This window comes from Balearica regulorum, chromosome 1, assembly GCF_011004875.1.
Source record: "Balearica regulorum gibbericeps isolate bBalReg1 chromosome 1, bBalReg1.pri, whole genome shotgun sequence".
NCBI lineage: Eukaryota > Metazoa > Chordata > Aves > Gruiformes > Gruidae > Balearica > Balearica regulorum.
In genome coordinates, this window is record NC_046184.1 from 191,954,553 (window position 1) to 192,026,641 (window position 72,089).

At 42.4% G+C, this 72,089-nt stretch overlaps 1 protein-coding gene across 4 annotated transcripts; it reads right to left on the bottom strand.

Moving 5' to 3' along the window:
- Nucleotides 1-6,866: 6,866 nt before the first annotated feature.
- On the bottom strand, nucleotides 6,867-23,913 carry SERTM1 (serine rich and transmembrane domain containing 1). Of its 4 annotated transcripts, XM_075742964.1 has the most exons (4): nucleotides 23,821-23,913; nucleotides 22,062-22,191; nucleotides 16,702-16,800; nucleotides 6,867-7,936 (listed from the first exon to the last, which is right to left on the bottom strand). In XM_075742964.1, exon 4 carries the CDS (start codon nucleotides 7,749-7,751, stop codon nucleotides 7,428-7,430), a length of 324 nt encoding a protein of 107 aa, XP_075599079.1. In that variant the 5' UTR covers nucleotides 7,752-7,936; nucleotides 16,702-16,800; nucleotides 22,062-22,191; nucleotides 23,821-23,913; the 3' UTR covers nucleotides 6,867-7,427. The 4 variants fall into 4 exon arrangements, with proteins under 4 accessions (XP_075599079.1, XP_075599078.1, XP_075599081.1 ...); XM_075742963.1 differs by lacking the exon at nucleotides 22,062-22,191 and having other exon boundaries at nucleotides 23,821-23,906; XM_075742966.1 differs by lacking the exons at nucleotides 22,062-22,191; nucleotides 23,821-23,913 and adding an exon at nucleotides 22,768-22,790.
- Between the last annotated feature and the right edge of the window lie 48,176 nt (nucleotides 23,914-72,089).

Below are 72,089 nucleotides of genomic sequence, written 5' to 3' on the forward strand. Positions count from 1 at the left end.
AGGTAGAAAACACACCTATGGCAGTGGATGGAGTTTATTTAGGAGGTTACTTGAGTCACAGAGCCCATCAATGTCCAGCGTGGACTTGCCCAAGCCAGGATCCTAGGCACGGTCATTCCAGAGCATCTGTGCAAGGACCAGGTCCACCCTGGGCCACCAGCGCATGCAAGAGCAGAGGATGTGGGAGAGTGCAGCAGTGCAGGAGGGATAGATACCCATTCTGGGTGAGGATGGGACTGCAGGAGCTCACCTCACCTCACCTGCTGCAAAGCACAGACTTGCCCCTCGCTTTGCATCAGCAGGGCTGGCAGTTCCTTCCATGCCTCTGACTCTAGCTAAATTGTCTGGCAAATCTAACCCAGCCTTTAACCCACTGTTGGGATCAGATGTTGGTGTTAGCCTTTTTCCCCATGAGCACTTGTTTTCCTGCTGATGGCTGAAATGGCAACCCTGGCCTTTTCTTCATGAGTCTAACATAGAGCTGTAATCTGGAATAGTGCAAGTTCCTCAAATATAGAAAAAGTTAACGAAGGAAAACTATCCCTGAGGAGATACAAAGACATGTTCACTCAGGAATTATTTTCTGAATAAACCCAACCTCTTAAAGCAGGAATGGAAATTAAGAACAATGAAGCAGCTTTTACTTTAAAGAAACTACTGAAAACTTGTTATTCACTCTTCAGTCTTTTTACCATAGAGACTAGACACAGTCCTATGGGTTTTCCAACAGTGTCACAATAACATGCAAAATTACTGTGAGGATAGAGGTATTTCTCATGGAAAAGACCTCTCTGGATGCATAAAGAACTGCTTTTGAAAAGCAGTTAGTTCCAGATGTGCTGAAACATACAGCTACGTTAGCAGGTGGTAGGATGGGAAACACCAACTCATTGTCTCCAGAAGACGAGGTACCTGTCAGGTCACACCATTAGTGCCATCTGTGTTTGGTGAAGCCATGCTTCCCCGTGGGGGTTGCCTCTTGGGTCTAAGCTTTCAGGCCAGGCTCTCTGTGCCATCAGTCGCAAGGTGAAGGTCCCCCTGCCTTCTTGGTGGCTCTGCCTAGGTACTAACCTCAGTGCCCCCCTGCCCATTACCTGTCCCTGTGTCTCCTCAACACTGGCACTGAGGATGGGAGGAAAAGGCACCGTGTGCCTCCTGGGGGATGGTAGCCCTACTTATCTTTTTGTTGCAGTATTGCCCATTTGTACCTAATTCACCATCCCCTCTCATCAGAAGATGCTTTTCTGTCACTGCTGCCCATGTTTCTCCCACCAGTGGTCCTTCTTCAGTTTACTTCTGCCTCAGATACATTGCTTTGCATTTTTTTCAGGCTGCATCTCATTTTGCTCCCTGTTCCATGCTTCTGTTCTCACTGGCTTTGTATATTATTCCTTTGTCCTGGTAGGTGTTTGCAGCTCGTCCTTGTTTAATATCATCCGCAAGCCTCAGAGTGCGCTTCCATCTTCTGCTTCTCGATGAAGCTGTTTGGGAAAAGGGGTGCAGTTGTGGGGGTACCTTGGCAGACAGCCCCCGGCACACGGCTCTGGGCACCGGAGCAGCATCCAGGGAGCCAGAGCGGGATTCGCCCTGAGTAACCCACTCAGGGAACCTTTGACATAAATACGTCCCTTGCATATATTTCTTACTTGTCAGCAACTCCTGAGTCTGGGCTCAAGATAAAACTGTGCAAATGGGCTGTTAACTAATATTCTGGGACAAGAGACAAACTGATCTGTGTGTTTAAGGGGTAGTGAAGGTGCAATTCATTAACTAAAACAGCTTAGTCTCCATCTTATACTTTATTAGTAATACTTTATGACAAAAAAAGGGATGTAAACATACTCTAGGACCTGATCTGTATGACGAAATCAGTATGTGGTATTAGAAGTGCAGTTTCATAAGTAAATATGTGTGGTAAAATTGCTCTGGCAGACACCTACATCTGTTTATTGAGGCTAAGGCAGAGAAATAAAAGTATAGAGTAATTATATGCCCCTTAAAACAGTAGAATGTCTTACATATAAAAATCTGTGGGCAAAAATATTTATGTCAGCACAGCTGGAATAAAATGCTCGATTTTTAATAATTCAACCAAATAGATTTTCCACTATTTTTTAGAAATGGATATTGTGGCAAAAAAATAATTTTCCAAAGAAAACTTCTGAAGTTTGCTTGGAAAATAAATATACATTAGATTATACTTAAAAAAGCAGACTTTTTTTTTTTTTTGCTTCTAATCTATTAATTGAAGCTGCTCACAGAGGTTAATTGTATTAAAGCTGCATCTTTTGGTGAGCATGTTAACCGCTGAAACGAATTAACCCATTGTACAGTAAAGAACAGGAGGTGACCTTAAACCATGCAAAGGAGCCTGGTCCAATTTCCTGAAGGCTCACAGGGATCCTAGACCTGCTGATAGCCACCTGCCAGGTTTTCAGACTTACGGTGGTGATCAGCTCCCATGGATCTAAACCAAAGAAAACACCCAAAGAAGTGCAAAATAGCTCATCTCACCTGGTCATGCTTGCTGTCACCTGGGTGGTGATTACCATGATTACACTAATGCACTTACCTGGCCTTGAAAGCAAATCCACAGGATGCTGATGCTGCTTTTATCTCCAGCGCTGGGAGGAGCCATGAAAACGTATTCATGTAGCATCAGCAAAGTGTCCCTGGCCAAGCCCCAGCCTGGGACAGCATCTTGGCAAGTTTGGGCCACCCCACTTATGGGTGGCCTGACAGAGCGAGGAGTTTTATGGAGCTATGGTGTGAGAGTGGGGCTGTGATTGCAGGTGAGTCCCGTTTGCATGCCAGACTGGCTGGCCTCACACAGTTCATTTAGTGTAAAGCAGCTTGAGGGCTGCTCTATGTTACGCCAAAGGCATAGGCAAGAGCAAGCCCGTGTTTCTTGGAGAAAAAAAAAAAGGACTTCTTCAGGCTACTTTTGCACCCTGAATTTGGGGCATGTAATCCTCCCCTGTAGCCACAGAGTGGGGCCATTGTCTTTGGGAGCGGACGAGGGGCTGAGGATGTGAAAAGGCCATTCAGCTGGGGAAGCAGCTGGGCTGTAATTCACAATGTTTCCTTAGACAACCGTAACAGATGCAGCAAAAATGGTCCCGTCAAGAAGAATGGGAAGTATATGGACTTTGTAAATAACCTTCCCACGCAGATGTCTTTCCCAGTCATCTCACTGGAAAAAAAAAAAAAAGGTTCTGAAGGAAAAAAGCTCAAGTACAGCACAGCACGATGCTCTGTGGGATTCAGCCTTGCCAGAGTACCACAGGGTTTGACAGTGAAAGAGGAGGGCAAACAAGCTGCATGGAAGAAGAGTAAGAGTTGTTCCCAAGTTAAAAGGTATTTGTAGGAAATCCAGACAGAGACAAACCTTGCAGGTGATCTGGCAAGAAGAGAAGGGCTGAAAGGAGAAAATTAATTCAGTGGAATAAACCCTCCCCAGAGTTGAAGAGTTGCTACGTGAAGAGTATGACACTGTTTCAAGACAGGGAAGGGAATAATTTGGTAACATTGAGGACAAACAAATATGATGGGTTAACTCGACAGTAAGGCCAGGGTGGCCAGCAGTGCAAGAGTCTTAGCTATAGAGGCTGCTACCGCCTTCACCAGGTGCTCTTTGACTAAATACACTTAAATGGACTGTACTTGTTGAACTAAAGCAATGCGGTCTTGGAGTCATGTATTACTGATGCTAATGGCACTGTTGCTGTCAGAGGGCTTAGTAAAAATAAAAGAGGCCCAGGGCAAAAGCAGACTGTGAAATGTGAACCCACTCCACAAAAAGGCAGTGGAAAAGTGTGTGGCTGCAGGCAGGAGGAGGAACAGAGCAGCTCTTCAGTAACAAGTTATTGAACAAATCACTCCCCAGTAAAGATGTTTACTCAGCTCCAGAGCTGATAAAACACACCAGGAGGAGGCAGCGAGCTAGAAACCACTGAATTTTTTCACTGACATGAATCACAGAATCACAGCATTGATGGGGGACCTCTGAGGATCATCTAGTCCAGCCCTACTACCTAAAGCAGGCTCAGCTGCAGGCAGGTTGCCCAGGTCAATACATGGAGACTCCACAGCCTCTCTGAGCAACCTGTGCCTGTGTTTGTCTACCCTCACAGTAAAATATTTTCTTGTATTCGGATGGAATTTCATATACTTAAGCTTGTGCCCATTGCTTCTTGTCCTGTTAGTGAGCACCACTGAGAAGAGCCTGGCTCCCTTTCCTTCCTCCCTCTCATGAGGTATTTATATACACTGATGAGATCCTCCTGAGCCTTCTCTAGATTAAACAGTCCCAGCTCTATTAGCCTCTCATCATATGAGAGATGTTCCAGTCCCTTAATCATCTTAGTAGCTCTGTACTGGACTCACTCCAGTAGCTCCACATCTCTCTTTTACTGGGGGGCCCAGAACTGGACACAGCAAACCAGGTGTCCCACTGGTGCTGAGCAGGGGGAAGGATCACCTCCCGTGACCTGCTGGCAGTGCTTCTCCTAATGTGGCTCAGGATGCTCTTGGCCTCCTTTGCAGCAAGAGCGTGTTAATGGACCATGGTCAACTTTTTGTCCACCAGGACCCCCAGGTCCTTCTCTGCAGAGCTGTTTTCCAGCTGATGAGCCCACAGTTTGTCCCAGTGCCTGGGGTTATTCCTCCCCAGGTGCAGGACTTTACATTTTCCCTTGCTGAACTTCACGAGATTCCTCTCTGCCCACTTCTCCAGCCTGTCCAGGTTTGTTTGGTTTGTGAGTGAGGAGAGGTAGAAAACACAAAAAAATTTATGAAAATGAAGAACCTAATCTGTTTTTCCATTTGCCATGGTGGAAAATCCCTGCAACTCTAGATCAGGTTGAGTTTGGTTTCAGGTTGTTTTTTTTTTTTCCCTTTTTTTTTTTTCTTGGAGAACAAATACCTAGTACTCCTCAAAAATGCCATGGTGCTTTTTGCCTGGGGCTTCTCCTGATGTTATTCTGTTGGATCCAACTTGTTTCTACTCAAATCAGTCCTGAAGAGAACAGGTGCAACTCAGCTGAAATCATGATGACTGTGTATAGTCCCATATGTCACTGCAGAATGGAAAAAAAAAAATAGAATCTAGTAACTACAAAGCAAAATCAAATGTGTGGTTTCAGTTACCTTTGCTACTTTGTGCAGTCTGAGAAATACTTTTTGCTCTTGTGAAGCTTGACAACAGCTCATTGAACAAAGCCAATGGGTTTTCAACAGTCTATATTTAATATTAAATGTCTCTATATCCACAAGCATAAACTAGTAATGGAAAACATATCGCTGGGACCAATACCCATCTCAACCTGTGGTCTCATCTCTGGTTTTGATTACATTCCTGCATTTGCAGCAAAGGAAGCAACAAATTTACAACCTTGTAGATAAGAGAAGATAGTTGAACAGTTACTCCATCTTGATTTACAGTTCATTTATTTTTATCTACCAGTCAACACACAAATACATTCTGTTACAGGTTTGGGATTTGGAAGAGCTTTCAGGAAGGAAATAATGTTTCTCGATCACTTTTAAAAAGTTAACTCTTTTCCCAAGGCCTGTCATCAATTACAGTGAAAAGTGACTTACAAGAAATTTTTGTCTAGATGAATAAAATATTCCGGAAACTAAATATATTCATCAAACCTGCAGGCTTAAGGTCTTAATTAGTCAGCAAGTTCTTTGACCTTTTTAAGGAGCTAATCACCACCGTAAGTCATTACCACTTACCATACCATAGGTTCACTTTTAAAAATTGAAAATATCGACTCCAGAATCATCTGTGTGTTGTGTGGCACTGAACAGCTGCATTTCTAATGATTATATTTACACGGGGTTTTCCACATTTCTTTTTTAAAGCCTGTGTAATTAATGGCAGAACGTGTCCTGGTGATGAAGGCATTGACAGCTCGACAGGAGGGTATTTGTAACAAATCTGGTCGGGAGGTCTTCTGCAGCTCCCCAACCCATCGGCTGGGCAGCAGCACCGTGCGCAGGGAGAGCAGTCGCCCCGCACTCCTGCTGAGACCGGCCCAATTCCCTAATTCCCAGCTGACCACAGGATCCTGTTCACAATGATGCTAATTATTTTACTGCAGAAATTGAATGCCAAGTTACAGTTTGGGCAGGACGAAATCCTAACCCAGACCACAGCATCGCAAAGATAAGTGAGATATTGTGAAAGATTATCCATTTCTGAGCCCCACACCTCTGGCCTCTCCTTATGCTGATGGGGAACAGGGGCAGAACCACTGCCTTCTTCCTTCCCATCTCCTCCTACCCTCTGCTGGCACACTTTGCACCTCCTGAGCGTCAGAGCACAGGTCTGCTTGGCCATCGCACAGATCCCCATGTCCCCCCTCCACCCCAGTGTGCATTTGTGGACAAAATCCATCCCAGAAAGTCCTCACCAGGACAAGCAATTTCTGTCCCTGCTGGCCCTGCTCACACGAGTACAAATGTCTTGTACCTAAAGGACAGTTACAGGACTTATTCAGTTGCCAGCTATGGTTGTTGTATGTAGATCTTCTAAAAGAAACCACTGGTTTGTACTGGTATCCATTAAGAATAAGCTAGGGGACCAGTGAAGGATGCGAAGGAATCGTGTTGTATTTATGGTTCAGCAGCAAAAGCTGCCCCCTGCAGGAACAAGTCATTAGGCAAATGAGATGCAACAGGGTCCAAAAATACTTCCACACATTCAGCAGTGAGCATTGTTATTGTAGTCACTTTACTAAGGTAATCAAAGAGACTCAAAAACTGAAATACAGAGACTTTATACAGAATGAGTTGTGAGTACAAATAAACGAAAACAACATTCTTCAACAGTAAACAAAAGCAACAGTCTTCAACAAATGGATTTTAGTCATGTTTTATAAACATCAATAAATACTGAAAAAGATGTGAAAATTAAAAAAGAAACAATACAAACAACTTTAAATTGTCCCAATATTTATAATTTAAGCTGATTTTTGATACTTTTGCAATAAGGATTTCATCCAGAAGTTCTTATCTAATTAAAAAAGGAAAAAGAAAAGTAGTCAGCATATTACTGATACAAAACCAGGGAAGGGGTCACAACTACAGCAGAAAAATGACACAGCCAGATAGAACCATATTACAATTTGGCAGGAATACTCTTAATGAATACCGTATATGTGTGAGAAAAAGACAGCATCACTATTACAGGCAGGAAACAATGATCAAGTGTCATTATCCATTGTCCAAAATGAAAAAAGAACATTAGTAAAAGGCAAAATGAAGACTAAAAAATGAAAGAAAAAAACCCCAACAACTAAGTAAACTTTAAAAGCCACCTCTTCATAATAGTCTCCTAAGGCAAATGTTGCATGCACTACTTCCCCAAGAAACTAGACAAAGCTCTTCCATTCCCCGTGCGGTTCTTTCATTTAGTTTCATGAAGAAAGATTTGAGAGAGCAGAGCGCTGGGAAGAAATACTGCAGACCTCTAAATTAGTGAAAGAACTTCCAGCATCACTATTATATTCTGGGTAGGAGGAACTGGAAGAAATTATGTTTTTCAGCCTCTGAAGTGCAATGATCAATAGCAAAAGGAGAAAAGCTAAGAGACTAAGGAATATAGAAACATAGACATAGACATTGGATAAACGGCCAGGTGATGAATCCACTGAAGTTGAAAGAGATGTGGGATACAGCTCCAGAAAAGTCCCATTTTCCATGTTTCCTACAAATCCAGATGAAGGGTCGGGTTCTGACATTTTTGGGTTTGTATTTTAAAAATCACAACTGATCTTGGAGTCAAAGGCAGTTTTAGCAGCATAACAGAGGGTTTATTTTAGGCGACCATTTTTCCATCACAATAAAGAGATGACAAGTCAATCAGTGATCAACTTTATCCTTTACTGCTCAAGCCCAGGACAATGTAAGTCTGTGTCCTTCGGAACTGCAAGAAAAAAAACAAACAAGATTAATTTACTAGTTGATAATGTGATTTAATGTGTGCCTCAGACAATCTAGTTCTTAAGACTTACAAATTATTATTCCTTAGCACTAAGCTGCAATTCTTAAAGCAGTAACTAACAACTATCTTTCTTTATATCTCTATTTTGCAAAATGCAGGGATTAGGAGAAATCCTACCCATCAATGAATTAAAATTGACCCTTCCCCACCATGAATTGTTTAACTGAGGCACAATCAAAAATGTACTTTATATGGGATAGACATATTTGAATCCAAATTTGTCTTGTGGATAAAATTTAGTCAAGGAACAAAAATCCCTCTCAAGACTTCAGCTCCCCAGCCTAGATGAGCAAGGCTGCTCAACACCATGATGGATGACAAATCATAGAATCATAAAATGGTTTGGGTTGGAAGGGACCTTAAAGATCATCTAGTTCCCATCCCTCTGCCATGGGCAGGGACACCCTCCACTAGACCAGGTTGCCCAAAGCCCCATCCAACCTGGCATTAAACCTGGCAACTTGTTCCAGTGCGTCACCACCCTCACAGTAAAGAATGTCTTCCTAATACCTAATCTAAATCTACCCTCTTTCAGTTTAAAGCCATTGCCCCTTGTCCTATCCCTACATGCTCTTGTAAACAGTCTCTTCTCCATATCGCAAGTAACCAGGTCTCCTGTTTCCTTCCAGAGAGGCCCCACATTTTCCCTAGCCTTCCTTTATCACTGACGTACCTATAGAAGCTTTTCTTCTTGTCCTTGATGTCTCTGGCCAGATTTAATTCTATCAGGGCTTTGGCTTTCCTAACCTGATCCCTGGCTGCTCGGACAGTTTCTCTGTATTCCCCCCAGGCTACCTGCCCTTGCTTCCACCCTCTGTAGGCTTCCTGCTTGTGTCTAAGTTTGTCCAGGAGCTCCTTGTTCATCCATGCGGGCCTCCTGGTGGTTTTGCCTGACATCCTCTGTGTTGGATGAGCTTGGAGGAGGTGACCCTTGAATACTCACCAGCTTTCTCGGGTCCCTCTTCCCTCCAGGGCTTCATCCCATGGCACTCTACCAAGCAGATCCCTGAAGAGGCCAAAGTCTGCTCTCCTGAAGTTCAGGGTAATGACCTTGCTATGCACCCTCCTCACTGCCCTGAGGACCTTGAACTCCACCATTTCATGGTCACTGCAGCCAAGGCTGCCCTTCAGCTTCACATTCCCCACCAGCCCCTTCTTGTTGGTGAGTACAAGGTCCAGCATGGCACCTCTCCTCATTGGCTCCTCTGTCACTTGGAGGAGGAAGTTATCATCCACACATTCCAGGAACCTCCTGGATTCCTTATGCCTTGTTGTGTTGTCCCTCCAACAGATACCAGGGTGGTTGAAGTTACCCATGAGGCCCAGGGCTTGTGAACATGAGGTTGCTCCTATCTGTCTACAGAGGGCCTCATCCGCTTGGTCTCCCTGGTTGGGTGGCCTGTAGCAGATCCTCCCACTGTAATGTCCCCTGTCCCTGCCCTCCCTTTAATCCTGACCCATAAGCTCTTGGTAAGCTCCTCACCCATCCCCAGGTCATGCACTCCAGCTGGTCACTGACATAGAAGGTGACACCCCCTCCTCATCTCCCCTGCCTGTCCTTCCTACAGAGCCTGTATCCTTCCATCCCAACACTCCAGTCACAGGAGCCATCCCACCATGTCTCCACGATGCCAATGAGATCACAGCCCTGCAGGTGTCTGTAGGTCTCCAACTCCATTTGCACAGAGGCATTTCAGTTGGGCACCACTTAAATCCACTACCATTAGTCACTTACTCTATACTGCCTTGCCAGAGATACCCAGAATGAGAAGATCTGTCAGACTTGCTTTCTCACTCTATATTTATGAAATGGATCAAATGGTTTCAAAGATCAAAATGCATCTCGCTGTAATGCTGCCATGGAGATCTCAATGGCAGGCATGTTTCGGAGAAGTATTGCAGCTTCTGATACCTACAAGCAAAAACCCAAGGGAATGGGCAGCCCTGGTAGCTCAGCAATCACGAGGGAACTAAGGGCAGCGAACACTAATGGGGAAGAGATCCCATCTTTGAAAAAACTGCTTCCAGCCACTTTGTGTTTGAACCTGGAAACTTGGATGTTGGCAAAGGTCAGAGTAGCACAGGGTGAGCAGATCAGGGTACGCTAAGCTGCTTTTCTTTAAACTGGTGTATTTAGTTCCCAGGTGTAGTCTGGAAGCATAAGAGAAGGTTTGGTGATGAGGAATTGCTTGTAAAAAGCTGATGTGCTGTAGCTGAATTATACAGTGTAACCCATTGCCTTTGTTTTGATACAAAACAGATAATGCAAGGTAGGAAATGAAGCTCATTTTCTGCATACAATCATCCGCATGCAATCTTTCTATCCATCCATCTGTGGTCAACCTCTCACTGCAGACACTCAGGCACCACAAGGAAAGGCAGCGAGCTTTCCTCCCACGAAGAAGACAATATCTGTACAGAACTATGTTCCCAGCGTGGTCCCTCTCATCTTGACCTTGCTTTCAGCCTCATCCTGTGGTCCCAGTTCAACACACTTATCTCCAACTCACAGTTAGAAGCTTTGAGGAAAATCCCACTGATTTTCATGGTGATAGAGCGAGCAAACACTGTCAGCATTAGCCAGAGAGACAGAATCAGGCCCTTGAAGTAATGATGAGACAGTCTGTGGTCTGTCCTGTGTGTCACACAACTGCCGAAGTGTCTCTCTGAGTTTCCATGAAAGTGTCCCAGCACTGTTCCCAGCAATGGTCTGCCCTATAATTTTCCCTTTAAACATGCCACCTCTGCTAACTTAGCAAAGCACCTCTTTCTTCAAGAGGCTGACACTTTTTGACACTAGGTGTGACCCAACCTGGACTAAAGATCCTTAAGAAGGATAACGTACTTTTCTGCCGGTGCTGTTTCTTCTCTGAGAACACAGAAGCCTTGGAGACATCCACTGAACATGCTAAGAAGTTTGCTCTCCAGTCACTGAAGTTATTTGCATAGTTACCCACTGTACTTTTGCATTGTAAATTAAATTTAGGAGGCTATGCTATATGCTGTAAAAAGCCCTAAGTGCCTGAGTAAACAAGGACTACATTAAGCAGTAGATAGAATCTAATTCTACATATTTAAATCCTATTTTATTTTCTACACCTCAGAACTACATCTATACTACTGCATAAAACAGGTCAAGGCTATTCTCTGGTCTCAGGGACAATTTGTGTGGCATGCTGCATCAAGATGGCTAAACTTCCTTTTAACCCCATGGACAGGATGGCCAAATCACAGCTGCCTTTGGGAATGAATGATGGCCAACCCTAACCCCAAATATGTTCAGGCATATTGGCTAGCTGGCCAAAACCATGTCAGGAGGTGTGTTCACCAGTTCAACAGGAGAGATGATGATAGGCCTATGCCCTGGCCTGGATTAATTTACTAGTACATACACATCCATGTTGTCATGGATAAAAGGTTACATTCTGGATGTTGTTTTATTATTTATTTATTACATTTATTGCTTTACTGCAGAGCTTTCGGTAGTCTTAATCAAGCATCCCAAGAGTCTACAAGATATGCAGGAACACAAAACTGCTTCTGAATACCAGATAAAAATACTCTTACCCTCGTAGTATATAACTCATACTAATGCATAAAATATACTAAACCAAAACCATTTTCTATCCCTAACAGTATTTAGCCCCACAAGAAAAAGTATTTATTCTACCTCATGAAATAAGTCACAACAGACTGAACAAAGAGAGATCCTTATGAGATTATACTCCTTTTGAACTGTGTTTAATTTAGTGATCCAAAATTAACTAATGGAACAATACGTGTTCATTTCATGTTCTGGAAGTAGTTAAGTGTGTTATAGCTAATTTATCCTTTTTAAAAGATAAGCTTTGATACAGAAGATGTTTATCCTTGATTCCTCGTCATAATGAAAAGCAGATCCATTATTAATTGAGTTATTATAACATCTATAATAACTTAAGGAATTAATTCACATAAATTCTTTAACATGGCAGAAGTTAAAAGTCTTTACATTCTTCACAAATTTGAGATGATCTATGTTCTACTTTTACAATTAATAGTTTTGGCCCTGGTACAAGGAAGAACTTTGGCATAGGACTTTCTTTGAAGTTAGTGGAAAATTTATGGTCTTAAATAGGACTAATCAGAACCTCACTTTTAAGCAGAGATGTGCGTGCTTTGCTAGATCAGAGCCTTTATAGGTCTTACAATGTCAGCTGGGCTATTTTTAACCAAATATTCTGTAGTGAGATCAGAGACACTGTAAACTCTGATTCCAAATGACTATGGCCCAGATCCTAGTTGCCTCATTCACACTGCGTAGTGATGTGATGTGTAAATGAATCTCACCATAAAATGTAGCTTCAGTTACAGTGGCTCTTTGGGTAATATTTTAGGAAGAAAAAGAAATCTACGTTGTTTTAATCACAAATTTAAAAATACAGACCTAAAAGTGTAGCACCCTACTCAATCTAAAAGGATTTTTACCAACCGTCTGTACCTTGTTGGAGTAAAACAGCAAAATCCTACCGAGTGCGAGCATATCTGGTCCTGATATCTGAGTAGTATTCATAGGTAAGGTACAAAACGTGTATGGAAATAAAATGGATCCGATCCTGATCCCTGACAACGTTCCCTGGTGCTGTTCCAGCATCGCAACCATGCTGGAGAGCAGCCAGGAGGGCTCAGCCAGCAATGTGGGGCAAGGGTGCAAATGCTGTTCTGGACCGAAATGCAGCTACACAGTCCTAGGGCTGCACGAACCTCTGCCACACCGCAAATCAGACCTCCCAGCCTTCAAGAAGGGGATCCACAAACAGTTTTATTCAGTGCATCACGGGTACTGCTTTGGCTCAGGTTCCTGCTTCTGCCAGGAGAAGGTGGTAAGTGGCATCAACCATTTGTCTCTCTTACCCTCATCCTCCCAAAGGAATAACCCCCCAGTAAAGCTAGGTGTTAGCTTCATCTTCTTGTTTAGTAATCGGTTTTGTGCATTTCTGAAAACTAAATAGAACATCATCAAAAATTGTAGCCCAAATCTGGTCCCAAAAAAATGATTGGGAATTTCATCACTGACTTCAAAGTATAATGACAAAATTGAAAGTGGCTAACTGCAATAAACCCAGAGAGCCATAAATCGACCAAGGAATTCAACTAAGGAACCAAAGTTTTCCCATTCTGTAGCGGTCCATACATTTCCCTTTTCTATCGTTGGAAAGTTGAGTTGGTTTAAGGCAAAGCCTGAATTTAAAGTGCTGTTGCTGAATGACCGGAGATGGAGAGGAACTCTGACAGGAGAGGGCTTCCCAAAAACTCCTGGGACAGGAGAACGGGGACCTGTCTGCTGGGGCACTCACTGGATCTGGATTACCTTCTCAGCAGCACTTCTGTAATGCCGGGACAGGGATACATGAGGAGGTTTCCTCAGTCACCAAGCCCAGGCCCACCACTGCAGGAAGTCCCAGGTCATACTCTGCCTTTCCGACAACGGCTGAGTTTTCCTCCTGCTATTACTCTGCTGTTACACAGCCTTGCTGCCCTGATGGACAAACTGCTTACACAGATTCAGGCATTTCAGTAAAACAACTCACTGTACCAAGGCGGCACATCCTCCACCGCCACTCTGATGGTTTTAGACATACGAAAGAGCAAAACCTTGTTCTGTTGCTTTAGTCCCCTAATATGAGGGCTGGCACACAAGGAAAGGCCCTGCTAGACACATGGTGGCATTTGTACATCCCTGCTTTTCAACCAGAAACACTGTTTAAGTATTATCCTCCAGCCATGCATTGTTCCTCCATTCATGTCCTTGGTATGAATCACTTTTCACAGGAGAGGACAACCACTCTTATTCCAAGGGTAGGGCTACCTGGCAGATACTGTAGGCAGGCTCAGCTGGAGTTTTGGATCTTTTCTCTTATCCCATGCTAAGCGGGAGATAGGCAAATCAGCCTTCACCAAAAGCAGGGCAAATGGGGGACATGAGGGACTAAGTAAATTGTCACTATGTAAGAGGTAAATCCCAGGTACCGTGCAGTATCATGCCTGGGTAGCCATGCCAAAGATATCAACTGTTTGCATCTTTGATGGTACCTGTCATAAAACCTGTTTCTTCAGAAAATGGAAACGGGGTCAGCAATGGAGGCCTCATCAATTACCATATGCCCTGGGTGCCAAATTATATGTAACATATGCAATTTAATCTTGAGCATCGCTGAGACAGTAGTCATTTCTGTTCAGTCTAAGGTGAATGTTAAATGAGACAGCAGCACTCTCCAGGGTGGCATGCAGTAAACAGACAGCTTTTCATAGTCCCAATGTCATAAATCCTTTACCAACCAGTTGCCTGTATTGTATTTCTCTGCATATCTTGATGCAACAACTCTATTTCTCCAGGTTCAGTGAAATATAATTTAATGGAGCACAGTCACAACCACTGCGGATCTAAAAGTTGAGGAACAAGAAGCAAAGATAAGTCTGGTAGATTCATTTTCTTGGGAAATTATAAGCCATAGATAAGCACTTTGTTTTCTTGGTTCTTCCTGGTTTTTCGCGACTACAAACTGAGAAATAGTGTGGCTATTTCAGAGACTTAAATTTTTAAGCAGAGAGACAAATTGACATCAAAGAAAATCAGTGTTTTTATGCTACATAAACTAACATTTTTGTCACACACTCTCATCAACTCTTTCTTCACAGGTAGAAGGTATTCTAAAAAGTCCTTTTCTTATTCTAAACAACTCCTAACAGAGGAGAGATTAATTTGCCAAGTGTTACAGCAGTGAGGTCCCTTGTCCTGTCAGGCATCAATATGCTGTTAATTGTATCTGCCTGCCTTCCCTAAAAACCTAACCCCCTTTTGATTGCGTTCAGCCCAATGTATACAGAAAGGCAGAGGTTGAATGCAACAGGAGGATTAGATTTCTACCATCTTCTTTAAAACAGAGGGCTCTGCGGAGGGCAGGGAGTTGCTTGCTGACCCAGCACCCATGTCAGATGTCCATGGATCCTGGCAGAAGGAGGCTCTGGCCACCAGGTTTTGTTATCTCTGTGCACACTGTCCTCCTGTGGATCCAGTTCCCACGCTTGCACGCATGTGTGTGTCCAGAGGGGACATGGAGATGAGATTCGAAGATGCACACCTACACTAGTGGAATAAGTGCCCACAAGGGATGACATGAGACCATCCCCCTGATAGGGAGGATTTGGTGGTTAGCAAATGGCACTGAAATTACTGGCCATTAATCTGGCTAGGAAATGGCTAGGAAAGGGAGATGAGTTGCTTAGACGGTACTCTGGATCTGTGCAAAAATTGCTTGCTCCATATGAGGCAGACAGCTCTTTGTTTTGAGTAGGAGAGGGGAGGCAGAGGACATTCATTAAAGATGACACTGATTATCTCTATGAAGGGACTCACAAGTGTGTTCTCTGCTCTCTTTTGCCCTTTTGGAAAGTTAAAGCCAGGAATGAGCAGACAATGATGTCATACCCTCATGACCTGAAACCAGAATTGCCTCTCCTTCCTTCAGCATCAGGGCAGGAAGAGCAGGAGGAGGACTGCGCAGGTTCCCAGAAGAGAGCCCAGGCGATACGGTGATGTCAGTTCCAGGATGAAACCTCCTCAACCTTAAAAGTGTGTTGCCCTCGGCAACACCCCCCCCCCCCAAGTCCTGTTATCATAGTGATTACTTCCAAAAGCTGGCAGCAAGTTTTCACTAGATCTATTAAAAAGATTAAGGTTTCCTTCACTAATTCGATATATGTACGAAGGCCAACAAGCTTCTGGTTTAATTCTTTCATCTTCATTTTCTACATTTATTTCCTTTAGCATATAGGACTATATCAACACTTATGGTTCTTCCAGCTAACATGTAACACATAGCATTGAATGCCATTAAAAATACGTTTGCGTGCTCATATCAAAAGACTGAATGAACTTTACATACAGGGAACCCTTCAGCCTTGAAAGGCAATTTGCTCTAGACTGGAAAAATATAGCAGTTTAACATCATACAACTAAATTAGACAGTAGCTCGAGACAGACAAGAACTTAGCAACACTTTATTCCATTGAAAATGTACGTAGGAAAGGCAAAGAATGACTGCTTACTTGGAGTTTAGCAAGAATATGATCCTTAATACTTCTTATTCTTGCACGAATGCCTTTGGCAATTGAAAGCAAGTAGGATGCTTTTCTTCCTGTTACAGATGGACCCTGCAGGAGCACCGAATCCCTTTACCTCTCTGCCTGGGAAATAGGATCAGTCACCAACTGACTCAATAAAAAAGTGCACTAAGGAAAAGGAAAAAATATTTCCTGCCACAAGCAAAGTCTTCCTTTTAATTTATGATCTAATTTCATTTTTTTATTATGATTTAATATGATTTAAATTTATTACTTTTAAAATCTAAGACGACAAGTGCCCAGATGGCTTGTTTGCAGGTTAAAAGCAAGTTATATTTTGTTTGGGGTTTTGTGCGGGGCTGGGAAAAGGAAACTCTCAGAGCTATAAGGAGACTTAGATTAATTCAGATAGGATCAAATGCTTCTATCATTTACATTTCCCATGGATCTGCACATTATAGACTTACTTATATCAATGTAAAGCAAAGACATCATGACCTAGGATCAGACCCAAAGCCTGTCAGTTCAATCTGCTCTTTAAAAGTAAGAGAAAAACAAGCAAAGAGAATGAATAAAGTACTTACAAGCAGGAAGGTACGGGGATGCAAGCCAAATGTCTGATGCGCAGGATGTGGTTAGTTATCACACCCAAATCTAAAGGGACTGCATGCTGAGATAAGCCCCTATAAAAAAGCAAATCAAAGCTGAAGAGTTTAGTAATAACTACCTTAATAAAAAAAAAAAAAAAAACAGGAGGAAAAGTGCTGAATTATTTTGACTGCTCTCGGTGCCAGAAATTTCAGAGGAAAACAAACCGACTGGAATCCTGGCTTGTTTCATTCCTGCTAGCCACATCCTTCTGCTGTCCAGTTACAGCACTGCATGTATAATATCAAAACCGTGTTCTTGATCTCTGCTTTACAGCCATGCTTTGATAACACCTTTCTCCTCTTCTTTTGCAGAGTGCTCCAGGACCAAGATAGCCTGCTGTCCCCTGGCACTGCTTGAAGCACCGGAACCCTGTATCTGCATTCCAGTTCATTTCACATTATCCCCTAAGGACTCCGGCCAGGAATCAGATCTTTCTGGATTACACACCATTATTTATTTATTCTCTTTATTTCAGACAATCTGCAGTTTACGTTCACTTACCTGATATCCCCAGACTGAATATTGTATATGCACAAGGACATCTAGCAGATTTTTGTGTGCTACGTTCGTTCAATACCTAAAATTAAACTGTGGCCCCTGAACTGTTTTTAATAAAGCAAATTAAACTGATTGTATAAGAAGAAAAAATCCCAGATGATGCAGATTAAAGGAAAAGTAGGGCCACTTTCAAAAAGATCCTCCCCTCCGGGAAAGAAAAGACACGTACACAATCATTATACATCTCCGAGCTCTACCCTTTCAGCACATTTGGTTTGAACTGCATTAGAGAAGCAGATCTCTGGGGATGAATGTTAATGCATTGTTGTGTTGCTTTCATCCCTTCAACCACTGAATCACTTATGGTTTAAGCCTGTCCAAGTTCAATAAAGAAAATTATCTAGTGCAGCTGTTAAAAGTCAGCATTGTTGAAATCCAAATGTTTTGATAACATCGATTATACTAATGTTCCACCCAAGGGGAGTCGGACAGCTTCCTGATCACGCAGAAGGAGAGGTGGGAGGCTGCAGGTGAACCCTGAGGTGGGCTGCCCCGGGGATGGAACCAGCACATCCTCTGGATGTGAGGGCATGCACCCCATCGCCCAGAAGCACGTAGGCTGAGACAGGTAGTGGTACTGGGATGGAAACGGAGATGCAACAGCCCCCATATACCTTTTCTCTGGCAAATCTGCCTCGTGTAACAAAGACCTCCTATGCCCCTCAGTTTTCTCTGCTAGTAGCAGAGACCCTTTCCCTTCCCTTTGTTTCTTTCAGAGCACCTCTCTTCGGGGAAAGAGGCACGAATGCAAAATGGAGTTTATCTTCAAACAAAACAAATATAAATGATTTTGCTTCTCTTCCAGCTTTCTTTTGTCTCCGTAGGATCTTTTTTAGTCCCTCTCCCCCCAGATACACAGAGCACTGCTCTTGTCCATTTAGCCCTTCATTCAATGCAACGCCCCAATCCCCGGCAAGGCGAAGGGAACAGAGCCTACCAAATCTTGAGCTGATTAAACACGCCAGAGATGCAGTGCAAAACACAATGCATCCTCAAGGCTCTTTAAATGCGTGCATTCATATTCAAATGGCAAGCATACACAGTGAGCTGCAGAGGTCTGAGCTTTTAATTACCTTTGTAGAACACAGAAATATTTGGACCAGAACATCAAGAAGCTTATCTACAGGCATACACAGTTGTATCCCACAGTCCTTCATCCTTTTTTGCACCAGTCTAATGCCCTTCGCAGTTATTTTCACAGTCTCAGCTGCGGCAGTAGCCCACAGCTGAGGCTCGCACTGATCACGTTCAGGCACAGCAGGATCTGGCCCAAACACTGTATTCACTCCCATTGCCAATAAGATAAGTGGGGAGCAGGGACCTATCTGTTCCCTGTATCTCTCGGGATGTCAGTGGGGAAAGGACTCTCATCACTGTACATCTGGGACTTCAGATGGGGAAACAGGACCCTCCATGCTCCCGCCCGTCATGGGAGTGTGAGTCTGAATCTCACCCAAACGACACACAGTCACTGGGGAGATCAGTTTCCTAAAAATATTTATTATGCACTTTTGTTGAAAATTTCCTGTGAAAAATTACAGGTTGCTAAAATAAACCCAACAGACCTCAAAATCCCACTCTTCCTTGACCAGAGTGACGGGTGATATTTGATTTCTCGGTGTCCAGTCCCAGCTTTATTCCCTTGATTCCCATTCTTTTGTTCCTGTTGGTCACTTTCAGACAAACTCAACCCCAGGCAGAAACCTCAAAGACAGTCAAGCTCCTAAAGTTTAATGACAGCGCATGGTCAGGAAGAAGAAACATGAAAGTTCACACAGCCATTTGGTCCCCCCTAATAGGTTTAGGTCTCAGTAATTGACTTCTACAGACAAACACTGCCACCGAGATGTCACTGCCAAAGTAACAGCCCGCGGGTGCCCGTGGAGACAGCAGGCTGGAACGCGGTCCAGGGCAAGGTTAGCCAGGGAAGAGGGAGGAATCGGTGGGTATTGGGATTCCGTAATTTCTGCATTTTGTGGAATGACTTCTTGCTTGATTTCTTGCAACCCCAAATTTGAAAGTTTTGTTTGAACAGAAAATTTTGTGTAGGGTGGAATGGCTGCTTAATTAGAAAAGTACTTTTTCACAGGGCAAAAAGAACAGAACGTAAAAAAAAAATTAAAAATCAGTCAAACCCCATTTCCCTCATTGGAACAAGTATATGAAAGTATTTCAGTTGCTTCTGTCTTGTCATCTCCTTTCATGGTTGAGTCATCCCATTCCTGCTCCCCCTCCTTGCAGAAGCTGCAAGCGTCTGTGTGGACCATCCCAACACTGATAAGCGTTTTGGGAGAAGATGCCACCCAGCACGTGTGGGGTGATGGTGATACAATTAATCTCAGAACAAACAAAAGTTAATTAAGCTTTGTTAGCTCATGCCTGACTCCTAATATGGGCTCCTGATAACCACCTTTTGTATTTGACACAAGGGGACCGATGCTGGGCTCCACGCTTGGGCCCAAGTGGCAATGGAGGGCTGTGCTCTGCATTCACCCTTCCTGAAGCCACATGGGCTTCTCATGGGGCAGTGCTCCAGCTCCTCCACATCATTTATGCAGAACAAAACCCACCAGATAAAATATCAAGCCCCAGGGCAAGCAGTCCTTGTTATCAGAGCTTGCTTTCCTTCTACGTCACACCCACCCATGAAACTAACTAACAACTTGCAGGGCTTGAACCCTCAGGTTTGGCATCCCTCGAGGTAAAGGGGAAAAAAACATCTGAAATGATGAATACAAGGAATACAGTTTTAGGACAAAATGTGGCTAAATCTGGAAGCGAATGGATTTAAGGTCTCTCTTGTCTCCTCCAGTGCGGCGGCACGCCATCCCACCCAATGCCAGACGAGGTGGCTGCACACACGAGCGTAGCTGAGAGCCTCCGTCTCTTGTACTCCATGGGGGCATGTCCACCACCCGTGGGCACATCGTGCCAGCAGGTTTCGGGAGCCCTCCCTGCAGGCTTCAACAAGGGGCTCTGCTGAACAAAAAGTGGCCCTTAACTTCGCTAGTAAAGGAGGTTATTAGTCCTTAGCTAATGAAGGTGTGAGCCAGTAAATGGAGTCCAGAGTAATAAGAAAACACTTTCCTATGGTAAAATTCAGCTGACATACATGCTTCAATACATTTTATATAAACAAAATATATGGTCCATATCAAACCCTAAAATGTCAAGCAGATTTCAGTTTAACCTACTTAGAAATCCTGGCACAATATAAAGCTAGGATAGAAATTTGTACACTTTATTCAACAGATACCTCTGTTAATGCATCATTTTGTTTCAGAATTTTTTCTCCCCCCGAAAAAGCAGATTCAGTACCAACTACGTACTGTGAACTTAAATGTCAAGGGAATTTTAGGCGCAGATGTGCTATCACAGCAACTCTCCTCGCTGTAACTCTGCTTCCCGACTCACGTGCCTCAGCCTGCTTTACCAAGAGACGTACGGCCTTTTCCTTCGATTCTACGGTTCCCCTCAATGGTATAACAGAAAAGATCTCCATCCTCAAGCCATTCCTTATTTTACCAGTGCAGGCTGCATGCCTTCCCTTGACAAAGAGACTGTGGCATTATCATATCTGTATTTGTGTGCACAATATTTACATATTGTCACTGTTTGCAAAACAGTCTGCAATAACTTATGCAAAGACACAACACTATTGCGAAGGGAGTTGCAGTGAACCACGCTGTAATTTGTAAGCATAAGGGGGCAGGGTTGCACCTGAAATGCCAAAAAAGCAAGTGAAGATAACACAGACTATGGAAGGAGAGCTTCTGCTGGTGCTAGATAGAGTTATCTGTGCGACATTGCCTCTCAGGTGTCCTAGCTTTAGAGGACACTGTTGTGCTCAAATCCAGAGCCAGACTAATTCCAGCAACAGGGATGTGTGGCAGCATGGGTGAGGGCTTGTCTCAGCATCTCACCAGACAGCCTCCGAAGGCACCACAGCAAAAGGGAACGTGCTGGGACACATCAGGGACATTACGGAAATGATGGACAAGGTGCCTGTACGAAGCTACAAGTAAGCGCAAGGGAAGCTCAGGGAAATACAAAGGTGATAGCTTGAGGGAGACAGATGCTGAGAGCACGGGCTGATCAAAGTCTAGAGGGTATGTCTCGGTAAAGGAGAGGTGGTACATCACGTACGGGGAGACTATTGAGGACACTTCAAAGTGAAGCCTGTGACTGACATGTCAGATGAAGGGGAAAAGGGGGAGCAGCAGAAGGACTGACAAAGAGGGGAGATGCAGCCAAAGCGGCAGGCTGAGAGGTGGGTTTTTTTCAGCAGTGCCGTTGATCGACTATGCCGTAACAGGATTTCCTCTGTGCAAGCCAGGAAAAGGAGGTAACCGCAGTCATGAAGACACAAGGGGAGGAGTGTAAGAGATAGAGGTGAAAATGCCTTGACTTTTTAGTATTTAAATTCCAAGTCTCAAACCTATCAGAAACACCAGGTTTTTCAGTAACTTCTGGAGGTACTCTATGGTTGAGCTAATTCCTTTTCTGCTTCTGCATAGATGGGGCACCAGGAGGAAAACTGCACTGCTTCCTGCCTCTGCTGGGGAATTTACAGAATACAATTTATAATTTGCGCTGCACCAGTAAGACCCAATTATGAACCAAGACACTTGGCAGACACAAGCTATCCCAGTCAGCCTTCTACATCTGAAAACATTAACAAAATGCAAACAGCAATAACTTCCTAAGCCAAATACATGCATACACATACACTCACCAAGGTGGTACTAGAGTAGACTTGAAAATAGCCCCACCAGTTCAAGGTCCTACAGCATTTCTCCTGTTGACAGCGATGCACGCACGCTGGATATAGCAAGTAGCAGTCTGCAGGCAGGCAAGCCTGCAAGCTGGAGCAGAGGGAAACATGAGGGAGACGGGAGTGACATGCCTGCCTCCTCTTCCCCCACCTTAGGTGACATGGACGACCCAGTCTGAGGAAGAGGTGGGGAAGGAAGGCGGCCAGTACCCAGCTACAACCAGCAGCAACCATCCCTAAGGGGGACAAGCTCTTCTAGGCATAATAGCAGAGAGAAGGAGGCTGGTGGTTTCAGGATGCCCTTCCTTTCAGTCTGTTCAGGCACAGAAAAAGTCTGAGTGGAGTCAAAATGACTGTAAGAAGCAAAATCGTAATGGAAACAGACACCAACCCTTCAGCTGGGTCCCCTATCACAATAAAATTGCCAGCACTGTGTACATCCTATACGATCTGGATTTTATACATTTCTTTTATTCCACTTTATCCCATTCTGCTATAACCACCTCAGAATTAAATTTAATAATACTCATATGCATTCCTAATTGTCTTTGCTTATATAAAAATGTAAGCAATATGGCAAATCCTCAGCCCTTTACCACTATTGTCACAATCTCCCTCTAACTATTGTTTAGCATTTGCAAGGATAGGAAGAGTTTACTTCACTTACTTTCTGTCCCAAACTTCATTACCTCTACTGAGATGATATTGTAACAGCCTGCAGCTTATAGCTAAAGTGTTTGGAAAGGGCACGTTTTTGTGCATCCATCCTCTTTTCTTTTTCCACGTTGAGCTGTCTAAGCTCAGCTCTTCTCCCGGTACATTGGACAGGCATTTTACAATTTATTTGCAGAGGGAGCAATTCCTTTCCTGTCATCTTCCTGCAAACAATGTGAAAGAGCACACGAGTGGCAATCTGTGCTTATACCCACAGAACCAAAAATGTGCTTGCACAGTGATGACCCAACACTTTGCACAATCAAACCTCTAGTTTGCAGCATCTTTCAGAAATGGAAACCAACCTGTGCCTCCCTTCTCTCGGCATCCCTCCTTCCAGAAGCAGTGCACCCCCAGACACTGTCCCCACACTCTCGCAGAGCGCTCCCCTCTCTGCCTCCAGCAAAAGCAATTTCTCCGAAATGAAGAAGTGTTCATTCGATTCAAGCACTTTGACAACCCACAAAGTCCGTAAGCACAAAAACAGGTTCCTTCCAAAACAGATTTGGGAACAATCAAACACAGGCCTAACACGTACCTAAGTTAAGCACACATGAAAATCGAATGCCCTTGATTACGGCACGCCAAAGACAAAACGTTCAGAGGACTCTCCTGGAGCGGCAGCAGCAGCCGGTGAGGCACGGAGGACAGACACCGAGCGCTCCCTGTGCGCACAGCGGCTTTCAAACCCTGCTGGGAGACCCGCCTCAGCCCCGCTAAGGCACCGCTCGGCACCGGACAGCGGGAGGAAGCGGTGCTCGGCGCTGCAGAAAGGTGAGCGGAGCGGGTCAGCCGTACCCAGCCGAAGCTCAGCTCAGACCGAGGGCGCGAATAAAGCGGGGAGAGAAAAAAAAAAAAAACCCACCCCAAACCCAAAGTGCCGACCTCCCCTTCAAGAGGGAGAGGGCCAGACCGCGCCGAAATGCTTCGGTTCGGGCGCAGCTGGCAGCGCGGCACCCTCCTGCCCGCAGCCGCCCCGCCGGGGCCAGCCCCGCGCCCCGCTCACCGCGCCCGGCTCCGGCTGCGGCTCCGGCTCCCGCTCCGGCTCCCGCTCCCGCCGCCGTCCCGCTCGGCCGCGGAGGGAGCACCGCCCCCGGCCCGCCCCTCGCCCGTCCCCGCCGCGCTGCCCGCCCGCCGGCCGCCGACCCCAGCCCCGGGGCGCTGCGCGGCTGCGGGGGCCGGAGCGGGGAGGGGGCAGCGCCTGCCCCTTCGCTCGGTGCCGGGGCGGTTTGCGGTAGTGCAGGGGCGGGGGGCTGGGGGACACACTGCCAGCCCGGCGTGCCCCCGGTGCTCCACTCACCTCGCCGGGGGGGCGAACCCCCTCCGCCTTGCTGCTGTTAGGAGGATGGAAGTCGCCGGGATTTATCGGGCATCTTACAAACCCGCACTGACACCTGCCTCTTACCATCCCACGGCCGTCCCGTAGCATATACCGCTGAAATGGGTTGCTCGAGCTCCCGAGGCTGATCCTTCTTCCAAAGAGAGACCGTGTGAAGTCTACACCTACCTGGGCAGAGCAGCCCGTGGGAAATGCAGGCTCCTCCGTGGCAGAGTCTGCGGCGGGTCAGATCGTAGCACCACGACCAGGAGCTGGGCACGACGAAGGAGTGGGTTAGAAAAGCAGGCTCCCTGGGAAGTGAAAACTTGCAGGTGTCTTTCTGAAAACTCTTCCAAGTTTTCAGGAAAGCTGCTGAGGCCCTCAAGGATGCTTTGACATCATTTACACAGGAGTGAGTCAATAGTTGTGCCAAGACCAAGTGAGATAATGCCTATAAAGTAGTGTAAATGAGAACAAAATCTGGCTTTGCTAGTTCATTTGGAGAGAGTCTTACCTACAGATATCACATACTCTGGAATCAAATATTGGGAACATGCTGGCTGGGACACATTTCCTTCTGTGGACACTGTTTGAGGAAAGGCTCAGCTGGCTTCTGGTGCACTTGTCTCATCCACTATGATTTTTTTGGCCAAATGACTTTACTGTGGGTTATAAATCAGTGATGAGCACTGTGAAGAGCAGATGGGGAGTTTAATGCACCCTCTGCAGCTCAGTCTTGTGTCTGGCTAATGTCCATGTGCAGTTCTGAAAAGGATGTTGGAAAAGGTTGTTCTTCATTTTAAATTGCTCTTTGGGAGCTGCGCAGTTCGTAATATGCTGCGGAGGCACTTCTGTGAGATGTGTTTTCTTTGATATAGTCTATAGAGTCTCAGTAGAAGACTAACTTGGGATGCCATGAAACAAAGTCAGTTTTGGAGGAACAAGACACATGGATAGGTAAATAAAACACAAATCTTCACGGGAAAATAATTCCCAAGGAATGAACTAAATTTCTCCTTGATAATAACCTTTGAATTCAGTAACATACAAAAGAGACGGGTTTGACAAGTGATAAAAATGCCCTTTCCGTATTTCACCTATGAAAAAGGAAGTCAATGTTTTCTGTGGTTTTGTGGTGGTTTTTGTTTAGGTTTGGCTTCTCAGGGGCAAAGTCATGTGTATGGTGGATGAACACAAAAAGAATAGAGTATCAGTGATTGCTATGATATCCCTAATCCAAAAGCAGGCCGCTGGCTCAGTTCAACTTGCAGCCACTGCAGAAAAGGGCACATTTGACAGCGGAGCTGCTGATTACATGAGCTGTTGTGGCGATAACACACACAGCCTGTTGAAACTGTAAGAAAAGAAATATCGTAGACACCTGCTACGCAATGATTAGCTTGCAGAGGTGAAGAATCCTGCTGAAACCATTTTAACAAAAATACTGAGAATTTGCTATATCCTTTCTTATTTGTATACTCGGACTAGAGGGTTCTTTGGTACAAGTCCTGTGTCTGGGATGTCACTGGATATAAACAGAGACAGATGGTGGATTAAAGTTCTCAATATTGATTTTGTCATGTTATAGACAGGGGCCCAGGTATGAAACTCTGAGGAGATGGGAGAAACAAAAGTGGTAAAGCAAAATGTTTGAAACTTGAAAAGAGAAAGAAGGCCAGAGAAATGCTTCTTTTGGTTACAGCTCAATTATTGCAACAGTGGAACTGAAAGCAGGGACAGACAGCAAGAATTTCCCTCTGAGGTCAAGTGGGAGAAAGAAGAGAAGGCAAATGCAACAGAACTGAAGGGGCTGCTAAGCCAAGCATGCAGCTGCTAGCACCGGCCAAAAAAAGAATACTGGTGCTTTCTAAAGAAAACAAATTGTGATCCCTTGGACTTTTCTCACTTTAGTGGATTTTAGTTCAAAGCCTAATCCACTGAGGAATGAGGAGATTCCTAAGTGCTTCCTACTGATGAATGTGCTTACCCCACAGCATCAGGCATAGTCCTGGTAATCCTTGGTCCTGGGAGAAGCTCAGAAGTCAGATCCAGATCTATTCAATATGTCTCACAATCTCAACCTATATGTAATGTAGGCTAGGTCATATCTTCTTAGCTCGTACAGCTACAAAAAAATACCAGTACTTAAGCAATGAGTGGGAATTCATTTTTGCAGCTGTGCTCTGATTTTTCACTCTTTTTCTGAATAAAGCACCTCTCAAGAGGAGGTGAGCAGTGCCGCTAGAAGAGGGTACGTGTTTGTTCAGCAGAGGAGAATGGGGCAGAAAGGCTTTTGTGCTTCTCAGAGGTCACTGATATTTCCTGATGTTTTTTTAGCTTGGGTTACATCACTGATGTCCTGCCGCTCTTTGTGGCTTATTCATTTGCTGTGAGCTGCTCAGTGACATTGGTTAAAGCCGCGCCAGAGGAGTTGTCAGCAAGATCATGCGTCTCTCAGTCAACTTTGGTGGCTGCGTCAGGACCTCATGCAGAGGCCGTGGTAGTGGGAAGCACTGCAGCTCCAGAGTAATTAAGTTGCTCTTTTATTGCTCTTCCTCCTTCTCGCTTTCTGTGCAAACAGCACAGTATGAGCTGGCCCTTCCTCAGGACAGTGTCTTTCATGCAAAATGCATCTCAAAATGTTTTGCAAAGATAAAATGTTCCATTAGAGCATTAAACAGAAAAACAGGAAGACAGAAAAGATCTTTTCAGAAAAGGTTTGAAAAAAAGATGAAGGAACAGCAAAGCAGAAAAATACATTGAGAGTCTTCAGATGGTAAGAACACAAAAAAATTCCTTACAAAGCCTTTTTTTTTTTTTTTTTTTTTTAAATGCAGCTACAGTCAACTAGGTACTGACTTTGCCTTAGAGTCAGAGTGGTAGGTTGAAGGTCTGGAGAGCACTCTGGTTGGGTATGGTTGCCTCTGAGGTTCTGGCCTGGAGAGAGCATGTCAAAGAGAAATGGCTTAACCGATGCTTAGTCCAGCTGGCCTTCCAGAGCTCAGTGTCATTCCTGCTGCTACTGGGCTGTCCATGAGACAGTACAGCTTTACTGGATTTAATGGCTTTATACACAGAAAAGTATGGAAAATTGCATATTATTATTGTTACTGCTTTGACAATTCTTGATATGATTCCTTATACCTGCTTAGGTGGTGGAGTAAGCAAGCAGCTTCTTGATTCTCCCATTCTTCTGGAACATCTGCCAAGACAGTTGCTGTATCTGCTTCAGTTGTGTGTAGCGGATGCTGTCTGCTTGGCTTCACAATGTCTTTTCTGCTTTAGTATTCCTTCCAGGTGTACCACGGCTTGGGGAGGAAGAAACTGATACAATCCCAGCCTTCTGTGGGCTTCTACAATGTGAAATGCAAAACATTTTCTGTTGTTGTGAAATCAGTCAACAAAGAAATGTTTTATCCAAATTTCTCCCTTTACCTTAGTGGCTCTTTTTGACCTCACCAAATCACTGTAATTTATATATTGAAGTGCTTGGTTGGATGCAGCTCACCCAAATTATGCATCAAACAGAGCCGTATTTTAAGTCTCTGAAGATGAGTCTTTCTGAAATGCTTAAATCCACTTTGTTGTCAATGGAAAGCGGTAGGTGACTGCGAAAACCTCCAGAGGGAGTACTTATTCATCTAAGTTTGAGCATGAGTTAGGTGTACATGACCTTTTCTGATGGCTTTATATCCATTTATCTTTCTGCTTTTGAGTATCTAGAGAACTTAGGATCTTCCTCAGAAAGAGCTATTCATTACACTCCTAAGATATAGGCACACAGCAGTTAAATGAACTAAACCCCACTAGAAAAGCGGATCCTCATCTGTCCAGCTGAGATCTTCACTTTAAACACTTACCTGTAGAGAATGCAGGTCTACTAAGAGCCAGGATGAAAATAAAACCTTTTGCTATTTGGACAGATAGTCCTTTTCTCCAGAAATGCTGGCTCTCCTCTCATTCTTCGCTGAGCTCCCAGGGGAAGACAGCGAGTAGCAACACCTTCCTGAACCTGACCATGTTGTCTTAGTGCCTGGAGTTGTACTCAGCTTGTAGCACCGCATTCTGCACATATTTTGTCTTGTACCTTTTTGTGAACACAGTGGCTGAAAGCTAATGAGTTTGCAGGGTAACATTTTCCGATACTGAAAAGGCTTCTGCACTACAATTTACATAAACATTACTATTTAATACTGGCCAACACTGCAAATAGGAAAAGCCTTTAAAGACTTATTGAGCCAATATTTAACTTCTAATTCCTCCATCACATAAAAGCTACTTGTTAATGCAAGGACCAGCTAAATGATCTTTAAAGCTCAATTGACTCCATCATTAGATGTTTTTAAAATACTGTTAGACCACTATTAGACCTAGAATTCTCCAGATACCTCTGGTCTTTTTAATTACCTGCAGTCATTATTAAAAGTAGTCACTGAAAAGTTCATTGATTCTCTCCATGCTTCCTACTAATTCACTTAGGAATTTTGCCACCGAGCAACCTCAGGAGAGGTTATCTTTAATGAGAGCCCTATGGAATAATGGGCTATTCATTTCCCTAAATGTCACTTGTATAATATTAATATATTCACACGCTAATAAAAGAACAAGTGCCTCATGCACTGCTTGTCCATGATATGAAAAGCTGGCATGGATGAGCTCTGTCTGTTAATAGTTAACATTTATCATAGAATCTTTTTAATATTTATAAGTCAACTCTTTGTTTAGGACATATCTGCAGTGAGGTACATTAAGTACACAGATAATGTCCAAGGTCAGCTGGTGGTGTCTTCTCATGTCCGGGGACTGCTGCTTCTTCTGGGAACTGGGGTGCATGAATAGCCAACAGCAAATCCTGTAATACAGAGAGATGAGAAAGTTGCACTTGATTTTAAAGGCAATGAAATTCATACATAACTTATGATGAATAAAGAGTTCTACAAGCACTGGAACTGCAAAAACATGTTTTCTTAGAGATTTGTGTCTTGTGGCTAATGACCTCTGGCCTTTACAAAGATGCAAGCTCCACTTGAAGCTTTGCTAGGCATAGCAGTCATGAGGTGGCACGTGTATGCATGTGTGCCTGTGTGGTTTTTCTGATGCCTAATAGCACTTTTCTCTCTCTGAGGAGGACTATGGTGTTTCTTGCCCTGAGTTCACATGGTCTAATTGCCCTATTTCAGTGAAGTGATTTCTGGTTTACATAAGTATTGGAAACATCAGATTAAACCCATAAACTGTGGCATCTTAGGCTTGATTCAGTTACCCAGAGTGAGCCATCCATGACACTTTAAATGTCATAGGGCACCTGAGATATTGTACAGGGCTGGTAGATATGAGAAGGGCCTATAGGAAACCTGCAGATTCTTTCACGGTAACTGGGAAGCAGGCAGGATGCCTAAGGGCATCTCAGATGGCGCTGAGCTGAGCTGAGCCCAAGTTTTCCACTGTCTATAATGGGATCTTGTGCACTCAGCTCACATAAGACACCTCCAAATATGCACATACAATTAGGTATTTTAATGACCAGCCGATTCCCACTCCTTTTTAGTATTTCTGTTTATTTTATTACTTAAGTCAGGGACAGTGAACTGCAATCTGGAAAGGGGTTTGTGCCTGCATGGATCTCACTGTGGGGCCAGAAAAGCTTTATGTGCCAAACCAGGATTTCCAAATTCAAATCTCGTTCCGTACCTTTAACCTCCCTGCAAACTCCAACCTCTCCCAAAAGCATATCCCTGCATCAGCCAGTACAACCCGTGTTTTTCATTGATGCTTATGCCCTTTGCTAATACAATCAATTGGTTGTTGTGCTCAGATTATATATATGTGCATTTTTCTATGTGCAGCCAACAGCCCGAATGTGATCTCCAAATTGTAGAGTCTGATCTCAGCCATATAGTGCATTTCCTCAGTTTCATTGCTATATTCGCACAATGAATGAGCCAACACTATTCTCTGTAATAGTTACTGATAAATTTCCCCGATCAGAGTTTCTCTCCTTATAACACACAGTCAAAGTGCTGTTCAAGACATAATTTTGTATTGGGTCTTTTCATAGATACACTCTTGGCTGCTATTGCACCTATATCAGCTGATCCACTTACGACTACTGGATAAACCCGAGGCAGAGCTACCCTTGTATTCCTACCTGTGATGTCTTAATGTTGATGTCATTTTCAAAAGATAGATATATAGCTGTTAGTTAATCAAAACGTTACAAATCTGATGCCCATGTACTCTACAACCATTTTATACCATTCTGTCAGAGCAGAAGTGCTTTAAAGTGAATACAAATGTGATCTAAGCTGATTTTAAAGCCCCATTACACTGCCAGAGTGCTCCAAAGTGGCCTAAGTATAAATGAAAATCAGGACCTCCATCACAAAGATAAATGATCCCATAAAAAGATCAGTCTCATCACCACAAAACAGCAGAAGCGACGATAGTAGAGATGAATCTCATCGGGGGCCTCCTGTCTGAAGCCCACAGAGCCGGCTGTGGAGCAGACAGCGAGAAGGGAAAACAAACCCAAAGCACAAGACGTATCTCACGCGGAGCTGGCTTTTACCCAGGGACTGTAGCACAGCTACTGCAGCCCATCTATTTATGTGTGTCGGATGAAATATTCCCAAAGGGGGTCTCTATCTCTTTAGAAGGTACTTTTTCTTTCTTTCTTTTTTTTTTTTTTTTTTTTTAAATACAGTAATAGATTCTGAGCTGAGAAAACCTTAACTAGTGTAAGGAAAGAAAATTCATTATAGTTTAGAGAAGTGAGAGGGTTTTTGATAATTTTAGCATCTCAAAGGTGGCTGCTGCTTCTTTTTGTCCTTGAGGGGTAACATTGCCTTGTCCAGCAGTGTCCCTGTTTCATCAGAATCCGATGTAATCTATGAACTGTGTGATAACCTTAGCTAGTTATTCACAGAGTGGTAATGTAAAATGCTATGACATCAGCACCGAGATAGAATAATTCTGATAATGTATCAGCTCCTGAGTGCATCTACACAAGCTAGCCTAGGAACATAGGAACACTCTGAGAAGATCAACTTTTCATCTCAACTCTATAATGAAATTCAGTTTCTGTCACCAGCTAAAAGTGATGAAATAGCAGTTGTTCCTGCCTCTTTCTGTGATCTATTCACATTCAAAGTGCTGGGCCAGTGATACCAAAGATACACAAAAACGACAAAAGCTTTTTCTTCCCAAAACAGCTATGCTAATGGCAAGTGCAATATTCATAGACTTTTAGATCGAGACAGTGTTTAAATAAGTTGGATTTGATTCTGAGAAGTACTAAACGTGCACTTTGTAACACAGGAGGAGAGTCCTTCATTGACATTAACATCGGATCCTTTGCCTTTGGCTTCCCTTGACTGGAGTCAAGGATGCTAAAGCATAAGACTGATAGACTGAGAGGCAAATAACTCTTCACTGCAAGCGCTTATCTCCCTGTAGAAAGTGGAGCTTTGCAGTTTTCCACACTCTTACCCTAAAGCAAGCATATTATATATGCTATGCTATGGAGCCATGCTTCAGACCACTTATAAACTACAATTCCCTTATTCCTGCCTCATTACATTCTCCTTTATAGTTTCTCCTCAGGTTTTAAAAAGAGAACTCAGATATAGATTGTTATGCTTTCTCATACAATTTTATGTGCATCTATCCAAATGCAATTCTTTTTTGCTATTGCTTTTTGGCTGTATTTCAGATCAGAGGAAGCCTGACAGACAACTTCTCCCTATGTTGCACCTTTGAGGCTCGGAAGCTCAAAGCTCTGCTGAAGTATAAACTGGAGCAGTAAGAGAAGATGCCTACTCCGGCCATTCAGTGGGAGAGGTTTGTCCTTGAAAAGCAGATCATCTAGGTCGTATTAGATTTCTGGGTTATGCTCTCCAGCTCAGGCTCATGCTGACTACACGCAAGACTATTATCCAGGGCTAGCCAACACGGAGTGGGTAATGCGACACTTAGCCATATGTAAGTTGTGTCATGAGTACAATGTCCTGTATTTTGTTAGTCTGATCAATTTTAATCTTAGATTTTTTCCCTTTCCAGGTTTTCAGGGTTTGCTAGCTTGGAAAACCCTACTGTTATTTTCAAAAATCACCCAAGGTTTCTGGAGGGTCAGCTCTGTGGTGGGAGAGACAGACAGCACTTGGAGGACAGGACCCGTCTTGGTGTCTCTGATGAGACCTCTCCATCACATTCCCCAATGTCCTTTCTTGTGTGCTAGGCTATTTGAGAGCTCTTCCAATGAAAGGTGCTATTAAAAAGATTTTATTTCCTAAATTGTTAATCAATAAAATAATAGAGCAAAACTAAACACATCACTGTTGAGAAGACTCAAGGGATGACTGAGAAAGATGGTTTAGCAGTTTTGGGATGGTAGGCTAATAGCTGCATACTGGGGATGATTCACTTCTCGTATCATTTTATGCACATGCAGTTCCATGGACAGCAGTGAATCACATGAGTGGCAAGAAAGAGAGAGCCCTAAAAGGAACCCGGACCCCTGTAAGGAGCAGTCAGCCACAAACTGATTTATCCCCTTTGCTCAGTCTGGAGGATAGTTTTCTTGAGCTAGGTTCCCAGTATTGAAATCCATGAAATTATTCTGTTTGGCAGCTATTTCTTATTGTTAACAGCAGAAGAAGTAAATTAATTTGTGACGTGGTTTATAATCTCTGTTCCAAGTTGTCCTTCATAACTAATTGAAGGAGTTCAGCTTGTGCCAGTTTTTCACTCTCTGCAACAACAAAAAACCCATCACTGCTTAGAATCTGATTTTTCATAGATTTACTCTTGCAACAGCCTTTTATGATACAACTCTTTGTTGCTTTCTCATAATTTACACCCACACATGCGTGCATACATGCTAGTAAGATGCCGGGTTTCTTGGTTTGTAGTCCTGATTATCAGTACAAGGTAAATTCACATCCCTGGTTACGGTCACATGAACTGTGAAGGACTTGACATTTGGAAGCAAGAAAACGTCAAATAGTGCTATTTAGTCAACCTTTTAAATTTTGGACACGCTGTAGTGTAATGAATGCAAAGTCCTCAGCAAATAACATCACAAATGAAGGAAGGATTTGATTTAGTATTTCTGTTGCCCTTAAGCCAAAGTAACTGTATAAATTGGTTAACAATAAAAAATGAGTTGTTATTATTATGCATCAATAATGAATTCCCAGAAAAGAAGTTGAATATATGAGTATGAATATTATTTTTTTCCCCTAGTAAATAGAAAAGTATGGGAACTAGTTCTAAAAATTCACAAGCTTTCAATGTGAGGCATATACTGGAGCCTTTTCCCCAGGGTCATTTATTCTCTTTAAGTCCAGCTCAGTAATGACCAAAGTCTTTACTATTACTACTTTCTAGTTATTTACTAGTCTATCTGAAAAAAGACTGGTTGTCTCAATCCATCAACTGTGCCAAGTTAAATGGATTAACACAACATTTTTCATGTCAAATCAGTTCACAGAGGTAACAGTATTAAATGCACACAATAGCTCTGAACTGTACCACTGTACTTTTGGTAGGCTACAGAAATAACCCCATGGAGGCTGGAACCCTACAAGCTTGCTCAACTGCTTTGACATATTCTTTGTAGAAATGCCAGAGACACTGTTTTACAACAAGTTATATCAAAATTCAAAGTTATGACTTGAATTAAAGCAAAGGCATCACACTTCCCCCCCCCCAAATAAACTCTTACCAAACTGTTGTTCCTGTTTCTATCATGCAAGTTGTGATATTATACCTCCTGACTTCCTACTCATCAAAGCGCACTAAGTTATTAGCTGATACCAGAATAATATTTTTTTTCTTTAATTTACTAATATTCCTGTCAATTATGTATGTTGATATATAACTGAAATAACACTTTTGTGCTTGGCGAAAGGGCAGACGTCTAAAACCAGAACAAGCAATTCAGGGTCCAGATACAAAAAAATTAACCATGCTACTGATACAGACATATCAAACTAATTCTTACATTGCCTTACAGCAGAGTCTTTATTTTCCTCTATTTCCTACCCTGACTTGTAGGTATAAAAATTTCCTCTTGTCCATACAGGTGAAACTACTGCCCAGCAAGGCCTCACGAATGACTGAGGTGAGTGAGGTTTGGATCCCTGTGCCAAGTGAGACAGAGCAAGGATTCCTGTCCAGGTCACCTGCAACAAAAACGAATATTCTCATCACTCAGATTTTTATTTTTTTTCTTCCCGAAACATCCTTAACTTTGATCTGAACCCTCAAGTTAATGATGTGCTGGAAATACAAGAATTCCCTTTGCACATCTCCTCTTGCATCTGTCTGTCTGGAGAACCCTGTGTCCAGAGCTTAGACTTTAAGCATCTTATTCAGCAAGGGACTGCTTATCTGTGCTGCTGTGTGAACAGTAGGTAGACAGACAGCCTTCATCTCCCTAGGGGGAAAGAGAGGGAGCCAGGGCATCCACCTCCAGCCACTCCACATCTCTTCCGGTGGCCCATGGCTCCCTGGCTGTGACCACCAAATCCCTATTTTTCTCCTTCAGTCGTGGCGTGAGTCACTGGCCTGCTGCTTTACCTGCCCCCAAAGCTTGTTAATTTTAAAGAACTTTTTGAGGCAGCTCCTGCAGCAGTCTCCCACTGCTCACACTGATGCTCTGTCTTCTGACCCAGCCTGTGTGTGGCTTTAATTATTTCCCCTTCAGGTACGTGCCAGCCACAGACTTCTGAAGTTGAAAAAGCAGCCCAGGTTGAGATCTCAGTCACACGTCAGTGGAGCTGATTCCAAGTGCATGAGAAGGGGATTGAGACTTTAAATCTCACTACATGTTGTGGTGAGTTGAGCTTTTCATGCAGGAACCAGGAGGGGTGCTGGTCGTGACTACCCTTTCCTTTCCCAGGAGTGGGTGGTGGAGAAGGGCAGCGGTCTCGCAGGGCGCTTGGGGTCCTGGGCTCAGGAGTCTGCAGCGCAGAGCAGTGCCGGTCCTCATCCTGCTCAGCCCGTGCTGTGTGGTCTTGGACAAATAACTCAGAGGTGCTGTCAGACAGGTTTCTATGGTGCTTCTGTGCACCTGGCCTACAGCCCCTGAGTTCAAGGAAGACATGAGTGCACCAGCATCATGGGTGTCTCTGTTCACCAGACCCTGATAGGGTCAGAAGAGACAAGTAGGAAGGGTACCCAAGCATCTGCTGTGGATACATCTCGTCAGACTTTGCACACTTAAATGCTGGACACCTACACTTGTTATGTAGTGATGGGAGTATGGGATCATCTTCTCAAAGTACCTCTCACTGCTGATCCAGATCTTCTAGGTCCCTTGCGCAAGGGGAAGGACATAGCTGAGGGTGTGATGCCTTCTTCCCATGCTTACGGCCCGCAGCAGCTCAGGTTCAGGACCAACCTGTTAGGTGGTGAAAGGCAGCTAAGAGCTCTGTCCCTACAGGCTGCTGAACTTGAGAGAAACTAACACTGCTGGCTGGTTTGCACGGGCTGCAGAGATACAGCTGGGCACATCATAGACACTACAGCAGAGAAAGCCTGCATGTTGCCGGAGGTCTGCAGGATTTCAAGAGGCAGTAAATGCTGATTCCTTTATCTGTTTTTTTTTCCCCACACTATATCCCATGGCAGGATTATAAAGCTGGAATTTATCCGATAAACCATGCCAGGGTATTTGAGTTTCTGTAGTATATCTCTGTTCTTAGCTTGGGAAATAATTACAATATTTAAAACTGCCGTCTGCAGCTAAGACGGTAACCAACCTGGAGCCCAAGTGTTTTTGCTTCTATAGGAAGTCAACAGTCATGTATGAACATGCCTCTTCTCTTCATTTATCCCTCCCAGCTGTGCTATTTTATATGTTAAAAATATTCTTTCATTCATTTAATCTTATTCTGGAAGACACTGAAGCATTTCTAAGAGGGCACTTAATTTCATTAGCTTTTCTGAAAACAAAAGCACAGCATGGACACCTAAGTAGAAGAATTAAATTACTAGATGCAAGTCAGAGGAGGCAAATGCCCTGATACCAGCTTTACAGACCGCAGACTCTTTATAAACTCATCACGGTGGTAACTAAAATTATAGCCACAATCCCAGTGACCAAAACTTTGTGCAAGGAAGAGCAAGACAGGGTGACTTACTGCTGTGGTACTTTATGTGTGTCAGGAGAACAAGGCTATGTCTGAAATTACAAAAGCTATGAAAGCAGTCTTATATGGTTCTCGTCTATTAATCAAATAGTTTCACTGTGATATTGAACATCGTTCCTCTCTGAGGTATATTTTGTCTCCTTTTAGCTAGAATAGTCTCTGAAAGCCATGGCTGCCCAGGTGTTTTCTTCTCCAATAGCTGAAAACCCTGAGATTAATTTATTTGCTTCTGAATAGAACTGAAACAATTGAATGCTATTTCTCCTCTGAATAATTCTAATAATCAGCTAGATATATGCAAATTTCAGGAAACCTTACATAAATTTTATAAATTTAGATTTTATACATATTTTTAAGATGTATTGTTTTGCTTTAGCCATACATACTCCATTCAGACCTTTAGTTCATCGTCAAGGTCTTGTAACTTAAGAAAAATAAGTTCTTTTTTAATCTGCTCAGTGATAGTAGTATACATCCACAATAACTCAGCAGAAATCAAATTAATTCCTCTGACATTACGTCAGTTACAAGAAATAAACACCTTAATCAATAAACTTTTTACAAGTTAAAGCCCGTATAGATATTTATGCCTCTACTTTCAACATTATTGCTTAAATTTCATCCACAAAATGCTGATATTCATCAATTGCTCAAGCAAAATGTGTTTCCACAAGCAGAGTGGGTTCTTGGATGGGTGACATAAGATTTGCATAAAAATAGAGGATCACAGAATCACAGAATGGCAGGGGTTGGAAGGGACCTCTGGAGATCATCTAGTCCAACCATTCAGCTAAAGCAGGATCACCCAGAGCAGGTTGCACAGGACTGTGTGCAGGTGGGGTTTGAATATCTCCAGAGAAGGAGACTCCACAACCTCTCTGGGCAGCTTGTCCCAGTGCTCGGTCACCCTCACAGTGAAGAAGTTTTTCGTCATATTGAGATGGAACTTCCTGTGTTCCAGGTTGTGCCCATTGCCCCTTGTCCTGTCACTGGGCACCACTGAGAAGAGCCTGGCCCCATCCTCTTGACAACCGCTCTTTAGATATTTATAAGTATTGATTAGATCCTCTCTAATATACCACAGGTGAAGTGTCTTCTGGTTACTGCAGGAGTTTGGGAGTCAAATAACCTGGTTTGTAGTCTTGCTTCTACCATTGCCAATCTTGTAAAGTGCTGGTTGCCCTCAAGACCTCCCAAAACCAAAGCTGTGGTCATTCACTCTATCACATGTAATACTACAAGTAACAGTGGCTGTGACAATTAAAACATTGGATATCAATGCTAATGAGAAAGTGGCAATCCTAGCCAAACACATAGCAGCCACTGTGGCCACGGGCACTGCTGGTAAGGCAAGCCTGCCCGCCTTCACAGAGATGAGGTTGCCTGGCCTCCAAATGCTGCCACTATACAGATAATAATAAATAATAGTATTTCTGATCTCAGGTGACACTCTGTAGGCAGAAAGGGACATAAGATATAGAAAAGTAACGAGCATTATATTGGCTCTAGGCTTTTGTCAGTATTTCCAAGTTTGGAACCAATATAAAGGCTCAGTTGTAGGATTGTTCAATGTTATTTTACTTAAAAGGTAAGCAGGATAGTAGCTGATGATAAAATTACTAGTCATCTGTCCATTCACTCAGCCACGAATTTAAAGGGAGTTGAATGGATAAATCTCCATCCATTCAAAGCAAATCAAAGGAAGGATATTTTATTCTTCTCAAATGATCCAAGTTCCATATTTCAATGAAAAATTTCACGCAAAAACATATTGGATTTTTGGTCGTCTTTGGGGCTTCTGGGCTGGAGGAATTGTAGCTTTTGATTATCAAAAATGCTAATAATGGAAGAGTCATCAGCAATGACAATGGGACAGCACTGGTTAAACACAGACTGGTGGCAGAATTTCATCTCTTATAATATGAAGTCTAATTAGTGTTAATATATTCTTTGAGCTAAATTGCACCCAGTGCTTTGCATACATAAGTAGAGGAAAATATTGTTTAATAGCTTCATAGATCAACGTGCTCTATGTAAGACCTGGGTACCTGCCGCACGCAGAAGCAGCAGCTCTGGTCGGGGTTTGCGCCACGCTCTGACGGCACGTGGGAGGTGACCAGAGGTGGGGGGACTGGGAGGGTGGTGTGGGGACCTAAGGATGCGGAGGTGAACCCTGGGTGCCTTATGGATCTAACCTTTTTAAAGAGCAGAGATGTCTGAGCGCAGACATCTCACACAAATTATTCCTACTTTTGACAGAAACAAGCGAGCCAAAAAGACTATGCTTGAGGTTGGGTTTAGAGACACTTTGCTCAGAATATATAATAAAAATAAAGGATATGCTGTGGTAGTCTTCATATTATCACTATTCTATATGCATTCTAGATGTCAGAAAACAATAATCTTATCTGTTGCAATGGGTTTAATATACACCACATACTTAATATAATATGATGGTTGTAAGGTGTTTTGAAAATGTAAAGTGCAAGTGCTAAGGGCTGTTACTGTAATGGATGTCTTAATTTTTTCATAAAAGACATATAGCAGACAGTTATAAAGCAATATGCTGAAAGACAAACAGCACTTATTAATTTGATGGCAACAAATAAATAATGAATAGCCATTGTGGAAGCTTTTGCTTCTTTGGGTAGTGTTATTCATTTCTTAATTTATTAATTCTTTATCCCAAGACATATGTGGCTCTTTGCAGGCCTGAGTGAGAAGGATTACAGCAGAGGGAGATGGGGAGGAGGTGGAAGAGAAGGCTGAAGAGCAACAACATGGAGATGAATATTTGGTTAAAGAGGAACATGTCAGCCCTTTACATTCATTTTTAGGGTTTTCCCTGTGCTGTTTGGTCCCTGTACTTGGGAAGGAAATACAATATTAGAGCAGCCCCGATGCAGCAGAATACCCCATCAGAGGGGTTGGGGTTTCAGGAGGAAGGAAAGGGTGGGTGAGGACCCAGGCACAGGAGGGCAGGAGTTTCCCATAAATCCTTTTAGGATGCATTGGTGGGAAGAGGAGGGCCAGACATGATTTAAGAGTCTGAGATTTGTATGTAAAATACAGGGGCACCTGAGTTGAAACCGTAGTTTTTGTGCTGCAGAATTCTTCTTTAGGCATTCATTTTTACAAAGGAACAAACTCTTACCCCCATTAGATCAGGTAGGCAAATTTCAAGACTTTTAAAGCTGTATTCTTCTTTTCAGTCCATGATTCATGAAACTTTCATTTTTGTTTTTAGTTTGCTTGTTTGCTTTTGTTCTTTCAGCAGAAGATTTTTTTGGTACGGAATTCGTCCTTACTCTTCTTGCTCTTTAGTCATCAACCCATCTGCATGGCTTGGCAGTGAAGTTGCTCTCCTGTAATGCGAGGCTGTTCGCAAAGCCCCGCTGAGCATTGCTCTGTAACCCTCAGCCAGGGAGCCACATTTCCTAAAGATTCACTTTACTTCTGATAAAACTCCAAAGACCTACTCTGAACTTTTTAATCAATAACACTTCAATTTACCGAGCACAGTAAGCCCAGGTGAATGGTGAGTTGCTGCTGCTATTTCAGTTTAGACATTGGTCTGTCTGTCTTGGACTTGGCAGCTCATCCGAGACATGCTTTGGGAGCAATCAATTGTTTTTTCTGCCTTTTGCACCATAGTTTCTGCTCCTGCTGCTGTTGCCTGCTTTTGCAGCACTATGCCCCAGCACAAGGCTACAAAGAAAGGGAATTTTTTTTTTTTGGTCCATAGGGCTGCTCACCTGCCTGAGCCCAAGGCTGGGATGGGCTGTCAGACAGCATTCATGGCACTCTGTGCTGCTGTGGTGGAGTGGAGGCCAGCGTCTTCCCCAGGCCACAGCTGTGCCTGGAAATCACTGTGAAAGTGGCCCTAAGTGACGTTCCCTAGGAATTTGAAGACACTGGTGTTGTTTTAACATAAACTGGCCATATGGATGTGTACAGGCATATTTGGCATCAAGGAAAAATTACCTGCTTGCAGTGAGGATGGGAGAAGCTTTCACTTCTGGAGCAGAGGGAGCACTGCCAGAGGGTTGCCTTTCTGGGAAAACTGTTCTCAGTGTGGCCTCAAGACGTGAGGAAATGCCTGTGGAAACCAGAGGACATCTTGCAGGCCATTAACATTGTGCTTAACTGTATTGGGTCTGGCTGGGATGGAGTTAATTTCCCCACAGCAGCCCTCACAGCGCTGTGCTGTGTGTTGGTGGCCAGCAAGGTGTTGGTAGCACCCCGGTGTTGTGGCTACTGCTGAGCAGGGCTGGCACAGCACCAAGGCTGTCTCTCCAACAGCCCACCTCACCAGTAGGCTGGGGGTGGGTGAGATCTTGGGAAGGGACACAGCCAGGACAGCTGACCCAAACTGACCAAAGGGATATTCCATACGATACGACGGCAGCTCAGCAATAAAACTAAGAGAAAGTAAGAATAACGACAACATTTGTTATTACGATATTTGTCTTCTGGAGCAACCACTACATATGCTAAAGCCCTGGTTCCCAGGAAGTGGCTGGACATCGCCTGCTGATGGGAAGCCTCATGAAGTTCAACAAGGCCAAGTGTAAGGTCCTGCACATGGGTCAGGGCAATCCCAAGCACAGCTACAGGCTGGGGGGGGAGAATGGATTGAGAGCAGCCCTGAGGAGATGGAGTTGGAGGTGTTGGTGGGCAAGATGCTCAACACGACCCAGCAATTTGAGGAGAACAAATCTTTTGTTTTCCTTTGTTTCCGCACATGGCCTTTGCTTTTCCTTTATTAAACTGCCTTTATCTTAACCCACAAGGCTTTTTTCCATCTTATTTTCTCCCCACTTGTCCTGCTGAGGAGGGGAGTGATAGAGCAGCTTGGTGGGCACCTGTCGTCGGCCAAGGTCAACCCACCACATTAATATTTGGGGGTCAGTCAGAATTGCTGACAAACTCAGGTAGCAAGCAACTAAAAGTCAAACTGAAATCTGTTAAGGAGAAATACAAACATATTTATTCCAATTGTTTGGGACGTAAAGTGGTTGAACTGAGTTTTAAATCCTTCTAGAGGGTGACCCTCCTCTTCCGAAGTGACCCTTTCCCTTTCTTCCCAATGATGTTCTTGTTCTGCTGTGAAACCCAAAGTATTTTCGTTTAAGGGTATGTGGGGACCTTTAGAGTAACCCAGTTGAGTCAAATGTTCACGCCTAAAAGAATTTCAAGTTTTCCTGTTATTAAAACTGATAAATTATTAATTATCTGATAGGAGGAAATCTGTTGTTAAATAATCCTTAGGCACAAGTTTACAATGCTTTTAAATTCAAAGAGAAACTATTTCTTCTGTCATTTCCCAGGGCTTGTAATCTATGTTCCACTAATTAACACACTGTTTGAATTATACATTAGCTCTTATTCTTGCTGCTATATAGAACACTGACTGATCTGCACTTTAGCTTTTTGCCTTTTATCCCTCAGCCCCTGGGAATCAGGCTGAGGTTTTTTATGTGGTACCACTGTGGTCCAGCTGGAGTGATAACCCCTCTGTCTTAACTGTTTTCAGCTCCATTTGAACAACTGGAGAAAAAGCAATTTTTCTGTGCATGAGACTTTTTCTCTTTTTCCCCTCTGTTTTCTGTTTTGTTTTGTTTTCTCTTAGGCTAAAAAGCAGCCTGTTAGGAGAGCTCATGGGGTAGGATGGTTTGTGCTGTTCTCTGCATGTAGTTAAGGAAAACTTCAAGTCAGAGCTGAAAAGGGTCTCATCAATCTGATAAACATAGATCTGAAAAGGGAATTAACAAAGGGAAGACGGGTGCCCATCCTGCAAGGATGCAAGTGCCAGGTGACCCACCAGCAATTGCTCCCAGAGTTTTAATGGTCTCATCACCTTTTTGTGTGCCCGTGAATATTCCACATCTCTTGCAGACCCTCCACATCTCCACACATTCCACATCTCTTGCAGGTAACACTGTCTACCCCCAGCAGCACCCTCCAGAAATAAAACCAGGGCAGCTGCAGATTGTGTGTCAAAGGTATGTGGTAACTCTTGGCCCCGCAGACAGGCGTCAAAAAACCTGACAAATATTCACCAGGGCTTCAGAAGAGCTTAAAGCTGTTTGATCTTTCTTCTGCTGTTTTACAGTCTGGCTTATATTTGGACCATTAGCATGTTTCCCCTTCACAAAGATAAAATAAAATAAAATAAAATAAAATAAAATAAAATAAAATAAAATAAAATAAAATAAAATAAAATAAAATAAAATAAAATAAAATAAATCCCATATTAGTGTAATAATGTCTGATTCATAAATACTTGCATTTGGGAATTCAAGTGTACATATATCACATATACATTCATGTTTGCACATGTGTAGTGCTTGAAGAGCACTACATATGAATATATATGCATATGTGAATATATCATTCCAGCCTGTACTAAGATATTTTGGTGCTTTTTTAAAAAATCCGGAAACCATTTATTTGTAACTAAAAAAATAGAGACTTTTTTCCATGGCTACATTTATATGTCCGTGAATATACATAGCAAATGAATATTTGTGAAGTAGTATTCTTAATTTTGAATTATGTGAAACAGACTCATTTTTGCTTTTATTCATTTGTTAAAATTTGTATTCTTTCATATTTTCTGCTGACTATCAGGGTTTTAAAATTGCTTTTAAAGCTAAAAATGGAGCTTCTGGTAGTATTTTCAATCAACTGAATATGGAAAAGAGACATTACATTTGCTGAAATCCAAAGAATTTTGATAGTGTATCATCTTGTACATCTTCTTAACGGTGAGAGAGAAAATTGTGCCAAAAACTTCAACTAAGATAAGATTTTCTTCAGACCTTCATTAACTTTTGTTCTCTGAATTCCTTGCAGTTCCAGTACAGAGCAGCAGGCAAGTGCTCTGCTTGCTTTTTTGTGTATGTTCTGACAAATCTTCTCATCCAAAGCTCTCTTCTGAGCAGAACGCTTTTATAATGTTCTTCCTTCTCTCGCATATAACAATTTCAGATTGTTTCCTCTTCAGACACTTTTTGTTTTCTTTTGTCCTTATCAACAGATTTCATTAACATGGCTTGGATTCTTTAATTTTACAGATCATTATAAGTGATAGTAAAAAGACTAGACTCAACACTGCTAAGTGTAAAATCTTAGCATGTATTTGTGTTACAAAGGTGTAGCCTACATAAAAATGCAGATAAGAACATCATATTAATGATTTGCTAGTCTAAGGCCTAAAGTGTCAGTAATTTTGTGTCAGAACAAGACAGATAATTACTGAATCTGTGGCTGCCTCTTTCTTAAAGCTTTAGTTCAGGTCTATACCTGAAAACTAAACAGTCTCCTTCATCCACGTGGCTTCTTGCCCTGTGGATTCTCCAACATCTGATAATGTGACTGAGCTCACCCAACAGGCTGTCACTCAGTCCATTAACTAATTCAAATCTGTTCCCTCCACCACATTGCCAATTTGCATGAAATTAATGGGATTTAGTAACTTCAAGACTTTTTCACTGAAATTGGCCAACATTGAAAAGATATAAAGAGGCAGGAAATTATACACAGATGAGACAGATGATATTGTGTCAGCTCCACTTCCATAGGAAATCAGGCATGTAATCTGTAAAATTTGCTTTCTCATAATATAAGAGCCATTGCTGCTGTAACTCTTAATAAGAAAATGCAATCCCCTTTTCTCATCCTACTTGCCTCCACCCACTGGAGGGTTAATGGAGTTTCTCTCATGGCCAAGGAGTCTAAATAAGCAGGCTTCTGCTGGACTGAGGTCTTGTCCTTGAAATTAAAAGACATACAGGATGTATTTCTTCACTTCCCTTAGGAATTAGATTTATCTCGATCATAAGCAATAATACAGGGCCTAACCCCACTGTCACTGTAAATATGAGTGTCTACTCTTGTGAATATTGTGTTGCACAGTTGGGCTTTATTTTTTCTCATGTCCTTGTAAAACCACTCCATACCTCAACATATCAGTCCTATTTCTGGATCAGTCACATCTTTCTTCCCAAATGATATTTTGAAGAAAACTGCTTCTGGACACGAACTTTTCCTTTTGGGATATGGTGAAGAGCTGTGACATGGGACCTGGTTCTGTATTCGTCGTGAAAGAAAAAGCAGCTCACAATGGGCAAGGTTGTCACTGTGCGCAAACAGCTGAAGTCACCTAGACCTCCAACACATCCGTATAAACTAGAATTACTGGCATGCAACAGGATCTTTTTGGTGGAAAACACAGCTTTAAGAGGCCGTATGTGTTAAAGAACATTTTTTGACTACAACAGGAATATTTCCCTGCCAGATAATGGGGAAAACTTTTAGAAAAGTTACATCTGCATACAGGTAAAAAATTGTCTAATTCAAAAATACCTCCAGTTCATCAACCAAAAGGGATCGATAATTCATCAAATAACTGATGTAAGGTGGTGTCAGTTCATGGTTTTCAGCAGCAACAAAATAGTTCCTCGATTACCAACAGGAGGGATAACTTCAGAGTGGTTATGAATTCATCCAGTTCTTAAACTATCAGTTTTGTTTATTTGTTTCAATTGGATAAGATATTTCTTCACAGTCTCACAATTCTCACCTACCTTTTTTTTTCATCTTGATTTGTTCCTAACAGCTCGGATTTTGGCAGTCTTTCAAAGGCCCTTGTACTGACCCGACCTACCAAGGCATTCCTGCTTCACATGCACCTGGGTCTTCTGTCTGCTGGATCTGTATGTGCGAAGAACTGAGATTTCAAAGTTAAACCATTGATTAGTTTCAGTAATAAGGCTTAGCATAAAAGCGAGGAATCAATGACATATAGCTCCGGTTTTACACCATATTTTATGTAGAATCTGATCTTGGATTAAATTGCAGAAATACAAGTAAATTAATATTATCTATGTTAAAAGTGGAATATTATTTAGGGACTAACTGATATGTCTCGGTTTTATCCACTAGGAAAATAAATTCTGCCATTTCTGCTGCTCCTTCTGTTAGTGTTACCACAATAAATTGTGGCTATCATACTTTGCATTTACTATTATTTTTAATTTACTCTAGCACAGTTAATTTTTATACACATCTTAGAGATATGTGTTTCTAAATCAACATCACATACAAAATAATTTCAAGGTTTTTTCTACTTTATGCATGTAATTGCTTATTTTACTATAACAGTCATCATTGTAATCAAATAATACTCTCAGTTTTAAGGCTAGCAGTTTCATATATTATGTCAAAAGCTGACTTATTTATATACCATGTAAAATTCATTCTCACAGTGGGGTTCCCTTTAGATAATGGATTCATTTCAGAGATTGGAAAAGGCATAATTATAGCTCATCCCACGCTGTCTCATATATTGAGAGTGAAAATGAAATCCGGAGTAAGGACACTACGAGCAAGAAGACATATATCTTCTATGATAACAGTTACTAAAGAATATTAGTCTTCTCTCTTGTAAAACACTAATTCCTGCAAGTATCTTCCTGTTGAGGTTCAAAGAATAATTTCGACTTAATTAGAGTCCCCTGTTAATTATTTGTTATTTATTTGTTACTACCAGAGCTTTCTTTTTCTCTCTAACATCAAGCAGATTTTTGTCTTGCAATTCCCTGCGTCATCTGGACTTAAGTTAGACAATTTTATAGATGCATTTCCCAACATCTCCTCCTGTTTAGTGAAACTTTCACCCACCTTTCTATTTCCTATAATCAAAAATACTGTTTCCAAAAAACTAATTACGGGAGGTGCTGTATGAAGAGGATATCCTTATCAGGTATTTGCTGATGGTTCCATTGGACATCAAACAGGCTGTGGCCTGGGTCATAACATATTCACATTACGAAAAAACTTGGTTGCCTCCATTTCTTTGAATGATGCTATTACTTTTCAGTGCCTCATTTCTAAAAAATATGAGTGAACTCAATGTGCCTAAACCAGAAAATGGGCATACAACTCTTTTACGGCACAAATTATCTTTGCATTGCAGAGCACCAGAACAAGAGCTGATCTCCTATTTCAAATTATTTTGCATAAAATACAGTAATTTTGTTGCAAATATATAGTTTCTGCAAGAAAATATCCACACAGGTCTCTTTAGCATGTGGTTCCCCCCACAGGCGACTGAGCATTTCTGTTTCTTCACCCCCTTATCACTTTGATGGAAATGCTATTTGTCACATTCGCTGGGCTGGCTCTGATTTTCAGAAGGCTTCAGGGACTTGCACAGTTCCAGTCCTTCACATTTATAATGAGAAATCTTTCCAACAAAAATCTGATGGTGCATATCAGGCTCCCTACTTGCTGTGATGATTGAGGACAGAAAGGGATATGAAACCTGTTCTCCTTCGTGTATTAACTGTCAGTTTTCCTGTAAAATGCATTCCCTGGTCCAATTTCATGTTGATAGATCAACTCCCATGAACCTGTTTTACCAGTACACGAACCATGTGAGGAAACTTCTTTCTCTATGGAAAAATGAGTCTACCCCAACCAACACAATACTAGCTTACATTTCTGGGGAAAAATATGCCTGGCTGCAGTAAGTAAGGTTTTCTGCATCCAGAGTTTTCTCACACTTCAGCTAGGACAATATCATCTGTGACATAGTTTGTTATGACCAAAGTTAGCTCTGTCAGTCCCAGTGGTCAACCATGAAGTGCGGGTGAATCCTATAGAGCTGATGGAAATTATACTAAACCCGAGTACTTTGGAATATAGGTATTTTGAATTTCTGTGTATTTGCCTGAATTAAATATGCCTTTAATTTATCCACATAATTGTGAATGTACTTTCTGTTATGAGGGATTTCCTTTAACTAGAACTAAGCTTGGTTGCAAATGGTTTGAGGTCCTAGTACACTAACTGGCAGAGGAGACTGTGCTCTGTTATTTTATGAAGTGCAAAAAAAGACCGCTTTCCTCCCTGCTTGTAGGATTAGTACATGCATTACATTATTTTCACAGTATTTTTCTCATCCAGATATGATTAAAAACCTTCTATTTGCAAGAAGCTCTCTTGCACTCTTCAGCCTTGATTAGTCGGAGAGAGTATTCACACTGTGTGTTCAGTTTTATCTACACCTGGCCATGTCAGGTGCTCTTTGTTTGCCTTGTCCTGTTTTTGCAGCTTAAATTTTTGCCTTCATCCTAGTTGCATATAACCTGAGCAAATTCCTCTTCCTTTTCTTGTGTTTTTCTAAAATTTGTGCAAAAATTTGCATTGAGTTGAGATACACTTTCTGCTCATTGCTGTTATTCATTGTTTATTCTCTTCATTTAAGCTTCTATGCAACTTCCATGTCCATGTTTTTTATTTGGGTTCTTTGCATCCCAAGAATCATGAAGGACATGCCTGAGCCACCTTCTCTTCTGTTTCTGATTTCCCTTTGCCTTAGTGCAGTGTTTGGGAAGATCAAATGGATTACAAGGGCTTATTTTTGTTAATTGTGCCCAGTTGTGAATGCTGGTCTCCTGCAGTCATATTAGATCCTGAGATGCCAGCACAAACTCTTCTTCTGTCATCCTATTGCTTGGCTCTTGATGTGTTGGATGTCATTGCACCAATATAGTAGCACAGCACTATATTAAGTCTGTGTCAACTAGTTATCGAAGCATTTTGCTATAGGCAATAGTTTTTCCCTAGTTGTTCAATGTACATGGCAGCAAGATTACGTTAGGTGTATGGTATAGGTTGGCTTGCAGCAGGAGTCCTCTTGCAACCTTTCAGTGTTCGGCTACAATCCTTGATAAGCAGTTTGGTAGGTACGTGCTAGTGACAGCTCTCAAAGGTGATAATCATGACAATCATGTTATCTGGCTTATCAACTCCTGCAGCTCAAAAATGAGTGGGTTTATAGCTCAAATAATTCAGTCCAATCAATTAGTATTCATTAATAGTCAACATCAGCATTAAATATCCATACATTACCAAAAGGGGGATTGTGCTTGCAGCACTCACATCCTCATTTTTTCCAAAACTAGATCTCAGAATTGCTCATATTTATACATCACTTGTTTATGGCACTTGAAACATTTAATTGCACTGCTACAGTTATCTCTCTCCCCTGCCTTGTTTTGATGGTTTTAAGTCAGGTGCTGACAAGCTTTCAAAGACAGTTGTACTAACTATACCTAGCAGACAGCCTGTGCTTCATTGGCCTCAGCAGAACATGCATCTCGTATATGATCATGTGCAAACCCAGAAACTCCAGTAGCTAGCTGCTAGCTACTTTCCATACCACAGCCTAGTATGAATACAAACCATTTTGGGAGTAAGTTCACCATTAGGTAACTTACCCTGGGTACAGTGTGGTCTGGACATGTGCTGTACTAGATGACTGAAGAATGAAATTTGGCTCATGCTCGTCGTGTTCCTCCCTACCCCTCAAGTCAGATGGACTGCACCTAATCATACTTAAACAACTCTTGCTCTTGCCATCCATTCCATGGCCCAGAAGTGGATAAGAATCTTTCTTATTCATTGCACTTTAAAGAAACATCTCTAAGGATGGTCCAAGGATGCAGATTCTTAGTACAGTGAGTTGATAGCCCTTCTGTTTGACATTTCTATAATTATACCAAAATTTTAAGTCCTGAAATAGAGACACCAAAACCTGCATTTAAATAAATCTCTCATCTCTTGCTCCTAAAGAGATAGGTTTCTGTATGTTCTTATTGTCATGATTAACAATAAGAGAAAAACACATGAAATAAATGAATTCCCTCATCTTTTCCTATTATCCATTAGGATATAGGATCTATTTCCTCTCCATTAAGATTCCAGTAATTTTAGTGATGTAAGTCAAAAGGCACTCAGTTTGTGAAATGGGGTTTCAATAGTTGCAATAGACGACATCAGATTGTGAATAATTTTACCTTCAGGATTAAAAAAAAAGCAGCTTCTTTGAGTTCAGTAGATAACTGAGTAACAAACCCTCTGATGTGCTGATGTGTTAAAACCAGAACATGTTTAGACTAAGGTGCTGAGATAACTTCATTTCTGACAACTGATAAGATAGTTAAAAGGGCTGAGCTGTTTTGACTCCTAATGCCTGACATTTACTGACAGGTCAAGAGAGGTGACATTCTGGCCTGTAATGGTGATGTGATGTAAACGTAAACTAAATAGTGGTTAGCTAACAGAGTAGGGTATCCTGACGTGTGGCACAGGATTCATGTCATATGAGGTGTTAATTGCCACATGAATTAGGTAACTCAGGGATTGCTATGTGATACATTACAGCCAAAAAGATTGTGCTATGTATTGTTTTATTTCTGATTTGGTGGTAAAGAAATTTATTGTGCTAACAAACAAGTATCTCCTTTTTCAAGGTTTAAGTTTAAAGTCATACTTTATAGCTACTTTATAGCTGCTGTAATTTTTTACCAGTTGGGGCATAGCCTTTTTATTTGAGTTGTTCTGAAAAAGAAATTTTGACCTACAAGTTGTTTTTTCCAGACATCATATAATTATTTCACCTACCACCTAATTATCAGTAACAATCTCCTTTTTTTTCCAAAACAAGGTTTCTAACCAAGAAGGTATGCTCAAGTAAGTTTCCACTTTTATGAGTTATGTAAATTATCCAATACCAATATATAATACAAGCGTTTGTGTAGACTATTAGGTTATGTTTTTGAAATTATTTTAAAACCAGGCCATGAGAGACCAGTTAACCTGACAAAGTCAAATGTTGTTCTCAAAGGATGAGCATGGTCCTCAATTTATCTTTAACATTTTTATGTCATTCAATGTAAAGAATTGAAAGCACTTCATGACATTCTGGTTGAAAAGCAGGGTAGAAGCTAATCTTTTTTCACTGTATAGTTATTGGAAGATGAAGTGATCAATTAGTGAATGAGAATTCAGAATAAATTCACTGAAAGTCGTGCTTTATGTAGACACACAGCTCACTGGCAGGTAGTGGCCAAGTTACGATGAGCTATGAGAAGGAACAGATTAAGTAGATTTTGAGTCATAATCTGAACTGTGACTCAGGTGTTGGAGTTTAGCCAGATAATGCTTTTTGCATCCCAACACAGACAAAAGTCCACAAGACCATGGTGAAGACAAGTAAATTGTCCTTCTCCTCTATCTTGCTAGGGTATGCATATGCATCCAAACCTATGTCTTTCATTGGCATGTGAAGTTAAAGGACAACTGACTAGGCTGTCTGGGTTCAATGCTACATTGTATATAGAAGACACTCAGGAAAATTTAGTTGAAAGAGCTCACCACATGAATAGGTAATTTCATGGCCACTAAGCTGTTTTAAATTTAATTGTTTTTCAAATATCCATATCTACAGCTAAATCTGTCTTTTATCAAAGCAACAAGTGATAGGACAAGAGGAAATGGCCTCAAGTTGTGCCAGGGTAGGTTTATATTGGATATTAGGAAAAATTTCTTCACAGAAAGGGTTGTCAGTCACTGGAACAGGCTGCCCAGGGAAGTGGTTGAGTCATCATTGCTGGAGGTATTTAAAAGACGTGTAGATGTGGTGCATAGGGACATGGTTTAGTGGTGGACTTGGCAGTGCTAGGTTAATGGTTGGACTTCATGATCTTAAAGGTCTTTTCCAACCAAAACAATTCTGTGATTCTATGATTCTGTTGCAGATGATCAGGTATTTCTAGAAACTTGACAGCCAGCAATTGCTACTGAAGAGCAAAGAAGAAATTAGCCCTGCATAGTAATATGTCTAACAGCTCTGGCCATCCTGGCCCTATGTAGCCGTTTGGTAGCTGTAAAAGTGCATGAAGAAAGGATCTGGGTGCCTGATACTGGGTGGGTTTGTTCATGTAACAGAAATGGGAGAAAGGCTCCTTTAATGGAGGATAATTCTGTTCTCTTTTCTTGCTCATCTCTGCTAATCAGGTGAAAGACTGATAAAATCATAACTGCTGGGTCAGGATATGCTGAGCCTGGATGATCTGACCATTTGGGAATTGGGGTGATGCATTACACACTTGTGAATTCACTGGGACCTCAATCATTTTTTGCCGCTAAAGTGCTGTAAAAAAAAGGAATTTATGTTTAACCAGTGCAATGAGTTTTCTGAAATGCACTGTGGAATATATGACCACAGAGAAATATATATTTAAATGACATCATCTGTGTTGTAAAAGAATAGGTGACTGGTGTGATTCTTTGGCACTCTCCCAAAGATGATACCTTTAAAATCTGATAGATATATTGCCCTGCTAGGTCAAGAAAATTTCAAATTGGAAAGGGATGACAAGCTGCTGCCTAGGTTTTGCTTTATAGAAGTATTGTTTCAAAGGTCAGTGATCAAGAGTGCTACCTTTATCTCCTGACTTTTTTGCGGTAAATTCAGAGCTAATAGCCAGAACTTGAGGCCCTACAAAATAAAAGTGATAACTGACTTGCGTAATTGCAGTCTAGTCTGAGGGAGACAAGCAAAATGACCTGGGCTTTAATTATTTAAAAATCCTAACATGTTTTTTTTACTACCTGTTTCACAGGTTTTTTTCTTAACTAAAATACCTGTAGAACTCCCTGAGTATGAATTGCAATTATGATTATTTTTGTGACAATCACACAGTTCTTAAGCTCTAGCACAAGACAAGGGACACTGTGCAGAGAGCAGGGTAGAATAAATGCACCTAGTCAGTTGCCAATTATCTAATTAGCAAATGTAAAAATGGATGGAAATTTGGAGAATCCAGAGTCGGTTGGAATTTACCTACAAGCATTTATTTGTGGAAGGAGATCATGCTGCAGGTGTTTCTTGGCATGCCCTTGTTAAATAATTCATTTCAGACAAGAACGAAACAAAGGTGGACAGGAGGGAGTTGGTGTCTCACCATGAGTGAGGATCTCCCTTACCTTTTACCACCTGAAAGCCAGGGAACAGGCTCAGTGGTGCCAATGGAGAGAGGCAAGGCTCACCAGCACTTCAGGTCTTCCTGCCTTCAGCCAAACAGACAAACCAGCTTTTGGTGTCACTTGACTCTCTCCTCTGACTTGAGGAAGCCCAGACAACTATCTTTGACTAGAAACAACCTTTCAGAGAGCTCAATTAAGTGGAGAAAAAGCCCACTTAAAACTTTTTTGACAATTAAGGGTGGCTGAGCAAAATCACATTATATATATCTATAGCTTCTTTGTTTACAAGACGCAGTTGTGAAACTATTTACTACCCCCCGATCCTTAATTTTTCTACCTGTATATGACATATACTGAAAACTAGTGGAGGGTGTCCCTGCCCATGGCAGGGGGGTTGGAACTGGATGATCTTTGAGGTCCCTTCAAACCCAAACCATTCTATGATTCTATGATTCTAACTAGCATTTTGTACCTACACATAGGCAATAAAATGCCATTAAGCATTACTCAGTCAATAGTGAGCGTGCTGACTCAGGCAGCCACTCTGAGACAGCTGAATTAGTACAGCCAAAAAGCCTTAGAGCTTCCTTCAAAGTGTGGATGAACATTGACGTGCTTGCCATAATTGGGAAGAACAAGAACGACCAAAAAATGATCAGCTGAAAACCTTAAAGATATACCTATCTAGATTGTTTCTTACATGGAGAGGTCTCAGTGAAAAAAATGAGGTCGAAAGCAATTTTTACACATTTTAGAAGGACTATGGAAATCATCTCAAAAGTCTGGAGAAGTTAATAGATATTGGGTTAGATTATTATAATGTTAAATTGATATTTAATATCCCTGCATTGATGGTTTTAAGTAATGTGCATGGAGGATTTCTGTTCTTTCCTGACTATTCAATTCATACTCTAGTAGAACTTAGAGGCCTTCAAGAGGACAGGATTCATTATGCGCGTATTTATAAGCTGTTTAATAGGGTGTGGAAAGACTATAATTTTCTAATACATTTTTCTAGGACATTTTACTATGTGTGTTTTATCCTAAAAGTACTTTTTTCTCTCATTAGCAGAAAGTGGCTGGAAACACATTGATAATCAAATTTGTCCAGTTCAGTTGTTAAGTCCCTTAAAATAATTTCCTTCATTTGCTCGCCCGACTCCCCTTGTTTCCAGAAACAGAGGACTACTCCTCTATTGCATAAAGAAAGTCATGTTTCGTAGAGACTTTCAGAAAAAAATGTTACTGACCCCAAATAATTGCAGATAATAATTCATGTGTTTAAACATTTAAATCAGGCTGTTGCCTTTTTTTTTGTTTGGGTTTTTTGTTTGTTTGTTTGTTTGCTTGCTTGCTTTCCCCTAAATAAATGAATCTGCCAGAATTACTGGGTAAGGGTTTCAAAGTTCCCAGATTTGGAACTTCTTGTCTGAAAGGTTGGTTGTAGCTTCGAAAAGTAAAGTGATAAAAATACAGGAAACATGTCAAAGCTTTTGGTTTCCTTTTTATACTGGGTTTTCACATTTGGAGGGAGAAATGGGAGTATGTGTTTGTGTTTCTATGCTTCATATTTCACTATTTGCTTCTGAGATTATTTGAAGATGTGAGGTTTTCCCTATGATTTTGCAATAGAGTGGGTATTTACAGCTCTTTATAGATTTTGAAATTGCAGTGGAGGTAAAAAAAAACTTGATAGGAAACTTCACACAAAAGTAAGGCAAATAAGGAAAGTAATGAACCACTCCCTGAGAAAAAGAATAATACGAGATAAAGAAGCCAAGATAGCAAAATAATTGAGATGAAGCCAAGACAGGTAAATAATTGTGGTGTTCCGTACTGCCAGTGCTTTGCCGCGGGAAGGTACTGCTTCTTTGTGAACAGCCTCAGGAGTGCTTTGACTGCACGCTGGTGAGGATGCTGTCCCTCCTTGTATCTGAGAAACGAGTAATTGGCGTGCCTGCCTTCCCTGAGGATTTTTGTCTTCTTTAAGGTTGCCCTTCTCCTGGGGCCTGGCTGAAGTCAGGAGATGTTTGCGCTTAAATCCTGGAGTGTGTTATTGACTTAAGTTTTGTCTTAAGAACTGACTTTTATCACTTTTTCCTCTTTGTTCCTCTTCAGTTAAACACCAAGCTGGTTTGCCATTTGCCAGCTGTGTTGACCTGCAGGTGCTGTTTTCCAGCTCTAGGAGAAACAGAACTACTTGGTTTCTGTGGTGCGCACTGTTGGAAGCTATGCAATTTTTATTTTTATTTCTTGGCGTATTCTGCCTTAGGAGCCTTTTACTGGTGGCTGGGGCTCTGCATCCTCCTTGCTGGTACAAGCGTGCTCCTGCCCTGCCGCCCTGCCACCCAGCTCTTGGTCCACACACGGTGTCTGCAGCGGAGCCACAAACAGAGGGAAGCAACAGGGGAGACACAAGTTACGCTGCCAGAGGATGCTTTCCCAAATTTGCTCCCCTGCCTACTGTTAAAATCAACAATCTCTTTGTTATTATTTCAAAACAGTGTGTGTTTTGAAACACGACAGGAGTGTGCTAAAACCCTCATGTTCCTAGTTTTGATTAAAAGCAAGAGCCCATTTCTTAGAGCTTTGCAAACAAAACAACTGAGTAATACAGAAAAAGGAGTTAAAATACTATCATTTCTTCTTCTGATTCCCCAAGTCAAGTTTTCTCACCATTTTGTCTGAACTCGAGACTTTTTTCTGGTTTGCAGATACAGAAATGCAACGTTTTAGTTATTTATTATATCCCCAAAAGGAAAAGCCCTCAATTCCACGGCGGTGACTGGAGCTGACAAGGGGTCTCTGGCTGCCCTGGCTGGGAAGGACCACGTCGCAGCTGTCGGGAGGTGACAGGTTTTTCCTGATGAAATCCACGCTCATCAGAAGGCTGTCACAATACCAGCTTTTAAGCTTTATGCAGAACATATTTCTTTGGACAGGGTTTCCTAATACAACCTTGACAGCTGGCTGAGCATCCCTTGTGTTTTCAGAAAGTCCTGTGCAACACATATACCATACCTTGCAGGATAACAACTCTTTTTTTCACTTTGGTCATTAAATATAAAGCCAGTACTCAGAAGTGATGGTGATAAAAGCCTTTGGAGAAACCAACATATTCTCAACGGTGATTTTTTGAGGTGATTTTTTTTTGTTATTTATACTGTTCTAATCCCTATCCAAATCATGCTGTCTGGCTTCTTCCAAGCTATTTCATCATAAATTAGCATTAAAAAAATTATGACAAATGCTGCAATCATTTGTTATTGGAAAAAGAGAGGATTTTAAGAAAAGTTGAATGTTTTACACACTAAAGAAGCCAAACATTCAACTCCTTGTCCTTTAAACAGATGCCACAGTATAAAGATGTCACAAAGAATATTTTAATACCACTATAAATAAAAATGCATCCATTGTTTTTGTATGAGAAAAGAAGATTCCTGAGCATAAGCCCAAAATAAGAAAATCCACGTGACACATTGAGGTGCAGTGGGTTGACCCTAGCTAGACACCAGGTGCCGACCGAAACAGGTGCTGCCAGGAGCCTGCTCCAGCACAGGCTTCCCATGGGGTCACAGCCTGCTGTTTTGGGTAACGCTTTTCCTGCTTGAAATGTCTGTATACGTGTGTGGACAGTGTAGTGGTGGGATCAGCACAGCGAACCTGGGCTGGGTGAGGGCTGGAGCAGAGGTGCCACCCGAGCTGTCCCTCTGTGGGGCTCCACACGACCCTGAACATTGCAGGGGGAAGAGCCATCGCCAGTGAGCCCCATGGGAAGGAAAATGAGCATGTGAAGCTGTAGGAGCACACCTGGAGAAAATGTGTCCTGGAGACATCCAACTGGAAGCAATCAGAGAGAGGGCAGGAATGGGGAAAAAACATTAGTGCATTTTTTTAAACATTATGGGAGAAAGTTAAGACATACAGCAACACATGTGGATACCATTCAAGCCCCAGAGCTTCTCTCTATTTCTCATACTTCCTTACTCTTAGCCTGAATTTTGCTTATCTGGGGGCTAGATTTGTTTTCCTCCCCCTTGCTTTGCGTTTCACCTTAGCCTGCTTGAATTAAAACCTGTGTATCAGGTTGGAGATCGGCAGAAAGGAATCACTCTTCCTTTCAGACAGGCCTTTTCTGCAAGCTATTTCCCCCTTCCTTTCTTTCAGCATGTGTCTGCTTGGGCGCATCCCTCCGCCGTGTGCGGAGCCCCATGTCCTGGCTCCGTGCCCTGCTGCAATGGCCCCCCGGGATCATGCCTTGAAGCCGCCTCAAGTGCTCCGCATCCTGCAGGATTACTCACTCTGAACTCACATTTCTTTCGGGAAGCTCAGTCTTGCTTTTTTTCTACCTCTAATTAACGTCAGAAATATTTTATTGTCATGCTCTCTTTATCCCAGCGCTCTTCTAATTAGCTCACTGAGTTATTCTGTGTGCGTTTGAGGCTGTTCAGTGTTAATGAGCCTGTCAGTCACAGTCTTCAAAGACTTGTAGCTTCAGAGAAGCCGGAGATGGAAAGGACCTATTAGAGATGGTTAGTTCCTGTCTCAGAAACCAGGAGTCCTCCAGGCTTAGTTTAACCACTTGTAAAATTGGCAATGTTTCTTTTGGGCTTTGAGGGTGGCATATGTGTTTTTTTCAGCTCAGCAGTTTGTCCAAGGCAAACTTTGCATACTAAAATGAAAAGTTAGCGCCGCGTGTGAAAGGCTACATGGAAAGATTATGCCTGATTTGCAAATACCCTGCTCTGCATTCTGGTCTTACCTTCACAGCACACCTGTGCTGAAACTGCATTTTATGTAAATAAAATCCTTTCTGAGCTTGCTAAGGTAGGGGCATCTACTTGGCCTGGCAATACAGAAACCAATTAATCCTCTAAAATGCACATGGGATTTTTGGAAACCAGCCACATTGGACCTAGGATGTTGCACCTGACCATGACCTGAGCTACATCTTCAGTTTAGAGCTACATCATGCCTATCTCCTGAGCTGGGCTCATCCTGTAAGCTGCTGCTGCAGACTTTCACTGAGCCACAGCTCCTCAGAGCTACCTTCCGCTTGCCCAACAAACCTTTCTCATTTTATTTAATTTAACGTTTCAGAGACTCCAGCCATTTGAATGGCAGCCGGATGGCTTCTGTGTGCTGATGTGTCTGCTGCAGAAGGGGCCTCAGTCTGTCGCTGCTCTGTCCATCCGCAGTGCCGAAATCCAGCCTTTCATGGGGGAACTGATCTCGCTGTCTGCTAAATACGTGGCTCCACTGGCTGAGCTGATTTGGCAAGGTTCAACTACAATGATCAGAGCTAAAATCTGGCACCAGCAAGTCATGACAAGTGCCTGTTTCCATGAGGACTCACGTGTAGCAGGTGATTTGACTGCATAGATATTTCCCACAAATTGCAAGTGTCCCTTGCTTTTCTCATCTCCTTCTGTCCTTGCATCAGCACTGCATTCATGACAAATGAGAAGAGCAGTTGCAAGATCTTTACAGACATTTATGTAAGTGGGTTTTTTTTGTTTGGTTTTTTTTCCCCTCCGGGAGGTGCTCAGGGTCACTGCTGTGATTGGGGCAAAAGCTGCAAAGCTCTGGGGAGTGCAGTAAGGTCTCAGCTCCAACCCCCCTGCCATGCAGAGAAGCTGCAGGGATGGGAGTCCTTGGCTTGCCTTGGAGGGCTGGTTGCTGACATTGCATTGCCTGACTGACATCAATGCCCACCAAAGTTTCTGAAGAGCTGTTCCAGAAAAGCCTGCAAGACTCTTCAGCTTGTCACTGCACTCATTAAACACAGCCCATCCTCAAGCGGTTGCAGTGCCGTCACAGAGCCCTGCTCATGAAACACTATTGCTCTTTTTTTCTCATTCAGCCCACTAACACTGTTTCCATGGGGCTGTTTGGCTGCCAGGTCCTCAGACTGCACTTCTGGCAGGCTCAAAGGACGCAGAGCTGAAAGGCTTCTCAGGGGCAGGATCCTCCCAGCCTGAACAGCTCCTGACAGCGCTCAGCTTCCCAGCAGCATGAGCCCACGATTTCCCACCCAGCCCATGCCAAGCAGAGATCAGCTTCTTCTCTTCCTTTTGGCAGTCACCTCTCCTCTGTCTCACACCTATGTAGCAGCCTTCCTTCTGCAGGCTAAACAACCATGCAGTTTGATCTTTCCTCATATGCCATATCTCCCACCCTTCCCCCAACCATTTTATTTGCTCTCTTTCACACCAAAACTTGGTCACAGAAATCCAGAGCCAACCTTCCCACAGCCAAGAGAAGCATACAACTCCTTTCCTTGTTTGCAGGCTGTTTTCCTGTTTAGGGATGGTGTTTGCCTTCTTTCCTTTTCAAAACCATGCAACTCCTGCCCCATATTTAGCTGGCGACTGTAACCCAGCCCCTCTTCTACCAAACAGTCTTTTTGGAGTGGGTCATTTATTCCTAAGTAATCTCAGTAAACCATGAGAGTTGATGCACCTGACTTTCTTCTAAGTGATTTCAAAAAGCTTGTTGCAGGATCTTTCTGGGACCTGAAGACTGGGAATTGCCTGGCTCTTCCCTGCCCTCTCACACAAGCTCGGCAGCATCCATGCCTTTCCCAGCCTTCCAGGAACTCACATCTTCTGCAGCTTACCGTGCTTGCTGCGGTAGACCCTGAGGTGCATCTTGCCCCTTTGTCATGGGTATGAAATGATTAGTCAATTGATTGCAGTTAACCTTTTTTACTAAGGGAAGCAAAAAACCCATTTAACATGGATGCAAGCAAAAGGCATTAAGCATAATCAGTTAATAGCTTTCCCCCTCTACTGATAATGGATTACACATTTCCTGTTTGTCTCCATATTACTGGTGTTCCCACAGAAGCTAATGAGAAATCATGTTATGACCAGCGATATCTCATTTTGTGCCTTTCTTTTCCTGATTTCCCTGTACCCTCATGTTTACGTTTTAGAGTTGCACTCACCAATCTTTTCTCACTTCTCTTTCTATGTGCCCCCTTGAGACTGGGTCAATGAAGAGCTCAGTAATTAGCCACACTAACCTCTTACTAAATTTCTTATTCCTCCTCCTCTCTGGAACAATTGGCAGTTGTGCTCTTAAGAGCATTTCCTTAAAGAAAAAAACATCTACTCCATTTCCAATTTTATTGCCTCCCATGAAATCTTACTACCAGTTACCTGAGTTTTGCTCCCTCAAAGCCCATCTTATCTTGCTGCCCTCCCTCATGAACTGAGGCAATTCCATCATGGCATGGTCCCTTGCATCCTGTCCTCTCCTTGGCTGAAACCAAAGATGAAGAGAATCTCCCCTTTCATTACTATCTTTTGTATTAAAAATTGGTCTTGCATATTGTACCTCTTTCCTGGAGACGGTCTGTGCTTTATTCAATCTCTTTGGGATTGGCTACATTCTATCTCTTCATAGCTTAAAGCTCTTAGCTTTTTATCCTTCTGTACTGATTTTAGCTGGGATAGAGTTAATTTTCTTCATAGGTCCTATGTTTTGGATTTCTAGTGAAAACAGTGTTGCTGATAACACACCAATGTTTTAGCTATTGCTGAGCAGTGCTTACACAGCGTAAAGGCCTTCTCACACTGCCTTGCCAGCACACAGGCTGGGGTGCACAAAACATTGGGAGGGGACACAGCCGGGACAGCTGACCCCAACTGACCAAAGGGATATTCCATACCATATGGTGTCATGCTTAGCAATAAAACTGGGGTGGAGGGGGAGGGAGAAGAATGGGGACATTGGCCAGGGGTGCCATTGCTTGGTTCGTTTGTTTGTTTTTTCATTATTAGACTGTCTTTATCTCAACCTATGAGTTTTCACACTCTTACCCTTCTAATTCACCCCCCATCCCACTAGGTGGGAGAGAAAGCAAGCATGGGGGAGTGAGCGAGAGGCTGTGTGGTGCCTTGCTGCCTACCAGGGTTAAACCACAACACCTTGCCAAACAATTTCTCATTCATCTCATGCCTTGCTGCTGAACCTTTAATTTGTTCACGTGTCCAAGTCACACATGATTAGATGTAATTAGTTCTGAAAAATTCATGCTCAAGCAATGAATTGAATTGAAGGCAACAGAGTGACTGTGATTGAAGCGCTTGTTTAATGTATCATGAGCAAGGTCACAGGTAGTCATGGCTTGTCTCCATAGATAGATACAGACAGGACCTCTTCTTTGCAGTTTATATGTGACAGGGTTATTCAATCCCCAGAGCTGGCTCACAACTTGGAAAAGTGTGTGGGAAGGGCATGCTCAAGTCTTTCTGCACCTTTTAGAATCTTCATGCCCTCACAGAGGAGTGTGCTTGTGTAGCTATTGACCCTTCAGTGTAGGGTGCAGCTGTCAATGAAGGAGGAAAACAAGGTCTTGTTTTCATGGCTGCTGAAGCTGTCCAGGTACAACTGTAGTCTCTGCAGTTGCTCCTAGCAGACCTGAGGGACAAGCAATTTCAGAGACACAGAAGAAAACCACAGACCTGAGGTCCTGCCTTTGGCATCACAGCAACCAGATTGTCCCTCTTGCAGCAGAAAGGCTCAGCTTTGTAGATCCCAGATATGAAAGCCAAGCTTCAGGCTTCCTCCAGTAAGTGTTGGTTGACCAGATGTTATCAACTATCGGTTCAGTGGCTCACAGGAGAGTAAGTGTGTCCTCAGTGTCCTCAGTCAACAGATGAGGAAGGCCTTCTCTGGAACATCTATGTTTTTGCTAGATGTATAACAAGTATAACAGTCATCTGGGATATGATATTTTTCTTGTGATAACCACAAATTTTATGCAGGGCCAGCAGGACACAGTCAGCAGTAAACACAAACAGCAATAGGAGCAAAAGCACAGACCAATATTAGAAAAGTAAATGACTGACTGTAAATTCTTGGCTTGGCCATCCTGCACTCAGGTTCTTAGTTTATTCGTAGAATTATTTGTCCTTATGCAGGGTTTTTTTTTTTTTTTTTTTTTTGAGGATAAGGAGGGGACAGAGAGAGATAAGAAGCAACAAGGTGATTGCAATTCATAAAAAGTGACCTTTGCATGACCTTGACCATTTTATCTCACCAAAAGACCCTAGATGAGCCTACTCAAAGATTATAGCAACTCTGATTTCTATCATAGTGTTTAACCTTTCTTATTAAGCAGCCCAGCAGCAAGAACATCAAAAGCTAAGTTTTATAAATATGGACTGGAAAAGAGTATCACTGAGAGCTGTTCAGACTGTTTTTTCACACTTACATTCACAGAAACATGGTGGGCATGTTGGGATGAGCTCTGGTTTTGCTTCTCCATTGATGTAAGCCAAGCGCACTGCTAAAGTCATATTTCAGCTTTAGCATTATCTGCAACAGTAGTGTTTCAGCTCACTAGATGCCTACTCCCACATGAATACTGAAGGATGAATGACCTGAGCCATTAGAAAGCAATAAACTCACTTCCAGTAATTCTACACGCCGCTGTAAAACAATCCAGCATCCCTATCAGTGCATTAGCACTGGCTGCACAAGGGGGCTTTAAGGGGTGGGTCATGAGAGTAGGGAGCTGGGGAGGGAGACGGGATTTGTGGCTGAAGCCTTGGATGCTGCTCACTTCCTTCTCCACCCTGTGTCATCTCTGACAGGTTACTTAAGCTCTTTGTGCTTCAGTTCTCTGCTGGAAATACAGCTAATGTGATTTCTCTGAATTGCAGGAGGGAGTTGTGTGGCTAATTAAATGGAGGTGTGTGAGAGGCTCTTAGATATTGCAATACCAAGGTGACTATTAGTACCTTTCAGAGAATGACTGATGTAGCAAATATGGTGAACAATAATGCCTGCAAACAACAAAATGCTGCAGTCTCTTTGCAATTAGGACGCTGTCCACCAATTGTTCCCTCTGTGCTGTGAAGCTTCCTGGCTCAAGTTCTTTCCCCATATAGTCCATGAGCAGATAATATTATTCCCAAGTGGAAGAAATCTTATGCATTTGAAAAAGAAAAAAAAAAATTAAAAAAAATCACTGGGAGTGTTTCCTTCAAAGTCTTGTTCACCACTCCAATCCTCCCTTTGAGCTCAGAGTGAACCAACAATATCTAACCTGTAAATTTGTAAATTCACAGAAAACATTTATCTGTTCTATATTATAATGTAGCTACAGAATTTGGAAAGGATTCATTAAACGATTAATAATACTCTTAAAGCATTTGAATTCCACTTGATTCCTGCTCTGCCACTATGCATTTTTTTACTTTCCTACACTTCTCACAAATGTACAAAGTTCTATCGTTACCCCATTCAGTTGGGATTTGATGAATTCCTACACTCTCCTGGGTATTTGAGATGTGACTGGATGACACTGAAGTGAATTTAATCCTCTTGGGGATGTGTATACTAGTCACAACATTACCTATAGATTAGCTGACACTGGTTTGATTTTCTTTTACATTTCTATTTACTCTTCTAGAGCTAAATAAAATGTCTCTAATGCCTCTTTAGATACTGATCAGCCTCCCAATATCTCATTCCAGAAGCAAGTACTTTTCTAAATATCTCTTTTTTCTTAACTGATGACGAAACTTTAAATCCTGTCCCTGTCTGTCTTCCCGGTCACATGCCTTCTCGCCGGCAACTATTATGTGCATGAGAACAAAAAAACGCAAAAGCATTGAATCAGCAAAAAGGCGTGTGTCTCCCTGACAGTTCCTCTGGTAGCGGTCTGTAGTATATGCATAGGGATAAAAGATCTCTTTGTTTTCATCTCATGACCTTTAATCATTCATAGCCTTCCAAAAGAACCGCTTCTTTCATAACACCAAGAAAGGTAATGAATGAAACAACTACTAAACTGAAAGAGAAAAAGAAAGTTTCTTTGGTGACGGCTTCTTTAGCACATCCATCTTCTAGACAGTAAATGCTCTAGGGTGGGGACCATGTTGCTGCTGAATTTTTATGAGACAGCAGCTATATCATAAGTATGTGTCCAACAATTGGAATAATTTCTCATTATTTTGACCATAAGTGCTTCCCAACTCATCAGTATTTTTTTTTTTAAGTTACAAAATTCACCTGTCCTTTTTACTGACAGCTTCATACCCTTGATTTTCAGGAATGACTTCCCCCCCCCCCCCCCCCCCAAACTGTTATCAACTAACCTTCCAACTCTCAACACTGCACTGTAGCCTTCTACATTTGCTGTAGCCCAGAACTGGTGGCCAACTCCAATCCTCTGCAGTGACCATAATAAACATACTTATCTGTAATTTCTCTTCTGCTCCAAAGATGATGTACCCTACACACACTGTGGACAAAGAACTGTTCTTGTCCTTGTCCAAACCACACAAATCCAGACCAGCTCACAGAAAACAACCCAACACTCTTTCACACTGGTGCAATAAAGCACTCCTGTATAATAATTTGACCCTCTTTCTTTTTTGTATGATATACAAGAGAAACGTGAAATGTATGCAGTCTGCTGGTGCAAAGTTTCCAGGATTTGCACGGATTACAAAGACATAGTTAATGATCACAGTGCCTGTGTAAAGAAAAGGAAACAAAAGATTCAGCAGTATAAAAATAGGTGGGGAAAAAAGAAGCAAAAGAGTGGGGGAAAAAAATCTATTTCTTAGTATTTCTCTGTACAAGTGTATCAATGCCCTTTTTTGCTAAAATTAGCTGATGAAAAATCACAAGAAATTCCAGTGGCAAAATCCTTGGTTTCTCTGTCACTGTGTGAAATCCTACAGGCCAGAAACACAAGCACTGATATCAGTGCTGCAGGTAGCCCGCAGCAGCAGAGAGCACCGCAGTAGCCAGGCAATCGGCACGCTGCTGGCACCGCAAGGGTTATTTCACATTTGCTTCAGGAGCAGACCTTTGAAAAATGAAGCCCCGTTTCAAGGGCTTCAAAGTTTGTATCTCAAAATGACTGAACACTTGCAAATCTGGTTTAAAGGACCCAGAAATTCTGGAGCAGAGCCAGGTTCTGGGCTAATACCTCCTGTCTACCAGTCCCCTCCCTTCAGCTTGCAAATCCTCCCCTCTCAAGGTCCATGACTCCCATTTGGCTTCACCAGCCACCTTTTGCCTTGATGAGCATGGATCTGTATTTCTGACTTGGTCCATCCAACCGAGATGCCAAACTATGATTAGCATTTGGATTCAAGTCTGTCTCTCACAGTTTGCAGGATTCAGCTTTGCAGTTTGTATGCAAACCCATATACAATGGCAGCTATATTTTTGTTGGGGCTGTTTGGGTTTTTTTAGATAAACTCCTGCTTATATCAGGTTACACTTCCAACAGATAGTCCACAAGACGTGACGTTTGACATGGTTACGCATTGCTCAGAGGATGCCTGAAGAGCTGAGAGAACTTTCCAAGAAAATGCAACAGGATTTTTTGTACTTTAACACACTGTATAATTAATGTGTGGAATTCATTGAAACAGGAGATGAGAGAGGCCAAGGTCTCATGTATGTGGACTGTAAGAACATTTGTAGTTATAAATAGACAGTCCTCCCCAATGATTGTTGTTCATATTTCCTATAATCCAGTTACTGGTTGACCGGAATCGGGGAGAAGCTTCCCGTAGGGTAGAAGAAGTCCCAGCTGTGGCACCAGTCTCTGAAGCACCTGGTACACAGCTCTGTGGGGCAGCAGCCACTGGATTAGATGGACCTCCTGGGCAAACGTTAAGTTCATAAGACTACATCCAGGTCAAATCACCTTGCAAGTGCAAGCAAGATACCTGCAGCTTTTCCCTACCACTGTGGCCATAACCAAAGATCAGGGTCAGGCAGATTTGCACTGTAGTGATGTGAAAGGAGACTATTCCACTCCCTCTCCCTTCTCCTGCAGACCAAAATCAGAGATTACTTAAGAAATTATTCTTCAAATACTGAATATTTTCACATCAACCACCTCTGATTTCCCTATAAGAGAGGCAGACCTCTCTCGCAGCTTTGCAAAGCATTGATTGTCTAAGCCAATGATCTTAAAAATTGTATACCAGAAGTTAGATCCCTGAACAGGCAGTCTGCATTGCAGTTATATGAGCATCTACTGTTTCTCTTGCCTTCAGGGGCACTCAAAACCTTTCAAACTTGAATTATTCAGTGAATTGTTTAATATTGACCTGGTAAGATAACAATGATATTTGAGTTTCGAAACCTTGGTTGTCTTTCAACTGATACTCAGCAAATGACTATTAATAAAATTACATTTAAAAGCAGGGATTGTGAGATACCACCAATTCACGTTGTCAGCAATAAGGTAGCACAAAGCATTACATTAACCAAAGGAGAATTGCACCCGGTATGCTAGGATTGCATGTAGGGTACACACAGTTCTTCCTTACTCCAGTAGCACCTCTAGTAATTCTGGCTTGTATCCCAGCAGAGAACTGATGGAATAACAGAGTGAGTCTTCGTTTTCCTAACCTATTTTGGAGGAGCTTACTAGACCTGACCTTTTGCTAGTGGAATTTTACCTGCAAGATGTAGACTTGTCATGAGGCTGTCTATTGCCTGTTACAGTCTGAACCAAGATTTTTATAAAAATCATTCTTCTGCCAAAAATTGATTAATAATAAAATTTCTGAAGCTGAGATTTAAAGTAAATTTAAGCACAATGATTCACCCCAACAAATATGACTTAAAAAAGCTTTTCAAGATATTTACTCACAAATTTTTCCCTTCCTTTTATTAAATTCTGTTACAAGTTAGCATGCTCATCATCAACAATTAAAGAAGACATATTTTCTTCAGAATTCTGTTCCACCTTAAATCCATGTTGTTTGGAAATGTTGTTTGCATTTGCTTTAAAATCCTGCTGAGAGGAATTAGCCCAGAATCCATATTTGTACTACAACCGCAGTAGCCCTGAAGAGCTGAGGTCTCCAGCTTCGCAGTGTCCAGTTCTATTACGGGCTGCAGTAGCTATTGCTGCAGTGGACTGAATGCAAAATACCCAAATATTTCTGTGAGTTAAAAATGACATTCTCATCTCACAGTTTTGCCCTTAAAATTATCTTTCTCTCCTTTGAGAGAAGCTAAGAAGCCATTTTAAAAGTACATGCCATAGCAACTACTTGAAATTTACTATAGGAATCAGACAGAAGGTGAATGCTGGTATAGTAACAGAGCACTAAGAACAAAAGCATTGTCAGAAAACTGTAGCGAGAGCTGTGCTAAAGAAACTAGATTTTTTCTTCATAGCTTGTCCCTAAAGCGGGTCATTTGATTAAAACGCCTCTGAATTTCATCCCAGTTCTGCTATCTTTACTCATAATGTCAACACTTATTGTAAGGCTGACAAACTCACAGCGCAAGCAGAGGTGAAATTTTGTCCACGTCCTGCTTATCTTGCCTTCACTGTATTTCATTTTAAAGTAGACCATGACAGTTAAACAAGAAAATAAGTTTAAGTTCATTAATTCGGATAAGGTGCTGAAAGAAATGTAACTATCTGAAGTGCTTTTAAATGCTTCTGGCTTTGCAGTGCTCCCTGAAAGTAGGAGAGTGCCATGATGGGGAAGAATTCACATATGTCCCTACACAAAAAGAGAAACATCTGACATCTTAGAGCACCTATAAACTGAGAAAATTGCATTTATAGAGGATTGTTGTGGATGGTAAGATGTAGGCATCTGAAAAGTTGTCGTAGGGAAGGCTTAAAGGCCTTTCCATGCAAATGGAGAAGCAGCCATTAGTGATCACAGCATCTCAGGCACCCCACTCTTTTCATTGGGATTCTGAATCAGCACAAAGACACATCAGTATTACTAAGTATTACTGCACAATGAAATGCAGAAAGAAGCTTGACATTTGCAGCTTGGTTTTCCTAACATTACAAGCCTAGAGCAGGGTTTAGTTAGAACGGCCTTATTTTCGGCACTGCTGCTGAAGTACAGCTTTTTTTGATTCCCATGCCCAGAACATCTGCAAATCTGGCACCTTTTATTTTGGTGTCTCAGAATGGGTTTAGCAACCTGCTTTAGGCAGCAATGTCTGAAGGTTTCAGCTCTCCTAGTGGCAAAGTAGGGCAGAGCTAAAACAAATCCTGACTTCCTTTTCTCATCAAACACATGGAGGCAGGCTTATCCTTCCCATGTTGGGCTGGACCTCTAAAGGGGTGTTACTGGAACTGGAAGAAGCTATTGTGTTGTGAGACATCACATACTTTGTCATTGGGTAACTAAAACTCTCAGATACCGAGAGACAAAGACACCTGGGAGCCAAAAGACTCCTGTGTGGTCACTGAGTCATCCATCTCCTGACATAAATCTCACAGAAGGAAGAGGGCAAAAGGAAATCTCCTGCCGTGGTTCCCCGTGTGACAGTGCCTACCTCCCCACAGGATGAGCAACAGATACCTCCATAAACTCTGGAGAACACCAGGAGCTCATAGAAGACCTGAAAATCTAGAGAGGCTGTAATTACATTAACACTGCTAATGAGAACAAACCAGAAACAAAGCTTGAACAGTACACCTCAGTTGGCCACTCTGCTTAATTAATAGTTCACTTCCTGCTGGGCTTTGGGCCACTTCACCCAGTTGTCTCTTGGGCAAAATTAGGGGTATACTTCACTCTAGGAACAGCTCTGCAAGGACATTATGGAAGAGGCTGCACCAGGTTTGGCTCCACACAGTCCTCTAATGCTCTCCGAACTACTTATGCACACTCAAGCATTCCCATATGCCCTTCTGCCCTATGCCAACGTACACAACATCTGTCCTCAGTTTCAGGCTATAGAAACAGTTTTTTAGTAACCTGCAACACCAATATAAGGTAGTTGAAGCTGGAAAAAATATACAAAATAGTATATTCATGTATTAAAGCCACAGGGCATTACATGGGACCTAGAAAACCCTCAAAGCCAAATGCAATATAGTGTAGATATAGCCAGCTCTGCTCTGCTCTGCTCTGCTCTGTGGTGAGCTCTAAGCCATGTGGGCAAGAGCCAATTGGTGTCCTTTGGCCTCAAGATGACAAGTCTCCTCCCTGGCTCTCTTCCTCTTGGTAATGTAGACATAGATTGTGAGTCCTGGAACCCCTTCAAAGGAGCTATCCTGGCAGGTCCACCTACTGGCTGTGGTTCCCACAAGACTTAAAAACATCAGGAACATTTCTACTTTCAGTGGGGCTACATGGAACAAATAAGAGCTTTCCCCAGATAAACTCAGAAGCTGGAAGAGTTACCAGCAAATGGCACCAACCATTTTCCTCCCACGATAAGCCAAGGAGTTTAGTAAATCCAGACTTCCAGCCTCTCTGGTAAGACCCCATTCCTGTGCCAAACAGCTTGGTGATGCTCAAACTATTTCATTTCAGACTGCAGCAGGTATCACAAGACTCTGTACACATTGCACAGCATAGACATATCATATGATAGAGGATTGATGACAAAGGCTCTACAATGAGAGTATCAACACACCTCACCTCAGCTACTGAAGTAGGCAGAAGCAATTTTTGGCAAGTAGCAACCTGGATAGGGATTCCACCTTCATTATGATAAGTCCCATATTTTCTCAGCAAGCCTCTGAATAATTTAGTGCCCTGGTTCTTTCTGTCATTTCACATAAGATATTCAGCTTTTATGGCATACAGATATGAAAAACTAAGATTTCAGTTCAAAGATTTATTTTTTTTTTCTGAAATGAAAGTGAATGAGAAACAAGCAAGTATAGCTGAAGGATCTGTTTTGAGTAAGGTATTTTATGTTGTATTTTTAGGCCTCCCACAGACAGCTGCATGTGACTCAGAAAGATGCCCAGATGTTCACTTTGAGCACAAAGTAAAGGATAAAATAAAGATATTGAATAGCATATTTTCTTTTGCAAGCATGAGGTCTTTTGCTTTTTGGTAGGGCGTTTCAGGTTTAGTGTCCCCCAGATGCTGAAGAAAAAGGAAAACCAGTTCTCTGTGACTGTTTCCTGTGAAGTACTTAGAGATGGATATCAGGATGCTCAGAGGATTATTAATACAGAAAACTAGAGAGCAGAGTTTCAGGAAAAGTGAAGAACAACGTTTCAATAGGGCCAGTGGACCAGTGAATCAGAGCAGTGCACTCAGCAGATTAACCTTCTCTTTATCAAAGCATTCAATATCAGCAGCAATATATTTTTCAGAAGCAATTAAGCACTATCCTAAATGTCTCTTAATAAGAAAATCAGATTTCAATTTCTGAGCAGCAAGAATCACCTGGCTTTTGTCAACTCTAATGTTTATGGTTTTATTTCCTTTTTTTGCTGATTGACAGGTCGGCTGGTTACAAAGAAAAAAGAGAAGTGGAGAGGAGGAAGGTGCAGTATCAGCAATAACAGACCAAGGATTGTGAGTCTGTAGCACCTAACAAGTAGGGAACAAGTGATAAAGAAATACTTCAGAGCACAGTAAGAAATCCATCAGACACAGATTTTGCTTCAAGTCCTGTACTAGGTTGGCAAGTGTTCTTATAGGCAGTAGCTTAAGGCCACAGCTATTCTGTATTCTGTCTGATTGGCACTGCTGCAAGAGAAGACCGAGTTGGGTTATACTCACTGTTCCACAGAATAACTGAAGACATGGGCAGAACTCAAAACCATACATATATATGTGCATAAATGTACACAGAAATTATACATTTCTGGATGATTTTAAAAGCTTTTCTTAAGGAGCAGGAAGACTCAGTGAAAGACTCTTAAAACCTTATAAATCTCCCAGACTTGAAAACCTGACTTTTTAGCACCTCAGTGATTGTAATACAGTTTCCAATTCTGTGTTTAATGAAAAAGTTCCCTCTGTTTCAATACACTGCCAGAAAATATGAATTTCAATCTGTGTCTTAACAACAGAGAGGAGGAGGAGGAGGAAGCAAATGGCCAGAACAGATAGTGAAATCTGTGAGACCGTCTGGGGATGGCAAGTTGAAATCCATCCCCAATAGAAACAGTTCCAGGTTCTTCTACTAGATATTGCCCATCTGACAGTCTGTACAAAATGCTGATACACTTCAAGTGGGCACTGGTGGGATTCTCAGGGTGCCTAGGAGCCTGATGGCAGACATTGGTCTTGGCTTAAGAATGTCTTCATAATTTGTGATTAGAAATGACCAAATCATCATAGCACAGCGGCACAGGTGCAAATAATGCAATGCCCAAGCCAAAGTCCTGTGAACCTCTAAAATTGTTTTTACAATTAGGTACTTAAGTACCTTTAAAAATACCTATGTGCCGTTTACCACATTAAGCATGTGACCATCTCTGCTAACCTGGCCTCTGGTTTGCTCCCCCATGGGTCCATGGCACAGATGACCACCTGTTGGGGCTTCTGTAGCCAGAGTCAGTCCAGAAGGCTCTGTCTATGCTTCCAAAAAAAGAGCAAATCAGGCAGCTGGTGGTCCCCAAACACCTGGGGTCCCTATCAGTGGACAAGGCATGAAGTCCTTTCTCAGCATCTTTGCAGGACATCAGGAAGGATTTCACAGAATCATAGAATCGTTTAGCTTGGAAAAGACCTTTAAGATCATCAAGTCCAACCGTTAACCTAACACTGTCAAGTCCACCACTAAACCATGTCCCTAAGCACCACATCTACACATCTTTTAAATACTTGCAGGGATGGTGATTCAACCACTTCCCTGGGCAGCCTGTTCCAGTGATTGACAACCCTTTTGGTGAAGAAATTTTTCCTAATATCCAATCTAAACCTCCCCCGACACAACTTGAGGACATTTCCTCTCGTCCTGTCGCTTGTTACTTGGGAGAAGAGACCAACACCCACCTCACCACAACCTCCTTTCAGGTAGTTGTAGAGAGCGATAAGGTCTCCCCTCAGCCTCCTTTTCTCCAGACTAAACAACCCCAGTTCCCTCAGGCATTCCTTATAAGACTTGTGCTCTAGACCCTTCACCATCTTCGTTGCCCTTCTTTGGACACGCTTCAGAACCTCAATGTCTTTCTTGTAGTGAGGGGCCCAAAACTGAACATAGAACTTGAGGTACAGCCTTGGTGAGTAGACGGGGATAATCACTTCCCTCGTCCTGCTGGCCACACTCTTTCTGATACAAGCCAGGATGCTGTTGGCCTTCTTGGCCACCTGGGCACACTGCTGGCTCATATTCAGCCGTCTGTCAAACAACACCCCCAGGTCCTTTTCCGCTGGGCAGCTTTCCAGCCAGTCTTCCCCAAGCCTGTAGTGTTGCATGGGATTGTTGTGACCGAAGGGCAGGACCTGGCACTTGGCCTTGCTGAACCTCATACAATTGGCCTTGGCCCATCAATCCAGCATGTCCACATCTCTCTGTAGAGCCTGCCTACCCTCAAGCAGATCAACACTCCTGCCCAACTTGGTGCTAGGACATTTCCTTCCAGCATTCTTTAAGGCAGGTCATCTGCCACACATATATAACAGCAAATTAAAGATTTACTGAAATGTTTGTTCAGCTCAGGCAAATCCCAAGCCAGGGTGTGCCTCCACCAGAGGAGTAATGAATCCTAAGACCTCACGCTTACACTTGGTGTTCTCCAACACAGTAAACTCCTCTGTAAATTTGCATTGCAACAGTCAGAGGATGCTGAAAGTTCTTAAACAAAAAGTGTTGGCTTTTCCCCTGACATCATATTTGTTTGGCTCATTTCTTCTTTTCCTGGAAATGTTCTTTGAATGACAACATGAAAGGCCATATCTAGCCCTCAATTAAAGATGCTGCTGTCAGAAGTACAAACAGAAATCCACAGAAAAGGCTCGATCAGGGTATCTGATGCTGTCAAGCAGACTCCTTTTTATGCTGCTTGATAAGCTCTTTGGAGCGGGACTTTCTTGAATTGGATCATCCTAATAGTGGACAGGTCAGGAAGACCAGTGTGTGACAACACAGCATTCATCAGAAGCATACATTTTGCAGGAAAATGCCAAAGGAAATTAACAGAAATTCCAGATGCTCAGTTTGATCCCAGAGCCACAGATACAGTTGCCAACAGGCAGCTGTGAGTAAGCTCCCTGAATGCCTGGGAATCCA

Coding starts and splice junctions, on each gene's coding strand:
- SERTM1 (XM_075742964.1), bottom strand. CDS start 7,751: ATGTCAGAACCCGACCCTTCATCTGGATTTGTAGGAAACATGGAAAAT.